General features: G+C 38.1%; 3 protein-coding genes across 12 annotated transcripts in view; all 3 read left to right on the top strand.

The window, feature by feature from the left end:
* Positions 1 to 10,193: 10,193 nt before the first annotated feature.
* Positions 10,194 to 31,164, top strand: trpa1b (transient receptor potential cation channel, subfamily A, member 1b). The gene is made up of 28 exons (XM_017406388.3): positions 10,194 to 10,299; positions 12,137 to 12,247; positions 13,685 to 13,847; positions 13,988 to 14,163; positions 14,921 to 15,028; positions 15,166 to 15,274; positions 15,920 to 16,065; positions 16,845 to 16,981; positions 18,367 to 18,415; positions 20,587 to 20,686; positions 20,772 to 20,872; positions 22,037 to 22,212; positions 24,331 to 24,495; positions 24,634 to 24,748; positions 24,913 to 25,079; positions 25,423 to 25,513; positions 25,670 to 25,729; positions 25,824 to 25,916; positions 26,464 to 26,534; positions 26,627 to 26,783; positions 26,908 to 26,997; positions 27,355 to 27,524; positions 27,611 to 27,740; positions 27,850 to 28,032; positions 29,317 to 29,385; positions 29,766 to 29,867; positions 29,958 to 30,076; positions 30,368 to 31,164. Exons 2-28 carry the CDS (start codon positions 12,152 to 12,154, stop codon positions 30,579 to 30,581), a joined length of 3,357 nt encoding a protein of 1,118 aa, XP_017261877.1. The 5' UTR covers positions 10,194 to 10,299; positions 12,137 to 12,151; the 3' UTR covers positions 30,582 to 31,164.
* Positions 31,165 to 34,555: 3,391 nt separating this feature from the next.
* Positions 34,556 to 36,652, top strand: LOC108230368 (musculin). Its single transcript, XM_017406462.3, has 2 exons — positions 34,556 to 35,204; positions 35,431 to 36,652. Exons 1-2 carry the CDS (start codon positions 34,785 to 34,787, stop codon positions 35,506 to 35,508), a joined length of 498 nt encoding a protein of 165 aa, XP_017261951.1. The 5' UTR covers positions 34,556 to 34,784; the 3' UTR covers positions 35,509 to 36,652.
* Positions 36,653 to 64,182: 27,530 nt separating this feature from the next.
* eya1 (EYA transcriptional coactivator and phosphatase 1) overlaps positions 64,183 to 70,907 on the top strand; it is a 64,383-nt gene continuing 57,658 nt past the window's right edge. For 4 of the 10 annotated variants that reach the window (XM_017406630.3, XM_025003846.2, XM_025003845.2 and 1 more), the window contains exons 1-2: positions 64,184 to 64,366; positions 69,766 to 69,825. The gene's annotated coding sequence lies outside the window, so the exon portion shown is untranslated. Of the gene's footprint in view, positions 64,367 to 69,765; positions 69,826 to 70,907 lie in introns of all 10 variants that reach the window. The other 6 variants (XM_037973233.1, XM_037973234.1, XM_017406641.3 and 3 more) reach the window with 4 other exon arrangements.

Raw genomic sequence — 70,907 nt, 5'->3', positions numbered from 1 at the left:
AAATTAAACGAAATAAACATTTGAAATATATGAGTTTGTATGTAATGTATGAATATAATATACAAGTTTCACTTTTTAAATGGAATTACTGAAATCAATCTACTTTTTCATGATATTCTAATTTTATGACCAGCACCTGTATATATATTTAGACAATTTGGTGAGGTTTAAGTATGAACCTTTAAATTAGGAAGACGTATGAAACTGTTTCCAGGTTAAAAGCACGCTGATAAGGTCATAAATTCCAATCTCAATCTTGGTGTCCTAAACTGAAGATGGAGTGTTTGGAGAAATCAATAATCTGAAGAGGCAGGGGAAGGGACAATTTAAATCCGCTGAGATAAAAGCCGAACACCTAAGATCGAATGAAATTTGCACAATAGCGAGGAAAAAATATGGCTTTTTTTCCACAAATCAACTCTGCTGCTTCGCTTCTCCTGGGGAAACCTCTATCAACTCACATGCGCTCTCTCTCTCTCTCTCTCACACACACACACACAATCCCACACAGTGGTCAGTTGCAGGCACCCCACCTACACAAACATAACTGCAAATATCTTCCTATGCAAAAATGCATTTTAAGAGAGTGCATACATTCACTTGCAGTTACTTGAAGAAAAAAAAATGCATTTTGCAAAAATAAAAAATAAAAAAACACCAAAAAACAAAAATCCTACACACTGACTTTTTCTTTTATAATCCTGATGAGATAAGTTGAGTTAAAAGCACTTGTTCACCTCTTTACGTAGAAGAAAGAGGAGGAGTTTCAAGTAAAATCTCAACAAGCAGGCTAAAAGCGCTGCACAGACAAGAAGCCAAAAAGATTTTTAGATACTGGAACAGATAGCTACCTCAGTGCTGGCTCTTGGCACAACATTTTTACTTGCATGTATAACTTAAACCCACTCACACAGATTTGACTGTGACATGCCATGTAAATACAGGTCTATATAAATATCTCCAGATTAAATCGGATGGATAGAAAATAATTAAACTTTTAGGATTATTTATCGTCTGCTGAGCCGACACGTTGGGCGTAATTTATCTTTGGACCATCAAAAACATTTATGAGTCTGTTTCAGCAGTATGCTCTAAACAAGAAGTCATAAATCCACCACTGTATCCTCATTCCTCTCCTTTCCTCTCCCCGTGCGCTACGCTGAGCTGCCGCGCTCCTCTTCCTCCTCCCTCGTCTCATTTTTCAACAGCCTGCATCAGCTGAGTGTCCGGCTCTGAAGATGTGACCGTCAATTCCAAATTCATCACCCCTGATTGGATTTCAGGGGAGTGTGGAAAGGGAGGTTTAATGTTGTGTTGCTTCCTAAACAGTGAAGTGGAACGCATTTCAAAACTAATATCCTTCATACAGCAGTTCTGGGAAAAGAAATTAGATACATAATACCCCCAGTGTTGGGAGATAAAAAGGGATTGATGAATGATGCAAAATTTTTCAGGACCCTCCACTTTACAGGCATTTTAAGAGCAATTTCCAAATCATTTGTCCAATTAAAGATTGCACAGCCTTTTTAATTGTTCTGAACAGCGTTTGTGGATGCAACAGCTTTTTTTTATTCAGAGATCTGTTTTGTCTCCACAAGGTGGTGTCATGCTCATTAGCTGAATGATGCCACTCATTTTGACCGCTGCTCTGACTTTTGCATAATTTGTTGTTTGCATCACTAGATGGACTTCATAAATGTGCATACAGTTTCTGTTCACTCATTTATAACTGTACGTAAAGTGTAGATATCCAAACTCATCTCCTCGCTGGGAGTACTTCACTAAAGGGGAGACAGTGAAACCATTCTCGCAATTTAGAGAGTATCTAGCTGTCTTGACCCATCCATTGACCTTTAAAATCACTGTGTTGGTGGTGTGGAAGTCAGTTCATTACTCACAGTTTCTGTCAGTCCAAGAGCTTTTGTATCTTCAATCACAAAATAACAGAAAGCAAACAGTGCATTTTGGATTGCTGAGCTGACTCTCATCTCGATGCTGCCTGTCCTTTTTCTCTCTCCATTGAGCCTTGAAACCGAATCTCTCCCTCACTCTCTTCCTGCAGTTCATTATCACCCATTACAATCTGAAAAACCCTTGTGCACTCACTAAACACTTCAAATTCGAAAAGGAAAAATAAAAATATCGGCTGCTTACTGATTTATTTAAATTGTTGCTGCAGAAACGACAGCAAACTGCTTTAATGTCGGGTGACACATTGCCCCGGTGGTCAGCTTTGTTCTGCAGCTGACTTTACCAAAGTGCAAACTAAGTGTCAGAGATGACAAGCGTTGTCTGGGTTGAAAAAGTCCAGCTAGCCCTGACTCATGATCAACTTACAAAACAACAGCCTGCACATGAAGTTTTCAAGAACAGTGAGCGTGTGGAACAGTTTTAACCTGCAGAGAAAGCCATCTATTGTATAAGCCAACAGGAAACTACAAGTTTTTTATTTGCTAAATATTGTATTTTTTACATAATAATTGGATGCCAAACTTTATTGCATCTGATTTTAGAATGATGCATCTTAATGGGCTTGCCTTTTGTAAGAATACCAGTAGTATAAATGTGTCCTATGTGGAGGACATTCGAAAACCTGCATAGTTCTCACATGATGCATACTACTGAATTAACTCCTTTTGCTACAGAGGACATTTAGAGCTTTTCAATGATGCCAACTATAAAGAGGTGGGGATTTGGTACCTTAAAAAGATTGGGAAATTTTTTAAAAATTGTGTTTGGACAATATTTTTTTCCCCTTTGTTGACAGGAGGTTAAACATTTTGAACCAAATTACATGACACATGGTGGACAGAGCTGGACAATTTTTTTTTTAAATGCAAAACTTCGCTTTGCATTCTGCAAGAGTTCTTTGGGGTTTGAATAAAAGTGAAAAAAGGCCAGGAGTTGTTTGCATTACTAAGCAATAATGGAAAACCAAAGCACTAAAGGGCATTTGCGGAGGTGAGATTTTGATTAATTTAAGAATAGCTGATGCAGTGCAGCCTGACAGTTTCAAGCAGATGCTTTGAAGTTGTTTTTTTTTTCTTTTTATAATGCTGCTTGTCTCAAAGGTGAAGCTAAAGTTGTTGGGGTTTTTTTCTGTCTCTGATATTGTGTGACTCAGTGGATAAGAGTCCTGCAGGTGACTCCGTAAAGTGTGAATATAACATTAACCATCTGCACAAGGCACAGTACTGACAGATGGAAGAATACAGTTAAAGAGGATTAGAGGATGACTCAAGAGAAGAAAAGCAGCTGTAGGACACATCTTTATTCTTCAGTCCTGGCCTGGTGTTTCCATGGATCTGTTTGATTTAGAAAGTGATACATCATCATTTACATTTTATATGAACATATTCCTCAAATAGCTGATGCAAATATGACCAATTTTCCTTGTTTTAATGTAATTATATTTTTTAAAACAACACAATAGATGCAATTTTGGTAGATAAAACAATGAAAAGCTAAAAAAAAAAAAAAGAAAATTGATGTTTACAATACTACAGTGCAAAATGTACTCCCAGGTGTGTGAGGGCATGGCCTTACCAAGTGAACAGATGGTCTTGCTGAGATGAAATAAAAATGATACTTTCTCTGACAAGCCACAGTAGCAATATTTGTAGCGTATGATTGTTTTTCCAATGTGAGCGGTGCAAATACACACAGATAATCACAAGATCTGGGATGAAGGATTTAGACCCCCAAGGGGGGGTTCCAGTGCTTATAATGCTCTCTGTAGTCTCAGGACAATACAGTTGAGATCACCTCAGCTTAACTCAGACCAGTTGTTGTTAGGAGATGGATATGAAAAGGATCTTTGTGATACTTTTTCCTCTGCTTTTTAATAGTGAAGAGCAGCATATCTTCTCTGAACTCCTAAATGTCAGAGCTTCTCATATATGAGTACAGAAAACTTCCAAAAAAGAATCAGTTGCATCCATAAAACTTTCCCTTGTTTTGTCACCCAAATTGCACAACCAAGTAAGTAAAAGTTACAGATATTGCCAGTTCACCTTTACCATTTGCTTGTGTTTACCAAATCTGTTTATCAGCCCTAACCACCACCAGATCCAGCTTCATCTTGTCCCTGAGAAGAACGACAAAATCCACAGATGGCACCAACTCCAGAACCCCACCCAGAGAAACTTAAAAGGCCATTAAAACATCAGCTCAAGTTCAAGAAGGACAATGTCAAATAAGTGTATAACAGTTAAAAATTAAGATAAAACATATCTTATTTTTTAATAATCCTGTATCCTGTAAGTCTTGTATATCACAAGGCCTGTGCAAAATGTCAATGCAAACTGGCTGACTTGCACCATAAATTGTGGCATATAAATAAAAAAGACAATTATTTGTATGAGAATTGATCATCTATCAAAATTTCACAAGTAAGACAGCAATACAAGTTGCACATGGGTTGAGAATTGAGTAAATAAGCACTGTACATTTGTTTCTTTTAAAATCTACATAAAATGTCACAGAATATTTTCATAACTGAAAATCATGCTTTGCACATTTATTGTATGCTTAGGAAAAACCTTATCCCCAGTATGACTAAAGAGATTTTCATGCAAACATAATTATGCTTTGCAATTTGCATCCCCATTTCAAAGCTATTTGCATTGTATGACTGGCTCATCGCTGCCAGGCTAGAAAATGCTTAGAAAGAACTGACAAAAAAAAATTTGCCTACAATGATCTGAAGGAAGGGTAAATGACTTCTTGTTTTAAATATAATTCAGCAGTGAATTAAATAATAAAAAAAAAAGTTAAACCTGCTGAGTAGGTTTTCAACAAGGAGTGAATAAAGTGTCAAAAAGCAGTCTGGCAGCTGGCCCGCTGCTCGCTTCACATCACTCTTAGGAGGCAACCTCATTTATAAGTGATGGAGCACCATTGCAGTAGCACATGGTACTGGGACCACACACACACTTACACACACTAAGAACATTTAGTCTGTTGTGAACCTGTGACTGACAGCTCTGCATTGATGCACTCTGCATATTGCCGTTCTCAGCCACTTTTGTGTACAGCAACACATTACCCTGTACTTTTTACTCTTTAAATCCGTAAGCGGTTTCCCTTTTGAAAGCAAGGCACTTAATGTAGTTCTTTTTTGTGAGTCACAAGTGTCTACACCAGGGCTTCGCAAACCTTATAACCAAAGGTCCAAGTTCAGATAAGGTCAAAGGCCCGGGAAAACTGACAGTAAGCAAATTCATTCTTAAAAATTTGTTTACAACCAAAAGAAATGGTGCCGTTTGCCTAAAATTGATTGCTTGTGAACCTAAGCTATTCTAACGTTTGACAATAAAGCTTAATGTGCACTGTAGTTTTTAGGAAATTTAATTTTTTTATTTAATTAATTACTTTTTATACCTCAACAAAAAATGCCTTACATGCTCAAAAAAAGAATAAACATGTTAAATAAACTGAACTTAAGACACCATGACATTAAACTGAGTACTGTCTTGTGAAAAATGGCACTGTCTGACTTCTAGAAGCTGCCTTGGCAGACGAAATGTTGTTGTCAGACGGAGTAACTGACTTAAATGTTCATTTCTGCGAGGCGGCCACAATGTGAGCTTTTTACTGCATTTATTGCTGAGAATGCAGACTCACGTCAATAAAACATGGTGAGAACAAAATAAATGAATGCTGTGTAAAGATGTGAGAAGAATCCAAGAAATCATTGCAGGGATGTTTCAATGCGTGCCTAACAGTGGCAATGATGCCTTTCACAAATAGGCCTTTTCTACCTGACTCCCCACACTCACACGTGTACATCGATAAAACAAATTGCAGTTGTTAGTTGTTGAGACAGTCTAATTAAACATAAGGCAACACAGCAGGTGAATATGTCATAAACTGACAGCACAATGATACAGGTAGTTCATAACAAAATTACACCCAAACAGACCAGTTAAAACCTCTAAAACATGTCAAGCTTTTATCAGACAGCAAACAGGCCAAGTCGAGACACAAATTGTGGCATGCTTAGCAAATTTAAGACAATGCTTCAATGATCATGCAACAAGTGTGCATGTGTGAGGAAACAAAATGGTAACAACCAGGTTAAATAAAATTTGCTAAATCACAGGAGAAAAGCAACTGCAACAAAAAACTAAATATTAACCACTTTTATTTATTATTGATGTTCATTTGGAAGTAAAATTCATCTTTCTGTATTTTTGCATAGATTTTTAATAATTCCTCAAATTCTTGTTTTTCTAAAAGTGTTATTTATGGTGATCAGTGTTGTTGGATGGCTTCCTGTGTTTTAATCAGTTTCTGTGGCATTTAGCTTAAAAGCGAAGCTTTCTAATTCCACTCGAGTGTCTTCTTCGAAAACAGTGAGCACTTCTCAGTAGTCGAGCTACCTGAACCCATAACCTCCTGAGTACATAATTCCCCGTTTTTAACCTGAACATCTAGCAAACTGAGGTTTGAAGGAGCTCTAAATGTTGTGGTGTAGAGCAGCCATTTTTTTATAAAAATCTTTTTTTTTCTTCTGTTGAACAGTCATTTTACAACATTCACTAAAAATGATTCTACAACAATATCCTATCCACCTGTTCTCATTTTCAGTGTAGCTGAAGGCAACAGATCATCTATGCCTTCATGTAAATCAACTACTGGTTTTTTTTCCAGAATCGCTTGATTCTAAAAGAAAGAAAACACCCACTGGCTACAACTCCAAAACTGGTCGATTGGTTAAACCATTTGTTTAAACTCATGCTTTCATTTGTTTAAATGGTCTGGGCATTCTGAAAGCAATTCCGAATACAACGAATTGAAGAAATTCTGCCCAGAGATGTTTTACATATGAAATTTCTGATTTGTTCATTTTATTTACCTCAACCAACACAAAACTACTCCAACGCACACAAAATGGTTAGACAGAAAAAAACCTGTGTCACATAATTATAGACAAACAAGCCATTGGTTATTTTCATTTATTTTGCAATAAATTACATAAATAAAATCCTTTAACTTCCACTCATTGGCTTCTTTGAATATGTTTACACAGTTTGTTATGATAAATACCATTCACATCAGTTTAGTTCTTTAAAGCCTTTCTAAAACCAGTAATGATTTTAAATAGTGTAATTATTTGATATCTGCAGTCCAAAATTAGGACAACATCACCTGCATTCCATCTGAATAAAATAGAATTTAAAATAAATTGTTATGGCCAAATCATAACACAAACAGAAATTAAAATAGATCTAAATGTACAATTTCTTGTCACCTAGCCTTCCTCAGGCTCCCCTCCATGTCCTTTGGGCTCTGCTTTATCACTCAATGGAAATTTCTAGAACAAACACAACCATTTTGTTCTGGCAAATGTTTATTTAAGTAATACAACTGGCTTCTTGCATCAATTCATGAAGCTGACCAGAAAAAAATTATATTTGAAATGCTTCATTATGCTTGCTCCAATTATACTGCACCTAGCCTTTCTACAAACAAAGCTTAAACAACACATCTGAATAATTAAATGTAAGGACAATAAATGGACAAATATTAGTTTTGCACTATAAAAAAATCATGAGGTGGGTCAGGATTCAGGATGTCGATAGAATGTACCTGGTCACATTTATTATGTTGGTTTGTCCATTCTTATCTGGCAGTAGAACAGGCTTTAAAGATACCTAATAAAATCTGAAACAATGTTTACTCATCATTTATTGACTCATTACCTATAATATCTCTGCTCTAAATCAAAGTTCAAACTGTAGTTTCAGGTATTTTTTTGTTTTCCAAATATGTTGTCATTTTAATACATAAGAAGAAAATATTTTTTTATAGAAGTTTGTCAAGTTTTAGGGACACACAAATACCAAAGTTCTGACCATGTACAGAGTTTAATGGGACTTAGAGTCTCCAGGTATCACAGATTCATAAAGGAAAGATCGATAGTGGACTTTTTGTTTGCAGTTGAACATCCTATGTCAACAATTTATTAATATAATAGCACATGGGAAAAAAGCTTGCTTTTGTAGTACTGGGGATTTTCTAAAATGACACAGAAGTAAACATGAGTGGCAGTATTGCATCCTGATGTTTTATTACACAATTAATAAACAGAATGAATACAGATGTCATTAGATTCAAATGTAGTTTTGCATAAAGAAAAGTTCTGGGCTACTGAATATTTTGTTTTGAAGGCAGTTGATCAAAAAGAGGGTACAATTCCACCGTAAGCGTACATGAACGACTAGACCAAATTTTGCGACGGTCCATCCTTTAATTGGTGGAAACATTTACTAAAAAGTGCCACAAGGTGGCATCAGAGGAAAAGCCAGGGAAGCGCCAACCTCAGTATCACATAAAATCTTGAAATTAGTTAATTTATGGCTGCACTAAAACGTTGCTACCTAGACAACAAAATTGTTCCACGTGAGTTTTTTCATTCAGCCCAACAACACAGATCTTAACCACAAGAAATTTGTAGTTTTCTATAATCAACTAAACTGAACCAGAAATGAACCAAAGCTTAGCTAGTTTTTTTTTAAATCTCAACCCAGGTTTTGTAAGCACATTACACTTTTATTACACTTGATGTAGAATTATGGTCTTTTAATGAACCACTTTAGTCAGTGATATTGGTGCCAGTAACGAATGGAATAACAGTGCTACTTGTTGGCTAAAACAAATCTAAAAAAAAACAGAAATGGTACAAATCTTGGTCAAAGTTCACAGTAGAACACGAGCTGTCCTGTAGACAGCATCACAGTTTGTGCACGCTCTAGCTGTCACATTGAAAGACAATGTCTGGTGTTGATTTAGCCATCGGTCAATGACAATGGTCAACCTTTGTGCAGGGTTTAGTGTTTAAATAAAAGTTATTAAATCAGAAATAAAACCTCATACTTCAGAATCCCTGCAATTGTGACTAACCAAAGAAAACAAAAAATTATCCGCCAGAAAAGGCGCCAGTGGCTGATTAATCTTGGTTGGTTAGACTTATTAAATACAACCTTCAGTCATTTGGTCAATCATTTCCTGATATGCACATCTTTCCAGGGGACAAAGTAGTTGTCAAACTTCAATTTCTGCCCATATTGTTGCTCGTCAGCTGGCTCAAGCATCTCAGCATATTTTAATATTTGTGTTGTATTGCATTTTTGCAGGTTTTGTGGCCAACACTATCCATAAATGAATATATTTTGCAGATAAGTTTTAGTCAATCCCAGTCATCGCTCTCATAATGTGCTTTGCTTGTCCTCGAACATTGCAATTGCTCATCTTGTGCACACTCACTGATAATGATAATGGTAATCAAAGAGGTCTATACATCCCTTTCTAAAATTCAGCCCAAACATTAAATGAAACATTGGGGTTCAATAGGGCCAATAAAACTCATGTTTTTGGTAATTATTAGTTTTTTGTTGTCAGTTGAGTCTATATCTTTCAGATTGGACAAAAATGCTGGAGAAAAGCAACAACAAGCCAATGTTGCCAGTTTTGCAGCTTTATTTTTTTTTCAAACTTGAGGGTACAATGACTCAGCAATCTGTGATGATATTTATATTTTAAAATATGATACTCGCATGGCAGTTATAGTCATAATTTGTACAGTCAAAGACAAAACTACAATCATAGATTTTCCCTTGGTGATAATACTGGTAGAAATGTTGAGATAATCCTTAGTTAATGATATAGCTTATCTGATAATCCTGTCTGATAAAGATTCCCTGAGCAATATTCCCTAATCCTCCCCATCAACAAGGAGGACTTAAAGGTCGACTTTATTGTGTCATGTTAGGGGTCGCTCGATTCTCTAAAAAAGAAAAATGCAGCAAAATAGACCAAAGCACAATCATCAGTCATCAAAACAATACTGTTGTGTACTGAAAATGTCAATCCATTTTAAATAAAAGTAATGACAGCCACTCAAAATTTTAAATGGAGGTGAAGAGATGTTTTAAGCAAAATTTACAAACTTGAGTTTTTCAGCTGACGTGTAAAATTTTAGAAACTTCCAAACCCATCATCCACTTTTCGAGCTCATTAATTAATAAAAGCGATTATAAAGAAGACAGAAGTATAATGTGTAACTTATTACTGTGTTGGTGCCACTCAAGTGTCCTCTCACGTTACAACGAGGGCTTGTCTGCTTGGCTGTGAAAACATCATGTGAGTACTTTGGTCACAGGGAGCAGAATCTTGCTTGCATTAGGCGACAGACAGGGAAATGGCTCACTCCCGGCACTATTTAAACCCTTTTTGTGGTGGGGGTGAGGAGAACATCCAGCTTGATCAGCTCAGTGGCAGCATCCCCCACATACAGTAAGTACATCCAGCTTTAATCACGCTCTTCACATTTGACTGCCTGTAATTTGATGTGAAATAATAAGATGCCGCTAAACACGTTTTGGTAATTATATCATTTATACACCTAACAAAAAAAAAGTGCTTTATTTATGGCTTGATTAGCAACAACTACTCTGTATTTCTTTGATATGTATTAATTTTTTTAACATTTATTCAGTTTTTCAGAGTTTACATTTTAAAATGGTTCTACTTTTTCTAAGCCATAATTCTCTTCATCTTACTGTAGTCACTACACAAAACCAAGAAGTTCATCTATTTTGAATCTTCTGCTTGTTGCTGTAAGGTTTTATCTTTCTCCTAGTTTATGCACACATGTAAACAGTTTTCGTGTGTGTGTAGGAATAATAGATCACTGGTGTAATATCTTGAATATGAACAAATTTAGACACAATCTTTGTTTATGGAAAGCAGCTGCATATCTCCCTCTAGTTTCTGTTTTGTTTGAAGACATTGATCACCATCGGCGCACTTCCTGGACACTTGGCTCCTGCAAACAAATGTGTGACAGGCTCCGTTACTGAAACCAGCGACACATGTTTACCGCAGCTGCTCGGAAATGATAGAATGGTGTACGGTCGTGTGTGTGGGGAGGGTGATCGCATTCTCTGGGTCTTTTATCAGATTCACCATAATAGGGGAAATCAAGTTATACAGCATGAGCTGTTGTGTTACAGAAACTTCTCTCTGGGCTGCAGAGGATGTGGAATAAATGGTTTACTGGTTCAATAGAGGCATTGATTTTGAGTCATTGTCTTATATTGTGGTCAGTTCTTAAGTGCAACCTTATATCACATGTACAGAGCTGCAGTAAAATGAATCACTGATAGAAATTGGTGAAGAAGCCACAATTGGAAGCAGAAGCACTGAGCTCCAGTTTATTCTTTGTATTACAATAAAATCAACTCATCGGGGTGTTGTTGTACTTTGAATCTTTTCTCATTTGGGGGGTTGCTACAATCCATTACTAGTCTGTGGAAATTCACAGGGAGAAGTGAATTAAACTGATCGCTTTGGTGACCACTGCTCACCGAGCCTACACTTAATTATCAAACTTTAATCTAGAGTGAGTCATTCTGCTAACCTTAATGGGACCAGAAGTGGAAAATTCTCCGTCAGAGCCAATGTTCAGGAGTGCTGATCCATGTCAGATTGCTTAAATGTTTGCGGTAGGCTGTCTCTGACTGCATTGTAAACCAGGCGAGGAGCGGAAGGAAAACATTTAGACAAAAACACTAACTTCCTGCTCAGACTTAAACCAAAACAATGCAGCTATGCCAAGGGGGTTGGAGGGATATTTGTATAATAATTTGCTCGCAGATAAATATATTTTATTGTTTGGACCCCTGGACGAAACTGAGGGTCTTTCGCTATCTTGCTCACCCAGGATCACCCAAGGACAGGCTTAAAACAAGCATCCCCAAAACTGTGAAGGACTTTGTTGCGTCCCTAAACTAAAGGCCTTCAACCCCCACAATACCCAGCGGATCTGAACAGTCTTCTGGGTACAGACAAAGTCATCTACGCCCAAGTCCCCTCATGGCAACAGAAGCTCATGGCTTAAATCATTATCTGCCCTCTGCATCATACAGCAAACTATATTCCTCAGCTTGCTAGGCAGGCTTTCTGCTGTGCACTCAATCACATGGCTTCATTAAAACGATGATAGATTTGTTTTCCTCTTTATTGTTTTGCTGTTTCCTGCATGTGTGTTGCAGAGCGAGGGATGTGCGCATGAACTTCTTTCCGCCCACATGTAATTACTGTCATCACTGATGAGACCCTGTCTCCACAGACTGTCAGCTAAGTGATGAACTTCGGCAGAGATGTGGCTCGACAGACCAGTTGTTACACGTACGTCATAGAGGACGAAGATCCAGCCCTGGCAAGTCTAAGTGCAATTGAGGTAAGGGGGGTATAAACATTTGAAACTGGATCTGTAAATTGACAAATTCATGAACAAATGTTATTAAAAAGCAAAAAGAAGTTAGGCGTGTTTGTGCAATCCTGACAATATACTAATTGACAAAGTAATCAAGACTTTGGTCATAGAGGAGAAAAATGTTTTCATACCTGGTTTGATATACTGAGTGAAGAAGATACAGTTCTTATACACTTTGTACATATTTTATTCCAATTATTTAGTTAGTTAATCATAAATACAGATGTATTTAGAGTCAGCAAACCACCATTTTAACCTTACATTACAGGCAAGCTCAACAACCTCCACTTACTAAAAATAAACCCTTTAAAAACATTTTTTTTTTTAACTTTGTATTTCAAAATTATTTTGTGTTCAGTTTTTTTGCTGTGCAATTCTGTTTTATGAACCAGGTAAAAATTGTTACAACAAGCAGTAAATAACCTCTTTTTTTTGCAACATGCTGCTCCTTTTGAACACTGTTTTTCTTATTTCTCATTGCCGTACCAACCGCTTAATATATTAATATGAGAAGTTGCCCTCAAGTGCGAAGCAACAATTTTCCTTAACCGCCGGGACAGAGCAAATGAATGCATGAGGTTTCTGCCTGGGAGCAGACAGGGCAGCCCCAGAAAGCTTTCTGTACATGCCTCCGTCTGTTGGTTTTGAGCTATGATTTTGAATGCTCAGATTATTACATATTGGACTAAATAAATAACTTTTTGTTTGCATTTAGTCTTGTTTAGTTTCAGCAGAAGGGCTATGCTCAACAAGCTTCAGGCAGTGGGGCGTTGGTGGTGCATTTAGGGGCTTTTTTTTCCTGATCAGAACCACAAAAACAGACCAGGAAATCCTGAATCTCACAGTTAGCACTGATTACAAACATGAGTATAATTGTATCAGATATTAAAAATTTACATCTACGATTTGACTTAAAACAGAGACTCATGGAGTCACACATCTTGATTTTTGTGCAGACTAAATAAAAACTCCCACACAACATGTTCCAAAAAACCTTTTTTCTGAAAAAGCAAGCATTACTTTAAAGATCATCTAGGGTGTCATAAAAAACTCCTACATTGATTTACTTTATGCTTTGTTTTGAGTTAGATTTTGAAGTCTAATGGTCTAAAATGATGACAAATAGCTTTTCTGGAAGATTTTTGTGAGCACAAAGGAAACAGAAAATAGCAGTTTGTTGGAATTTGCAGTCATTTTCTCACTATAATGTACTTTTTGATGAGCAGCAGTGAATAATAGATAAAAATAAGCAGATTTCTCCTTCCCATTTTTCAGTTTTTAAAATAGTTTCTAAAATACAATCAATAAATATACAATACACAAACAGAGAAAAAACGCACACAAACAAGTAAAGATTAGATTTATGATTTTTTTTCTATTAAAATCAATATTACTATGCAGTTGGTGGAGAAGGGTGACCTGGCTCTCCTGGAGAACCTGGTGAGGAAGAGCCCAGAGGTTCTCAGTGAGAAAGATGAATGCGGAGCGAGTCCACTCCATCATGCCGCCGCAGGGGGCCATGTCACCCTCATTCAATTTATCAGCTCTGTGATCGACCCGCTGGGTAAGCAAGCCTCAGTCACTGACCATAAAATGATCTGCAGCATCATAATTTTGCTTCGAAAGAAATACTTAAAGTGTCTTTTTAAGATATTCTAAGGATTTAAAAGCATTTGCATGTGTCTTTGTGTAATTTGTGTTCAGAGACAAACTGCTGTGATGATCACGGTAATGCGCCCTTGCATTGGGCCGTGGAGAGGAACAAGGCTGAAAGCTGCAGGACCCTGTTGGACCTGGGGGCTGACCCAAACATCCTCAACACGGCCCTCCTGTCCCCCTTGCACCTGGCTGTCAGCCTCGGACACAACAGCCTGGTGGGAGTAAGTGTCCAAATGATGTAACAATTGTAGATGTTTACATTTATATTTTTCACATTTAGACCCTTTTCCTGTGTCACCACTGTGGCTTTTAAAGCAATTGTTCAGATCTTTTGAATTGGGGTTCTGTGAAGAGGTTTAGAACAGTTAATCTTATTTGTTGCAGATAGCTCTATAAACAACATTATCTTGGAGAAACAGAGATTGTTGATTGGCTTGATGATCAAAATTATTGCTGTTGTTTTAATAAACTCTAATCTGAACAATTTCAGCATTTAATATAAATTGTTTTGCATTTCACTTTTTCTTACATACTAAAATCTTATGGTTATTTGCTAACACAAACAATGGAAGCAGCTGGTGTCTGTAGCACATTCAGTGCAGACTGGGGTACTTCCTGCAAGAACTGTTTCTCCAAACTAAGGTTGTTCAAAGAGCTATCTACAGCAGGTAAGATATTATTTATTCATGAGTTTTCCACTGAGTTCTAAATCTGAAGTGTTCATTAAAAGCATAAAATAAACAGGAAGAGTTATAGTCATGTTTATTTTTATACATTTTTAAAAACTTTGAAAAGCCTGATGACTGAACACTATGTGCTCAGCCCCAGGTCATGATAATGGCTCAACATTTACCACTTCTTCACAATCTGTCACTGCATGTTGGAGAATAAAGGGCATACTGTAGATATATCAGTAGGAGACTTAGTAACATGATGGATTGGATGATATTCCTACGATTGTATTTCTGTGCCCTGCAGCTTCTTCTGTCCTACAACACTACAGATTGCAACCTAGAGGGAGACCTTGGAAACACCCCACTGATACTGGCCTGCTCCATCAACAACTGCGAGGCTTTGAGCATATTGGTCCGTACCGATTTCAGTTATGCCCGTTGTGTTTCTCAACAATAACTTCCTGTCTGAACAGATCATTAACAGACCAATTAGTTTTGACTTGCTCATCTGTTTGTCTCTCTCCTCACTCCTCCTCCTGCTGGTCAAAGATTAAACATGGGGCCAGGCTGTGCCAGCAAAACAAGCTCGGCCATTTTGCCATGCACGCTGCTGCCTTTGCAGGCGCAAAGAAAGCTATGGAAGTCATTCTGAAGGCAGGTATGACAATGGGAATGATCTATCATGAAAAAGGTGCCAACAGTATTGAGAATGTCTTATAAGGCCAAACAGCAAACTGAGCTGTGAGCTCACATTCACCCCTGGAAATATTTTGAAGCAAAATACTCATTATTGGAAGTCTGTTTGGTAAATCTGGGGTTGTTGAAGGAAGTTTATTTAGATCACAAAATATTTATAATGTCTCTGTGATTGCTAAACATGCAAATACAACAACTTTGACTTCTTTAGATTGTCAGCTCAGTTTAAATAGTCACAAATAGTCATTGCTTCATTCCTCTAAAACAAACAGACTTAACGGCTTAGGATTGCTTGAAGGAATACTTATCATCGGCTCCCTTCTGTGCCAAAGTTTTAGACTAAGATCATCATATGTTGAGAAATGACAGAGTTGTACATCCAATGATTACTTTGAGTTTCATTAAAAATTGCCTGAAGGTTAATTATTTTATTTTGCTAATGGATGCACACAAAAACACATCAACAGACACAGGCAAAAACATTATGTTGAAGTCAAGGAAGGAGAAATTTATAAGAATCTGTCTTAAAAATGTTATTATTATCCAGTACAGTACAGAACATTATCAATACTAAGAAACAATTAATTTAGTTCTGTGCTGCTGGCAGGAGAAGAACATGGCCACGCTGCGATAAACCACATCAACTATTTGGACAAGTCCAACAGCAGCCCTCTCCATCTGGCTGTACGTGGCGGGAATATCGAGTCCATCCGCCTCTGCATCGCCACTGGAGCCAAAATAGATCAGCAACAGGTACTCTCATCACAAAAGAGAGCATGCAAATATCTACACTCTCCTACAGCAGATTACGCTTTCCATAAACATTTAAACCATCAATCACGGAGCCAGGCGATCATTTGGTTATCCCCACATTTTTTCCTATCACACAGCATGAAATAGCCATAAACATACAGATTACAAATGTTGCGATCTTCCTCCATCTGTCCATTGCACGCTTTGACAGATTTGCATTGTTATTTTTAAATATTTTGTTGTTGTTTTTGAACCTAGAGCTCATTTGCCTACACCTGTAGGGCATCTTCCCGGCAGCACGTCCGAGCCTTTCTGCTGTTCAAACACGTCATTCTTATCACACCCATCTGGGGGTGTTTGTCATGTCTGGTCCTGGGCTGGTGGCCAGAGCTACAGCAGGAATACAGAGTATAGTAATAGCTTCAGTTGGCTAAATTGATACAAATTACCTCCACTTACACTGGAGAGTGGAGTGGGGCAATCAGTGGCCCCCCTTCCTGCCAGTCCTGGTTATCTCATTAAAGGCTTGTGTTACGGCCCCCATGTTCAGGCTGCAAGTCTGGGAGAGTCTCTGCTCTAATGTTACACTGTAGAGTGCACAATACCTTTTTTGGGGAGTGAGCACACGATAGACTTATTTGCATGGTAATTCCTGCATTTGTGTTTTGGTTCTGCTCCTTTAATCTTTGTCTGTTACTGCAGCATTTTTCAGACGGACACTGTATTTCTTCATGTTCTAACCCCGCTAATGCTCAGCATGTCGATACTTTGCGGTGTAGAACGATCGGTGCACACCTCTTCATTTGGCCTGCACTCAAGGCGCTATTGAGGTGGTCAAATTGATGCTCTCCACTGTTGATCAAGTAGAAGATATCATCAATCTAACTGATGGAGCTTGTCAGACCCCTCTACACAGGTGGGTTTCTCTTATTGATGAACACCATCAATATACCATCACTGGGGTCTTTTGTCAGGAATCTACCAATTTTAACTTAATATATTTCATTTATAGTTGACTTAATAAGACTTTAAAGGATAGTTTAGGTCTTGTAAAGTGGAGTTCTGCAGAAAGGTTTGGAACAAATAATATTTTAGCTGTTGTAGATAGCTCTTTGAAGACCTCAGTTTGAAGAAATAAAATTAAATTCTTACTCAATTGAAAAAAAGCCTGAATCCTGTCAAAAATAAATAATTTTTCCCTAAACTGAGGTTGTATGCAACAGGTAAGATATTAATTGCTTTTATCTTTTTGTCCCCAGAACTTCAATTTAAAATATCTGATCTGTTTAAACAAATGTCAACATATTGCAGACCTTTGCTTTTCTTTCTTTTGCATCATCAAAACTATTTAATATGTATGGTTCTACATACTGGAAAAGTAAAAATTTGAGCAAAAATTGCAAACACATCAGACATACCTCTTTTTTAAAACCACATTAAACTTGTTAGCTGTGTTTTTTATTGTGTACATACTCTAAAGCAATTTTAAGGTAACATACACAATTTTTTATTTCAGAGTATGACCTTTAGTGTAAAAAAATCCTAAATGATATTAGAAGAAAGAAAAAAACCTGACAGAGACAAATTATACAAATATGGTGCCTTAGTTAATCTACTGGCCAGTAAATGAATATCTACACAAAAACCTGTTTCACAAAATATCCATTTTCATTGTGGTCACAGATATTCTATCAAATTAAAATTTCTCATGTGGAAGATCTAATGAAGACCCAGCCTTGACAGATTGATCTCTAAAATAAATTAAAATAAGGGAAGATTTGTCTGGTAATTAATTTCAAATCTTTTACATGCTTCCTGTTTGCATTTGAGTGAAAAGTTAATTATGTTGCACAGATAGAAGAAGAGTTAAAGAGACAAGTCTACACCATAGATTTTGATATTTATTTTACTAACATAAAATTATTAAGCGACAAAAGTCTGAATAGACAAATATCTGGTATGACGCCTAATCCTTGACCTCTAGTGCAACAGCTTTGCTCAATTCTGACCCCACACAGAGGTTAGACAGCTGGATTACCAAGTGGTTTTCAGTCAGTCACTCAGTTGTAGTGATATAAAACGTCACCAGACTAAGAATTTACGATTAATGTGCGTCATCTAATGGAACCACTGCAATCCAGAGGATAAAGCATCAAACAACAAAAGGAAAATCTGGGTATTATAACTTATTCTGACGAAGCAGAATTAGAATGAAATCATTTTTTTTTCTGACACCCATGAAGAAGACTTCAGCTGTCAGAGTCTCATGTTGGTTTAAAACAACTGTGTTTACTTTTCCAGGGCTACAGTATTTGACCACACCGAGCTGGCAGAGTACCTCATTTCATTGGTAAATATAAAACCCTGCAAATCCACATGAACATGCTGCACATGCTTCATTGTCAGGAATTGTTCCTAATCTCCAATTTTACTCTATAAGGACAGGAAACTGACATGTTGTTTTCTTTTATTTTGGAATAAACAAAAAAAATTGAACATTTTTAAGATTATCTAAACAAATGTGGCCACGCCGCTGAGTGATGTCCTCATTATTCACTGGATTTAATTAAGTAGAGTACAATCAGCTGATTCGTACTTTTATCATGGCACAATATTTGTCATTTTAAATGCACCGACCGGCTCGGTAAATGTTTAAGGTGATGACCCTTGCTTGCAGAGCATAGGTCACCATCTGTTGCACATAGAGGTTGTTTAAATAGAAGTTTATGGTTAAGAGGGCGTTGAGTGTGTTTAACATAAACTCATTTTGTTAGCAAACAGTCCAACAGGATATAAACATGAGCTTGTTTAATTCTGAAACCAATAAAATGAGGTCATTGAGTAGCAGCCTCGAGAGGAGGAATGAATCATTAATATGTCTTTAAATGAGATTATTAAATAAATTTAATCAAACCAGCTATCTAGGACTTTATTGTGTATTTTCAGTCACGGAGTCGAACCCAGTTAGATTGTACAAACGTTCTGCCTGTTTATGATTTGTTCATATGAACAAACTATTGACACCAGCTGATTAAAAATGTGATTTAATATAGTGACAGTAAAAAAGCAGCCAAAGCCCAAAGAAAAGCTTTAACAGCACAGCAGAAAGCCTAAAAAACGACCGATAAAGAGTGCTTTAAAATATTACAAGGAAATCTGGCTGCCTGGAAGCAGAAGTTTAAAACATGAAGGATGAGTCATACTTTTTTTTCCAGTACATTTATGGTTTATTATTTCTATGTGACCAGCTGACCCTTTTAAAAGTGTGAACCGTGTAAAAGTTTGCACTTAATGTCCACTTACATATTTATGAGGAAGATTCCTGGGAATGAATGCTGAGGTAAAAAGTGCAAAAAAGACCTCCATCCTCACAGGTGATGATTTGTGTAGAAAAAATATTTGAAGCCTGGTTTCCCTAAAATATGCAAAGTAATCTTGTTCTTTGTTTTTGTTTTGTTGAGACAATACATTTTAGGGCGGGGACTGTTAACCAAATGGAGCTATCCCTGGAAATTATTTGCATGACTTTTAGGAGTATACACACTTTCCGAGATCTATTAATTTTTGCATAGCAGAGCAAGCTAAAGTCTAATAGAGGAGTTTTTGTGCACTCTGTAGCCATAAAATCTAAAATAGATAGTTTTGTGTTTGTTCAAAAATGTGAAACTTTTCTTATTTTCATTTTAAAGTAACCTCACACTATTAGGCAACATCTTCTTAGCTGAAATCCCTCAAACCTGAATATTGGATAGATCTGATCGATTTTGTGGAAAGATCATTAACAGTTAATATCTTATCTGCTGAATATAGCTCTTTGAACCGTTTTAGTTTGGAGAAACAGAGTTTAATTCTGACTGGACTGACAAGCATTTTAAAAGCACCTTCAACCTCAAAAGATTTCATAGTGGTTCATTCAAACACTATCCTGCTATTTTATGCATTTCACAATTATTTAGATAGAATGTATTGGTTATCTGCAAGCGCAAATATCTTCAGCAGCAGCTAGCTGTAGCTTGTTGGGTGCAACCTGAGGTACTTCCTGCAGGAATGTCACAGTATTTCTGCTGAAATGACCATGTAAAGCAAAACTGATTGCAGTTTAAAGGTTTATGAAATAGTCTCTGCATGAACCGCTGTGAAATCTTGTGCTTTTAAGGTGGCAGCAATCCGTTTTGGTTTTGGCCCTGCTCAGACTTGTCATTAGTTTGTCAAAATTAAACTTTATTTTCCTAAATGGTGGATGCTCAGGGAGCCATAATAGTTCATGACCTTTCCAAAGAACTCCAGTTAGAAATAATCAAAATGACTATTGTGTTAGGGAAAGTGTCCAGCCGTACTCTGACTAATGTCACCTTGCAAACCTCAAATGTAAAAGAGAAAAAAATCCAAATATCAACTAATTTAAATTTCTATTCGTTTCATTTATGGTCAAATCTATTTTCCACAAAGCTTGAAATAACTACTGCAAGCGTGTCAAAATGGATGAAGTCATTTTTAGTTTTCTGTGCCTTTTCTCTGCAGGGTGCAGACCTTAACAGCACTGATTGTAAAGGAAACACTCCCTTACTGCTGGCCACCAGCTGTGGAGCATGGAAAACTGTAGCTCTGCTGCTGTCAAAAGGTGAGGCACAAAGCTGTGCATCCTGACCAGGAGAGCTGAGGTCATTTGTGAACAGGTTGTAAGCATATGCCTGTGTGTCTTCAAGGAGCCAATGTTAATCTGAAAGACAAATGTGGTTGTAACTTCCTTCACCTGGCCATTCTGCAGCCCAAAGGACTGAAAAATCTCCCAGAAGAAGTGCTGCAGGTACTCTCAATGAGTGTTTGTTGATTAGCAAATGTACAGTGATACTTAGAGGAAAGTCTCATTAACATATTGAAATTAAATTACTCTTTATCACACACTGTTATACTCTGTCACACTCTATCACTATATTGTCCTCTATAACACTCTATTATTTTAACAGGATCTATGACACTAGATCATATTCTTTCATGCTCTATCACACTCCATCACAGTCTATCACACACTATTGCACTGTTTTTTGCTCTATCAGACTCAGTGATACTCTATCACACTCTAACCTCCTTTATCACCCTCTATTATGCTCTGTCATGCTCTGTGACACACTGTTATGCTCTATCACTCTTTATCACACTCTATCCGGCTCTATCACATTCCGTGATGCTCTATGACACTTCATCACTCTCTAACATGCTCTCTCACACTCTATGACACTCTAATATACTTCATCACACTTGATCATGCTCGGTTATGCTCTATCACACTCTCAGTGACATTCTGTCACACTCTTTCACGTGCGATCACACTATATTGTGCTTTCTAATAGTATATCATGTTCTCTCAACCTCAACCTTTTTCATGCTGTGTAACATTATAACAGAGCCTTTATTAACAGTAATACACATTTAAATACATCACTAAAACTCTGTAATGGGCAGACACTTTAGACAGATTTTTTTTTACATTGTACCAGGGTCAAAATCTTGTTTCTTTAATAAAAAAATAAATTAAATTTGTTTACAAAAAAATTTTAAAAAGCAACTATTACAACTTTTTGCTTATAGAGCAGCAGGATGTGATAGCATACATCAAAGAGTTGGTAGTTGCTGCAGCATTTTAGCTATTTAGACAATATCCTTTTAAAGGAATTCCTTGCTTTTTTTTAGCAAAGCAATGCTACATTAGATTATTCAAAGTAAGGGGGGGTGAACCTGTCTCTGTGGAGTTCACCCTATTAGTCCCTAAAGACTTAAGGCCTTGAAAATGTATTTATATCGTGCCAATTTAACTGAAATCACCTCAGGGCAGTTCAAACTGAACACACCCATTTGTTATCTGCTCAATTGATCCAGCCAACATTTTTAAAGGTTGTGCTAATGAACTTTAATTTTTATTTACATGTAGATCGTGTAAATATGTTTACCTGTTTATTCTGTTTGATTTTAGCATAGCAGTGTGAAGGCACTGCTGAACTGTGAGGACAGCGAGGGTTGCACCCCGCTGCATTACGCCTGCAGACTGGGTATCCATGACTCGGTGAAGAACATGCTGGGCCTCTCGGGGCAGCTTGGCCTTGCTTGCAAGTCCAAGGACAAGAAGTCTGCTCTGCATTTTGCTGCTCAGTAAGTTTGATTGGTCCCTGAGGAGCAGAGTTTTCCACACACTGATCCAAACAACAGTGATTAAACGAAAATTTAACTCAAAGTTGCTCAACCCCTTGAAATCTCTTTTAAAGGTGTGAGTTTATGTTGCCTCAACAGTTTCTACGTTATGACTCATGTTATTATTTCATTATTTTCTTTTGTTAAAGTAATTTTGCTTTGACTTTCTGTTAATGGTCTCCCATTTTTGAAAAGATGAAACCTCCCAGAATACAAAGAAAAAGCTCTGACTTTATCCGTCTAGCGTTGATCAATGATGGTCCAAGAAAATAAAAAGGTTAATCAAAAATATTGCTTTTTCAGAAGACACTGACTTTTGATCTAAAACCATAAAACCAAGAAATCCAGTGTGCCTCTGTAATTAAGCACCAGTTGGCGGATGATAAATGACAGCTGTGGCTGCATCAAAAAATTTCAGCGCACCGTCCAGTTGTTTTATTCGGGTGAGGAATTTCTGCGCTCAGAAGTTAATTTTTAAGATTAATTGCAGTTACACACCTATAACTCAATGACCTGATGAAGCTGTCATAAGAATAGAATTCAATTAGCGAGGAACATGTGAAATATTGCTGTAAAAAAGTGTAAAAAAGTTAATATCAGACATTATTGTTATTGATTTTTCTATCATGCACACCCATTTCATTAGTACCAAAGGGCAAAAGAAGACCGTATGATGATATCATGCTTTAATTCATCAGTTGTAAGCATATACCTCCACCATTTTCAGACACAAAATACTACTCCCCTTTTTAAAAGCTTCATGTGCAAAACAGATCATTGTCCATGCAGTATTTCCCTTTAGTCTTAAGATGAAACCCTTAACAACAATAATGCAAAGTTCATTATATCTTTTTTATGCAAATAATTCAGAACAATGTCTCATATTTTGAACATTGCTTACAGTATTTACCACGGTTTGCAGCCTTTCTTTATTTATTTCTCTTGTATGTCCTGACCTAAAAACAACAGTTCAGCTCTTTTAAAGTGGGGGTCTCTAGAAAGGCTATAAGCAGTTAACATCTTACCTGTTCTGGATAGCTCTTCATGGCCTTGGAAGTGGGTTTCAGTTCAGGGGTGTTGTGAGCATCTGTAAATTTGGTTGAAAAATATCATAGAATCAAATCTAGTTATGGACATTTAAAAATAAGCTGTTATTTTAGATAAACAATATCTATTAAAATGCAATTATGACCCAATGCTGCTCTGGACATTTTTTTGTATGTTTTAGACAGTTTTAAATTTTTGCACACAGATCTACAATAACAGTGCTGGTTTATAAACTAAATTACAAAACTCAGTAATATCACAACTTTGGAATTTAAATGTATAGCATGCACCAGTAATAAAATGTGTTTTTTAACATTTTTTTCATTAATTGATTAATTACATGTTCGGACACTCATGTTCTCCTGCATTCCTCAAGGGGTGCTGCAGCACTCTGCACACCCTTAATTCCCACGGCCTTGCAGCTCTTTGATTAACCAAAGCTTGTACTGATAGGCCAGCAGCTCGTCTAAATGAGGCAAAGACCATAGATGTTTGCTGCCATCTGAATCCAAAACAACTCCAACCTGAAACATTTAACGGTGGCTCATGTGAACGCTGTTTAATAAAATTTGACATACTGGATTAAACTGTTATTTCCTTAAAATCCTACGATTATTTGCACATCTAATGACAGCAGTAACTAGATGGGCAGCTTGGGGCATTTCCAGCAGAAATATATTGTAACTATATAAGTGTAAGTGACATTAAGGCAAAGCTTTGTAAAACAGTATTTTTAGGAATTTATATTATCATTATTTGAGTTGTTGACTGCAGCAATCTACATAGGTCTTGGTCTTGTTTGGAGTAGCCATTAGCTCAATTTGGTAAAAACAACTCTTATTTCTAATAACTGAGGTCATTCAAAGAGCTATCTACAACAGGTTATTTGTTCATTATTGTGCCACAAAACCCCATTTCAAAAGATCCAAACTATCCCTTTAGGATCAAGGTGGCATAAGGAACATTACCGTGTGTTTATTTAAAAGGTTCCTCCATCACTGTATCTCTCTCCTCATTGCTTCCTTCTCGAAGGTATGGGCGCATCAATACATGCCACAGGTTACTGGAGACTATCACAGACTCCCGTCTGCTCAATGAAGGTGATGAACGGGGCCTGACGCCGCTCCATTTGGCATCAAAAGGTGGACACGCCAAAGTGGTTCAGCTGTTGCTGCGTAAAGGAGCTCTCTTTCACAGGTAAACCTCAAAACTGCTGCTACTGAAAATCTGCAAAGCTTATGCACAAGCGTGTATCAAACTGTCATGTTCATATGGCCACTTTTAGTCATACTTACACACCTGCAGTGTAATATATACCTGTGAAACTTTTGACAGTGATTACAAGGGGTGGACTTGTCTTCACCATGCTGCATCTGAAGGATACACGCAAACTATGGACATCTTACTGTCAGCCAATATGAAGTTACTGGATAAAACTGATGAGGATGGGGTAAAAATGGCTACTGCTTTAAAAATTTAGTGTTATCACATATTATTATTATTAATTAACTCATGCATTTCTTGTATTTTTAACTTGGGTTTACTATCCACTTGTGGAGTTTAAACACATTTGCTTAAGAGAAATGGATGAATTATTTTGGTATAATATGGCAGAACACTGCACTCCATATCGCTGCAAGAGCGGGCCATGTGGCTGCAGTCAGACTGATGCTGCTCAGAGGGGCGGAGTTCATTCTGAACAAGAATCAGACCTCGTTCCTCCACGAAGCTCTGCAGAATGGAAGAAAAGATGTGGTCAACGCTGTGATCGACAGTGAGAGGTGTGTCAACGAAACCAGACATTATCGTACCAAAAACTAAAAAAAACCAACCTAAAACTCCTCTTTTTCTTTTTTATATCTTATTTATTTATCTGACACTTAAACTATGTAGAGAATTTGTCAACTTTTAACTTATGAATTTGTATTTGCTTTTAGGTTATTTACTTTTCTTAAGAGTTCAGATGAAATTCTTAAGGTTTTATCTTTTATTAGGCAAACATGGAGTCACTGCATGCCTCCATATTTCTGCAGGAATATACTAACTGAAATGCAGAAGATTAAGTTATTTTTTTCTAATTAATATGGTGACATTAGGATTCAATTTGAGCTTCTCGTCTTGCAGATGTGATGAGGCTTTGAGGCTGTTTGTTCCTGGCTCCAGTCAGCGATGCCCCATACTGGACATGATTGAGTTTCTGCCTGAGACCTGCAAGGTTTTTGTCAAGAAAAAATAAAATAAAATAAAACAATATCATAAATCTTTTTACAGTCATCATAGGTCATTTCTTTCTGCAGTTTTCTGTTATGTAATGTGTTTTGACTAAGATAAGTCACTGTCGCTGTGATTTCCCATTTCCTTCCTTCTGCAGCATCTGCTGGACCGATGTGTGAGGGAGTCTGATGATGACCACAACAGCCCAAACTACCATGTAACGTATCTTTAACTTGCACGATCAGTGCATCAAACTGTTCATTGTAACGTATCTACCAGGAGAAGTTAAAAAAAGTCTTTGTTTGGTGTAGATTGAATACAATTTCAGGTGGCTCCAGGCTCCCATATCATCAAAGAAGCTAACAGATACCATCTATAAGATTCAGCCACTTGCTGCAGTCAACGTAAGCTCTGGTTTCCTCTCTCAAATAAAACTTTGACGCAGTAAAAAGCAGATGTTTTTTTGTCTATGATCAGACTTTGGTCACATGTTATCCACTGATTCAGTTCGGTTGACTTGGCCACTCAGGACAGGACACTTTTTCTTATCTGCTTTAATGGATTCATCATGTTTCTGGTTTTGATAAAGAAGATTTTACTTTTCATGTGCAAGTTGGTGTAATAAAACTGCATAACATAACCCTCCAAAAGCTGTTTTTAAACAACTTATGGCAAAAGGGTCAATCCTTTTTTATAGCAATGTTAAGACTTCAAAATACTTTAGGATTTGTCCTCCTTTAGCTACTCTTACAAAAGTACAACTTGCTTCTCTACCAGAGATCAGGTTTCTCATCTCTTGAGTAACATGTTGGACAATCTAATAAAGACAGTTTAACAGCAAAATTTTCACCAAATTATACCGTTTATAGGCAGGCATATTATCATGGTTTCACCCATGATGGTAAACCTCTTACGATAGAGTTAACAATGTTTTAATCACATTTTCTGCAGGCAATGGTGCAGTACAACCGAATCGAGCTCCTCAACCACCCAGTCTGCAAAAAGTATCTGGCTATGAAGTGGTGTGTATTTGTGATGATAACTCTAGAGGACAGGATCTTTAATTGACAGACTTGAGTTTGATGTTTAATATTATCTCTTTCTTTCTCCTCAGGGTTGCTTATGGGAGCAAGGCTCACATGCTGAACATGTTTTTGTACCTGTTAGGGTTGTTGCCTCTAACTCACCTGATAGTAACTCTACGGCCTTCTACAAACAGCACAGCGACAGGCGAACCTAATATCATCATGGTGCCCACATCTTTCACAACGGTATCAGTGGATTGCACAAAAAACTTGACACAGACAGTATATAACTCCAAACTATTTAATGCTTGTTTATAGTTCTAAAGTTCCCTAAATGTATGAAATTCTGACATCGTTCTCCATTTCACAGCAAAGTTTCTTCTTGTCCTTCTGCATGGTGATGGTCTTGGTCATGAACGTCTATTCAATAGCAAAAGAAGTGGTGCAGATATCACAGCAGGTACTGTGCAGTTAAGCGCTTGTTGTTAATACAATGAAACGTGTCCATAAATCTGCTCAGCAGCAGGTTTTTTTTTTTTTGTTTTTGTTTTGTGGGAACACTTGCAGTCCTGTGTGATGGATGTATGCTTTCAGATTCAGATTTGCAGGAATTGTTGAAAGGTTACAGTCAGAATGTTGCTGTGACACTTTATCTTAGTCATTTGGTTATAAGCAACACTTACATGCAGGAAGATGCAGATAAACAATTGATTGTTTTCAAAAATATTTGGAATTCATTAATGGCTAATCAGACAGGGTGTATTACACTTTTTTTGTCTTATTGCTTTTATTTTTCTTGTTTTTTCTCATATAAAAGCGCTGGAATTACTTCAAGGATTATTCCAACCAGTGTGACTGGACTTCAGCCATCTTCTCTCTTCTGTTCATCATTCCCCTCATGCTTAACGCAGAGGGCTCTTTCCACTGGCAAGCAGGAGCAATGGCAGTTTTATACTCCTGGGTAGGATTTCTCCTTTATCTCCAAAGGTATACTCACTTTGACTTCAACACTTTCCTTCACCATAATATCTTTTTAGTGTTTCCGAGCCAGAGTAATGCCCTTGTTTCTGCAGGTTTGAAGGTGTGGGCATCTATGTTGTTATGTTTGGGGAGATCATGAAAACACTGTTCCGGATTGTGATGCTGTTTTTGTACCTGATGCTGGCCTTCAGTTTGGCGTTCTATGCGCTCATGCTCAACCGTGTAAGAGAAAATATCAATAACACAAAGTAACCTGATATAATTATTACTGTTCTTAGTTCTTTTTACTGACTTGGTTCTTTGTTTGCATGTTCTTTGTTTTTGTCATTAGAAAGAGTTTAAAAGCTTGCCACTCTCGGTGATACAAACCTTTGTGATGATGGTCGGGGAGCTGAACTATCAGAACAACTTCCTGGAAGCTTTTCTGGGCAATCAGCTTCCCTTCGGTATCCTGACGTATGCCATTTTTGTGCAGTTTGTTCTTCTCATGCCAATCTTGTTGGTGAATCTGATGGTAAGCATCTCCTAAGAATGTTCAGCTCCTTAAATAAAATAGTTCACAAGTTCACAGGATTTCTTAAGTTTCAATACAATGTCTGTGACATGATTTGGTCAAACAACAGTAAAATTACAGCACCCCTAGCCCATTTTTTTAAAGGTGGCTTTAGGGGGAATAATGAGAAATTTAGCTTCACTTTCACTTCAATAATGTATAAAGGAGTTCATAGTAACCTGTCAGTATCATTGTTGATTATTGCGATGACAGTGGTGATAAACCCACAGGTTCTGTCATCATGATGCTGACAACACTCAATATGAAGCTGTGAGCATTTCTAGGAATAGGAGTCCATCTGATTGCCAAATAAATATTTTCAGTATATAGTTTGTTTCTGCCATTTACTGGAACCTTTGCCATATTGATATTACGCACACTGATACATTGTTGGTATAATGTGTAGCCCTAATTAGGAAAGTACTTATTTTATTCTCAGATATTAACATTTCCACCATCTGTTGTTTGGCCATATATAGTTGGCTAAGATCAATATTTTAGGCACAATTTCAACAAAACATATGCATTAAACTTGGCTAGGTTATTAAAGCACCGCACCGCAAAGCCAAACAATAAAATTATGTTTTGCCCAGCCAGGACCAGCTAATGCACCTTTTGCGACCACGTCATAACTCTTCCATGACACACAGGATCCTTAAACCCTGAGCTTCACTAATGGCTCATCCCTCTTTGTTTCGCTTGAGTTTTATGGGTCACGGAATGATATCATTTGTAAGTTAAAGACCCACAAACAAAGTGCTGGGGTTTGTTTTTTAGAAGGTTTGAGTAGACAGTGATTTCATACACCCAAATACTGCACGTAATCTAAAGCACAGGAATAAAATGGAATAAAATGGAATAGAATAGAATAGAATAGAATAGAATAGAATAGAATAGAATAGAATGGACTTTCTTGCACCCATAAGGAAATTTGGACTCCTCCACAATGCCCAATTCATAGCATTTAAATCACAAATGCACCTATTCAAAACCATGTAAACAAAATATATATACAGGTATCCTAAAAAGTAAAGAGGAAAAATTAAATTAGCTACAATACATAAATAAATAATCTTGAATATCAAGTTGTATTAACCCTAATATCTCTTCTTTCTATGAATTGTGTATTTTCCTCCAGTTATAACTGTGTTTTTTCCTTCTTTTTTGCAACTGTTTTGCTTGTTTTGCACTCATTTAGTCAAATTAGAAGTGTTCCCTAATTACAGATATGGTTCTGTGTTGTAGATTGGTTTGGCAGTTGGAGACATTGCTGAAGTCCAAAGAAATGCCTCCCTGAAACGAATAGCCATGCAGGTAAGTCCAGAACTGTAAGAATAATTAGCTAGCAACCTTTCAGGTCCTCTGTGTCAGCACTGGCTGCCGTGGTGGCACGTTAAACACGCAACAAGACGAGGATCAGTGATCAAAATCACAGTCATAAATATATTTTTATGTTGACCTTTGAACTTTTTCGCTCATTTTGAGATTCGAAGATGATGATTTATGTGAATGTCATTAAAGCAAAATGCAAAGCAAGTTAAAATCCTATAAAATATATACTATGTCCAATAACAGTCCCGGCAATAAGGCAGAGCTATAAACTAATTAGTGTTGCAGATGTGTCTGAGAATGATTAACTTCAGTATATTTGTCTGGTTTGATTATAAACAACTTGTCTTTTTTTCTGATCTTAGATTGATCTGCATACAGCTCTGGAAGATAAGCTCCCCTACTGGCTTATGAAACGAGTCGACAAACCTTCAATCACCATCTACCCCAACCGCAAGTGCTCCAGGGTACATTCAGTGGGAAAAAAACAAAACAAAAACAAAACTTTTTTAACTTTTGTGAGTTCTCCTCTGTTAATGATTTCACTGTTTTTGCAGCACTTCCTGCAACAGTTCCTCTCAGGTGAAGAGGAAAAAAATGAAGTGTGGAGCCGTTTGCAGTCCAAGTCACAGGCCTGCACGTTGATAGAGACTGAGCTTAAAAAGCAAAAGTCCAGGTACAGTATTTGTGATCACAGGACAGTTAGTTTTCAAATTTATAGAAACATAAAAGCAAGCAAGTTTAGTTGTAAGAAAATATAAAATAATTTTCAAATACTGATTCCAAAGACAACAAGCAGAACTGTGATTGTTTTTGATATATGAGCGCCCCCTAGTGACGACCCACTGTAGTTCTTTCTAAATTAGGAGCATTCACTCACTTTGCACAACTTTCTAAGCACCTTTCAGGACTGAAATTTTAATAAACTCTGTCCCCAAAGAGCATGAGTTGATGCTTTTCTCTGCAGAATGAAAGAGATGTCGACCACTCTGGAGAAGCAGCACAACCTCCTGAAGCTCATCATCCAGAAGATGGAGATCTCCTCCGAGGCCGATGAGTACGACGGTCCAGTGAACGTCAGGGGCAGCCTGTGGCCCAGCCTGGGCCAGGCTAAAGCCAGGGGCCGGACCACGTCTCGCTGGGTCCCTCTCATTAAGGCCATCGAGTCCAAACGCAAATGAGGGGGACAAACACATGTTGCGGAGTGATATTGTCACTACATTAGACAAACCATATAAACAAGGTAAAAAAAAACAGGTGTGAATGTGATTATTTATATCAGGACTATAGTAACACTATTTAAACTCTGCATGTTGCAACAGGTAATTATATGTAGTTAGCTAATTTATCTAGCAGTTTTTGAGTCATTAAATTCCAATATACTGTAAGGAAATGATCTGATATTTGACTTTTAATATACTTTGCTTTGTACAGTTGAGCAGAAAGAAATGAGAAAAAACTGTAACTTTTGTGTGTGTTTTGGAAATGTAGAAGTGAAATGTTTGACACTGATGCACTGACTTATATAGTAAAAGGAATATTAGTATGAAGAAAATATGTCTTTGTAGGCAAAACAATAATGTTGTCCAAACTGATGCATGTTTGTGTTGTGTCTGCAGCGCTGTCACTTCTGTTACACACACACACACGCACTGCTGTCTTTGTAAAGCTGCAATGGGTCTTTTTGTGCCTTGTGTGCTCCTAAATATAATAAACACTTCCTCTTTTCTGTCTGACAGTCATAAATAAAGTATGACTTTAAACCTGGACTCCAAAAAGATGTGGATTTTTTGGTCACTATATGAGATTTAACAAGATTTTGTGTTTGCAACAAAAGCATATACAACTAATGCAAATAAATGGATGGATAGAGAAATGTACAGGCCTCATCCCACTTATCTGTGTCCATATACACATTTCATTGAGACCTTGCACAAATATTCATATTTTTTTGAGTCAGTTGCATCACAGCGTCCAGCTCACGGGTCTACAGTTTTACACTCCAGCTGAATCGGCGGTGATGCACTGATTTGTCAACTGTCCGTTCAAAAGAAATGAAAAGAAATTGATTTCTCACCAGGAATTCAAGACAATGTTTCCGTCCTTGGGATCCCCGAGTGATAAATGAACAAGCTGTGTGCAACAGAAGATCTCCTCACGCCCTGATTCTTCAAAACAAGCATCTTTGTTGTCTTGGTTTCTATTCTTTCACTGATGTGCGCCACTGTTTTCATCATCACTGTCAGTACAAACAGTCCATCTGGTGGTCGAAATAAAAACCGAAGTCACAACACCAAACCACTGCTAGTGAAAATGTTTGTGGTTTTACAAGAGTTTGATGTTTTGGTTGTTTGTCCAACTTTTCAGTTTTTACTGAACCCTAACATTGATATACTGCTTGTCCTCAAGCAGAACGCTATTTGTTAGTAACACGATGTGCAGTTTCTTGAACTGAGAAAACAGATTTTTACCATTTTGGTTTTTATTTTGACCCATGGTACCGTGAAGGCTCCGTAGTTTGCAGAGAGACATTGCAAACCCTCTCTGACAGGAGCAGATGAAGAAGTTTATGTCCCACTGATCTTACAGTTGAGCTGAGTGGGGGGTATGGATTCAGCCTTACACATCTGCTCAAATTCATACAATTATTTTAATAACCTACATATCTTGTTGTTGAATTTCTTGAAGTCTGATCATGTAAGACGTTTTTAAGCGTTGCTGAATGCATATAACTGACGGAAAAGTTTCAAAACATTGGTGCATTTGGTAGAATTTGCTTCCTTTTTGTCGTCCTCCTGCTTACATTGCTGTGAACTGCTTTAGAAGAAACGATGTGAAAGATTAAAGCGAGTCCTGCCTCTGACATCATGAGCCTGCACCTGTCTCTCTGCTTCTACAGCGCAGGCCTCCTTAAAGGTCAAAACCCCAGAAAGTCTCTGCTGATAGACAAATACTTGCTCTGCCTTTAAGTCAAATTTAAAGAGTCATTTATCACTATTGGCTCTGAATTCAATTATCCCCAGAGCAAATACAACAACCGTAAAGCTTTCAGTCACATTGATGTTTTGAACAATATTTTCTACATTTATTTGAGAAACAGAATGACTAACGGACAGAGCGCTTTTTCGCTCCCTTTATTCTAGACGACCATGAAGCAGCAGGTTGAATTATGTCGCACGTCATGTTGCCTTTTTGTGCTCTGCAGAGGAAAAAAAATGACGGCTTGTCAGCTGAGGAGTAAATCCAACAGCAGAATCCCTTAGCTTGCACCTTCAAGGGTGTCAGTCAGGCCTTTCACCTCGCTGACGGATGTGGTGACAGAGGATGGGCTGGCAGCGAGCCTGAAACTCTGAATGTCTTTTAGGCATAACTTCATATTTCAACTTCATGACACTCATCCAAGGGTATGTTAAGAGCAGGGATCCTTTGGATGTTCAGATGATCTCTATTCTTGTAAAAAAAAATAAAAAAATCTGCACAGAAAGGATCTGTCTTTGGGTAACGATCTTTCTTTGCTCATGAAAAAGGAAAATGAGAGCAGAAAACTTTATAAATAACTGGCTTGTACTTTGGCTTTGTAAGAGGGATTTGGAACACCATTACATGTTGTTAACAAGCAAGTAAAACAAGCTCAGCATATTTTACTAGTTAAGGTGAGATTAGAGCTAAGATGTGATAAAAAATGATCTGAAGTGCTGGAGGAACATGCAGCCCCGATCCCAGTGGAGCACAATAATATCCCTCTGTTCTCTCTGGTGATCATGGCACGGCTGTTTTCTAAAGCCAAACATGCATCTCAGCTGGAGTTAGGTAATTCCTGGCAGACTCTTGGTAATGTCATTGTTAACAAAGATTTTACACATGTTTTACACTCTAATAGCTCACATCAACTTTTCTGAGGAAGTTTGAACAGAAAACTTTTTATTTATTCAGAAAGGTTGAGCCTGTTTCTGTTTATCACAAGGATAGTTCAGGTCTGAAGTCTCTGAACAACTTAATTTAAGAGAAAAAAGTTGTCATAATCACTTGCCACCAGAGGCAGAAGGACAGTTACGTTTTTGTGTTAGTCTATGTGTGTTTGTCTGTACCACTAGCAAAATGTATCATGAACCACTGAACAGATTTTAATGATATTTTCAGAAAACAATCACTGGATATACATCTACAACTGATTAACCTTTGTTGGCAACCCAGTTTAAAATGGCCTCCATATCCAATTGATGTTTTGACACACAAAAAATTGCTATAATTTAGCCAATGTTACAGATATTGAGCTAAGATTTAGAGTGGTAGTAATTGAGAGTCATTCTCAACATATTTTCTGAGCACTAATACATCTTACAAGATCTTGAATCAAGAATGTTTAGTTTTGACTGGACTGACCTGCTAACAGCAACTCCAGTCTCAAATCTTTGCAACTAAACCTTCACATCAAAAAACCTTCACATCTCTGAAAGAGCATGTGTTAAAGCAGGTGTTTTCTAAGGTGTTGATCTCTGTCCATGCTGTGGCCGTCTAACATGAGTACTGTAAGCTCTTTGAGAGGTCTGAAGTGCACAACAAACACAATCCAACCCATGTTGTACTGTAAAGAAAAAAGAGTTTTACGAGATGGAAGATAGGGCCTCTCGCTGCATCTGCCACACCCTTGTCATGCCAGCGCTCCAGATGTCATGGGAACCCATAACAGCTGGTGCACACAGGCTGTGTGTGAAAAGCTGCTCCATCTGCAGAAACCCAATCCCTCTGTGAAACCAGCAAAGGATTAGACACTTTTGATAAGGTCCTCAAGACATTTCTATTACCAAAGCACATCTGCAGGAGCAACAAACTGTTAAGGTGTTTACTGGAAATTTGCATAGTTACATTTTGCTGTCTGCCCACGAATAATTGGAAAGTTTTAACCTCCTGTGATGCAACATAGTTTGGAGCTTTACGCTGCTTTGGCAAAAATCAATTCTGCAGACAAGTCACGAGAATTACCAATAAGCAGCCGTAAATTCACAGCACTTAACTTGATTATCCAGTTGGAGATGAGCAACTTGGGTCTTTAATAGTTTACACAAAGACACAGAGATGTGGTCCCACTGAGGTCATGGAGTCTTGGAGAAAAAGGGGAGGAGAAATGCTCAGGCAGAACTGTGCAGATGCCAAGTCCAGGACACTTAAATTAGAGAAGTCCGAACAAGGAGGCAAGTCTCACTTGGAAGCAGACTCAGAGTCTTGGACTGAAGTTAGAATTACCAAAGGGAAAATTTAAGGAGGCTTAAAGAGGCTGCTGACTTAAATTTATTAGAATATTGAGTCAAAAACTGTCACTCAAAGAGATTTGCTGTCACCAAGTTGGGTGTCGTGACGCTGCGTAAGGCACAGGTGGAGCAGCCATGTCCACCGGCTCTGGAGCAAGTGATGCTGAGGATGAGGAGAAGCATCACAGAAGGTCCCGTTTGAAGAAGAAGATTATCCGCTGCAGAGCCAACCGGGTTTCAGACGAGGAGCCAGAGGATGACGGCGAGGAAAGAAGGATGAAGCAGGATAACAGCAGCAGCAGCAGACTCTCTGAGCCTCTCCAGAAGGAGGCGCGGCAGACGCAGAGAAACGCAGCTAACGCGCGGGAGAGGGCGCGCATGAGAGTGCTGAGCAAAGCCTTCTCCAGACTGAAAACCAGCCTGCCCTGGGTTCCTGCGGACACCAAACTGTCCAAGCTGGACACGCTCCGTCTCGCCTCGAGCTACATCTCCCACCTCAGACAGCTGCTGCAGGACGAGCGCTTTGAGAGCAGCTTTGCGCACCCAGTCAGTCTGGTAGGAAACTTTGCCAGAAGACAAAATAACTTTAAAGTGACTGATGCTTTCTACAAATTCAATGAAGAAACATTAAACTTCCAACTGCTTAAGGTTTAAGTTTTATTAAACAACAACCACCATAAGATGCTTAATTTTTCCAAAAGTCAGAATGTCTTCAGCCTTTCTGGGAATTCAGTTTGTTTGAGTTTTTAAGTTAATAAATTTGTTGTGTATTGTTTTACAGACGTGGCCATTTCTGACCTCAGGACGATCGGAGGAGGAGATCTCATCTTCTATAAGACTTTGTGGTGCAACAGCATAGTCCATCAGCTCTACCAGAACCTAAAACAGGACTCAGAAACAAACCTTCTCTGAAAAACTCTCCACATCAGCAGTGACTCTGCTTTTGTAACGTAATGACTTTTGTTTTAATGTGATTTTAAAACCTTGAGTTTGTTTTATCATTGTTATTATCTTCAGTACTTATGTTCTTGTTAATCTCTGGACAGAAACAGAATTTAATTAAAAATCACAGGTTTAAAACGGTATACATATCTGAAAGTAAACAATAGAATAACAGTCTTGTCATTTTTATTTTGAACTTTTTTATTGCTTCACATCCCAAAGTAATGCTTGTTTTGTTACTTTGACTGAAGGTCTTTAATTTATTCTGACCTATTGTTGCTATCCGGAGATCCTTCATAGTTTGTCTTTAGACATTACCTGATTTTTAACTTATTTTCAGTCCTTTTCAATAGGCTTCATCTGCATTAGATAGTTGGAACTTCCTATTTTTTCCTATCTGTGTCCATTTTTTAAAAATTAAGTCATTTTTGTAGACCCACTTTATCCTGTTCATTGTCCCAGGGTGGCTGGAGACTACTCCAACTGAGCCAGAGGCAGCGTACGACCAGAAAATGTTAATGGATGATCCAGTTTTTTCAGGACACACTGCAGACCAGGCCGAGACATGCTGGTTTTGATTTATTGCATTTTGAGAGTGTTTGTGCAGGAATAAATTGTTTTATATGAACTGTTTTCTTTGGTAATTTTTTAAAGGATGGGAACTACCTATGTGTTTGTGAAAGGCTGCTGGTACAATTAATAATAGGAACTTGCTGAATTGTTTATGAGTGAACACAAAGCTGGTTCATCCCTTGTTTTATGGTTCAGTTTTCTTGTTTTGTTTTTTTTTTTTGGCACAAGAACTAGATAGAAATGGGTCAGTAGCAGCAAATGTCCAAATGCAATTTCGAAGAACTTCCAACTTCTATACATCTGCTGGTCAAGACCACTTTTAAAACGTTGAGAAATCAGGGCTCAAGACTTCACACAGTCTCAGCAGCATCTGTCCTCTTTTTATTCATGTCAATCAAACTATTTTTTTCAGTACTTATGAGCTCTTATTAGTATTAACTTCAGCTGGAGTCTAAATTGAGTGCAGCTCTGTGAGGGATGGTGTTCAAATCTTTGTAGTAAAGAAAAACATAATTTGGTTGTATTAATATTAAATGCAGATCACTGATCGTGGGACAGATGTGTTGATAACCAAACATTTTTTCTGATGTCTGTGTTTTTCATGAATTTTAAAAATATGTACCAATAACACACGGAAACAAACAAAAAAAAATGTGTCTAATGTTGCAGCACTTCGAAAATAAAATGCTTCAGTGTAGTTACTTTTTAGAGTTCTACATGCCATATGTTTTAAAGTTGTTTTTTTTTAAATAAGCTGCCTAAAATCATGACTTGCATCAACTTAGATTTAAAGTCTTAAAATTTTGCGCAATGTGGCAGAACTGAAACCAGATTTTCATATTTCAGTCAAAGCAACATTAAAAAGATACAAATCTCATAACACAGAGCTGAAGGTCAGTGGTGGAGCACTCCGTAGACACAACCTGCACAAAGAGCCAAATCTACAAATCCTTTTTACACAAACTCGCCCTCAGAAACAACCACTTTTATAGTCTGCAGAATGGATAAGAGTGATCTCTTAATCCAGAAGCTTTTTTCTCCAGTTAAACCTCACAACGATGTGACTACAGATGGATTGGGATCCAGGCCGAGGCGGTCTGCTGGGACCGACTGACAAAATGGTTTAAATGAAGAAAGAGATGAAGAGAAGAGAGGACGACTTTTCATCAGGTTAATGCGGAGTCACAGCTGTTGCTATTTTGGTGAGTTTCCCAGATCCTTAAACTGTTCTCCTGGGAGAAGCTGGCCACTCTGCTGGACTGGGACAACTAATGAGCTGCCTTCTCACACTCACTGGGCCTCTGTTCTCGGATCGTCCACATCAGTTGTGGCACAAAAGGGGAAAATGACTTGTAAATGTGTGACAACTTGACTGCACTGAAAAGTGAGGCCCCATTAATCAAAGCGAGTCAATAAAACTGGAGCTGACTGAGCCACAGTCAGTTGATCTCAGTTCTCAAAGAATGAAGCTTTTTTTTAAAGTACAAATTAAAAAGTTTGTGCCAGTCCTAGAAGGAGGATTGTGAGGCGTTAATGTGACACAGTAGAAAGTTGAACTGACGCTCATGCTGTGTGTCGTGGTGCATGGGTGTCATCTAGTGGTCAGGGTGTGAAAACAGGCCAAACCTACAAACTACACAGCAAGATATGCAGAATAAAAACCTTTGACAGTTATTATCTTACCTGTTGTGCATACCTCTTTGCATGACCATAAACATGCATGTTAGATTAATTGGTAACACTAAATCGTCTTGCAACCTGTCCAGGATGTCCCCTGCCTCTTGCACGCTGACTGCTGGAGATAGACACCAGCTCCCCGTGACCCAGAAAAGAGAAGCAAGTACGGCTATTCCAAAATCAGCCCTAACCACAGTGGACTGCCACCATCTTAACACAACTCCAGTTTCCAAGATTTTATAGCAGTTTATGTAAATGCTAGTTTATAAACATTTTACACTATAGTCAATTTTATGTTACATGTTTATTTCAGCACAAATATTTCTGCTGGAACTGCCCCAATCTGCACTGGAAGTGCTATAGCTAGCTGCTACTATTTGTGCTTGAAAATAAGCATAGAATTTCATTTAAATAACATTCAAAATTAATGTTGACGTAAAGGTTTATAAAACAGTTTTGTCTTGAATTGAATTTTTTGAGACTGAAGTTGTTTGAAGGTGACATCTATCCACCTTGCTCAGAGGAGCCATTAGCCTGTCCTTCTTGTTGGACTTAAATTATTTATCTAGTGGGAGAATATAATGAAGTTTAATGAAGTGTTTCATAACATTTCAATAGATCCCCATTTCAAAACAGCCGAATTATCCCTTTAATGTCACAAACATTCTATATTTAGTTTTCCAAATAGAATTTTGGTGTAAAAACTTACTGACTCAAGGCTGTGAATACAGTCTGAGTGGCAGTGAAAGTCTGTAACAGTGATGGGTCCGACAGCTCAGAGAACCGCCTCTTTCAGGGGCAGAGACCCAGCTCATCACAAGCAGCACTCAGTGAAATAATGATGAACTCCTAGCTCCTTTCTGGCTCAGCTCCCAATACAGAACCACTGATCCCATCACTAATCTTAATGTTTAAAAACATAGAATAAAAAAACATAAATTTGCTGCAAACTCTGGCTGGAAAATGTTGAAATTTGGTCATTTAGAAATGCATTTGTAAAAACAAAATCTAGTGAATTAAGATAAAATTCGTGTCATTCTATCTTGCTGTCATAATGTAATTGTGGTGAGGAACCAAACTGCAGGCTCCAGGACAAAAGAACTTTCAGAAAAAAAATGAAACTTTAACAATGAAAACAAAATAACCACCAAGGCAACCAAAAATTTAACAAAACCCAGGAAACATACGGGAACCAGGACGTGGAACCAGAAAGCTGGGAGGACTGATTGCTGAGTTGGAACACCTGAGTTGGAGCACAGGTGTGAGTGGGGAGCGTAAAGTGGTAATAGCTGAGGACAAATACGTGGTAAATGACACAGAGAGGAAACAGAAAACAGGAGGAATGAAAGAAACCTCTAAAGCAACAAGGAAAGAAATGCAATTATCTTAACTCAAACTACAAAACTCTAGGATCATGGCATTTACATCTTCAAGTTTTATATTAAAAAAGGTTTGTCTAGTCCATGCCAAAAAGCTGACACAAATCTAAGTCTAAAAATAAAAGATTAAACATAATTTACAAAAACAATGGTTGTTAAGTCTGGACACAACATGATGGTAAAGTGCAGGAGTGTTAAACTCCAGGCCATGAGAGCCTCTGTCCTGAAAGTTTTAGTTGGTTCCTGCTCCAACACACCTGATTCCAATGAGTTAATTACCTCCTCACCAAATCATCAAGTTCTCCAGAAGCATGTTCTCCATTAAACCAGGTGTTTTAAAGCAACAACACATCTGAAACATGGAGAGCGGCCCCCGATGAATAGAGTTTGACATTTACTGTTATGGCTCAATAAAAGTCATACAACAGATTTTCATTAGCATTATTTTTACTTTTCTTTCTGCGATTCATCAGAAAGTCTGCTAAGAAAATGTGATGAGAGCAGAGATTTCAATTCAACCAGTAAATTACAGTAACTTTACTCTTTTGAACAGGTCTTAACTATTCCATATAAAGTAATAACGTTTCTTTCTGTGGCGTTTTAAGTAGGTTAGAAAACAATTCAAAGATTATTTAACAATGACCTGACAGGCTAATCGCAATAGCCTTTTATGTCCAGCAGATGTCAGTATTTCTTCACAATAGTAAGAACTGGATGAAAATCTATCAGGTTTCCTTCAACAGTAATAAATCCCAAGAGATCAAAAGGTTTATAAAAGATCCATGTCTAAATAACTGGGAAACAAACATATATTTACATATATTTTCAAAATAAAGCTTGAGTTAGGTTAGGCTGAACACATTTTTTCTAATTGCCAGCCCAACTGAACTTTACACAGTCAAACGTTTTATGAGTGAAAAAAAAATATTTATTTCATTTGTAGGAGAATTTCCATGAACAGGAAGGAACTGTGGGTCCAAAGACGACATCAGAGGTTCAGCGAGGCTGCCTCTGTAGCTACTACAAAAACACCAACTTTAGACCTCACAATTCGCAGGAAACCAGCCAAGAACTTTGAGCTTTCCAAGATGATTTTCAGCGTGCATGTTACTCAATCTCAGTCAATAGCACTAATATGAAAAGAAATATTTAAATCCCAGGCTGATTCAGTCATATGTTCCTAATGTACATACAGTTCTCTGTTTGGACAATAGAGCCTTTTTTGTGTTCAAGCTTTGTTAGGAAAACACATCCTTTCCAGATAATAAAGTTTTGACCTCTGAACTTTAAAAAATGGAAATTTTAACCAGCAGTTAACCTGGTTTTATCTCTATGTGTAGCTTTTTTAATAACAGGTTTAATCCATTTTAATTCTATGAAGTGAGAGTTTACAAACTTTAATAATTTCCATGAATGTGCCCACAAACTCAGGAACTTCAAGTTCAAGGATCCTCAAAGAATGTGTTTTTCTTTCTGAAGCTCCTTTTGAGTGAAATGGACATTTGTGTTTGTAAAAGCAATGTCACTGTGTTCTAAAAGCTTTTTATTTTTTAACTTTTTAAGCACATACATGGAATCAAACTTGTATGTACTATATGTATTCAAAGCTGCTATCTTAAACAAATACTACTCAAAACTGAGGAGAAAAGAAAAATATTTAAATAAGCAGATTTAGGGCATTAACTTGATGCATTGTTGAAGACTTTATGCTGCAGAATGATGATTTGGTGTGCTCAGTGCTCACTAAATATGTCTCCCAGTGTAATGATACTAAACATGTTTTTTTTTATTAATAAAAGATATATGACATAAGGAGCCATGATGCTTTTGTATACTTAAAGATTATTACTGTTTATAGTCTTTTAAAATTTTTATTCCTGACTGAAGGAAATGTATAAAAGACAGACAGACTTTTTTCTCTCCAGAATTTTTGAACTGGGATTCTGTGGAAAAATGACGAACAATTAAAATCGTACCTGCTGCAGATAGCTCTTTAAGCAACCTCAGTTGGTAGAAACAGAGTTTAAACCTGAGCGTGAGCTTAGGATGAGCTAACAGCTGGTCGGTCTGAGTGAGGCCAAGACCCAAGTGGATTGCTGCAATCTTACTCCAATCTCAAAAATGTCAAAGTTGTTCAGAGGAACGCTATTTCATAAACTTTTTCATCACAAACCTTTTCTCTTTACATGATTACTTGTTTAAAACAGCAGCGGCAAGCTGTAGCATTTGCGGTGCTACAGCTGGATACCTCCTGCTAGAATGTCATACTTATGCCAAAATAACCATGTAGTGGTAAATTATTAATGATGTAAAGGTCAGAAATCAAAAAGACAGTGATATAAGAAAAACTCCAACAAGCTTGTAAAATCTAACAAAAACAGATAAACTACAGGACCCTCACACCATGTATATATATATATATATATATATATATCATGTTTTCTTAGTGTAAAGGAAGGTCTGAAGAGGAGATGTGTAAAGGAGGAGGAGCGTGTCTCAAGAAAACAACAACCACATACGCCTCGCAGGTCTTTCTTTGCCTCATTTGCTTTTGTTTGACTAAAACTGGGAGACGGCATGGGAGTGATAATCAGTCCTGAGCTGCTTGGGTGGTGTCCTGGTTCCATCTTTGCTGCCAATAAGAGAGGAGAAACAGATATTTGTGTTTGCTCTCAGGGTGTCATGTAGACGTCTAGTCAATCCAGGCCTTGTTTACAAGAACAGGGAGGCAACTTCTGGCTGACTGTCTCATAATAACCTTTCTGTCTTTCTCACAAACACATTTACACCATCAGCTTCTTTTATCGGGCTTGTTTTCCAGGCTCACTGATTTTCTCTCATCGTCCATGAATATTTAAAGGGATAATCTGGTCATTTTTGAGATGATGCTCCATCAGAGAGTTATCAATAGTTAGTATCTTATGAGTTGTGACATCAGTTCTATGTTCACAGACCCAAAACTGAAGCATACAAAGAAAAAGTGAAACATGGAGGACGCTCGGACATGATCTGGGGCTGCTTTGCTGCATCTGGCACAGTGTGTCTTGAATTTGTACAGTATGAAATCTCAAGACTATCAAGGCTCAGTCAGGTTATGGGACACTCAAATACTATAAGAACAAAAAATTGAACTGTTCTGGAGAGGCCTTACCAAAATTTGAAAGCAATGACTGATTTTCATTTGGAGTTTTTTTTTAGCTATTTTTATATTATTACTTTTGTCAGTTTCAAGGTTTTTCGGTGACTTTTGTGGGGCTTTCTTTCTTTAACAAAAGGATACAGAACATCACTTCAAAAACGATCAGACTATCCCTTCTTACTACTCTATTACTTAATAATATTTTACACAATATTATATGTTTTTGAATGACATCGGCAGAGCTGATCCATGTCTGAGCTTTCGCGTGTAACCCTAATGAGGTCAGAGGAATTGTTTTAAAACAAGGTTTCAGACTAAAAAACCTCTTAAGCAGGTTGAATGGTTTTCACATGGACTGAGCTGGGTCCAGGGTTTGCCCTCCGGTGGCATATTCTCCCCACAAGTTCATCTTCTGATATTACAAAGGCAGCCACAAGCTGACAATGGCTGGTGATGTTTTTCCTTCACAATGGCTCCCAGTATCTGCTTTGGGCGAAGGCTCGGTGAGCAGGCCGGGTTTTCCCATCCCTGTCAGACGGCTGCCCAGCCCAGTGGAGAAATGAGTCCCCCGGTTGCTTGAAGGCCCGACCTGTCAGCAGTCCGGAGGGATTAGCCATTCACAGCCTCCATATTGTTCTCCACAGCCACAATAGGCTACATGGGGCCCGATCCTTTGTCATCAGGTCTGTTGTGAACTTCTGCTGGGGCAACAAAAGTGTAACACACCTGCAAGGATGGATTAGACGTTTTTTTCTACATTCTTCCTCTTGTTCTCTTGTGTCTTCTTCTGTTGCTGTTTGGCAGGCAACTTGCCCACGGCAATGTTGTCCACATCAAAAGGCATCCTAATAAAAAAAAAACAACTAAATATTAAACAAGCACATAACACTGTTTTAGTTAATGTTTTACATAGTTAAAAAATAGCAGAGAAGAAGCAGAACTGTTTTCATTGCAGACAAAAGGCAAATGTTTTTGCCAAATTCTATGTGTGTGTTTGTTTGTTAATAAAACTTTAAAACTCTACAGCTAATTATCATTTTAAGTCAACCCAATTCAAGATGGTCGCCACAGCCAACTGACCGTGGAAAACACAAGAATGGCTGTAATCATGTCTGCTTTATAGATATTGTGCTGAAATCTGGTGTGGCAACCCAGTTTGTCTGTTAGCAAAATAGCTCATATATAGCCATAAAATGGATTTTATTGAATTTTTTAGAAAGTGGTTACTGAATGTACAAGTCATTAACTTTAAGAGTCAGCCTAATTCAAGATGGTTACCACAGCTAATTAACATTAGCAAACACTAAATAGGCTGTAACTTAGTCACTTTTACAGATACCAAAATGGCAACAACTCCATTATTTCTCAGCATAAGATGATCTTAGTCTAAAACTGGTGATGGTTGATAGGCATTTATTCAAGGAATGTTGGGGTTTTATTTAATTTTTGTGGGCCATAAAAAAGTTGAAATACTTCAAATATAATCTTACAAAAATCATTGACTTTATTAAAACCATCTACCTGTACTGAATGTTTTTACAAGCCCAAATAAATGTCAGGAAGGATATCTTTTCACATCATCTGTCTTATTTTGACATACCCTGCGTGACCTTTGACCTCTCAGAGAAAACGTTCTGTCAAGGGTCTTCGGCTGCCGCAACAAAGCAACCGAACCCCAAATCCGAGCTTTTTTCTAAGAGGCTTGAACTTTTCATGACCACATCCAAAATCAAAGGGATTTCACGGTGATCGTGTAGAACGTGACGTCCTAAAAAAATATCTGTGGAAGAAAAAAAAAATTGTTAGGATCTTTTCTTGTTTATCACCTCTGAAGGTGTATAAAAATAACTCAATAAAGTTGTTGCAGTAATGTAGTGAAACTTGTATGACTTTAGAGAGATTTTCTTTGCGTGATTTCAAGTGCCTTAACTTATTTTTTATGAATTTAGGTAAAATTCAAAGTCCAAAGTCAGTTTGCAGATTTGATGCACAAATCGGCCTTCATCTGTGTTTTCTTTATTAAAAACTATATTTAAAAATCTATTTTCCAATTTAAAGCAAACAGGAGGTTGTTTTTTGTAAACAAGATTTCTTGCTTCCAGTTTAAAATAAAAGCAGGTCAGCAGAACAAAAATCAAAGGCTCTCTACATAAAAATTGTGTAAAAGAAAAATATTTAAATGCTTTTATTTTGCTAAAATGTTAAATAGTTTCACAGTGTTTATAATTCAGGAGTGTTTTAGATTGGTTTACTTATTTATTTGTCGTAAGAAAAAGGAGAGCGTATGAACATTTTGTAAAGTGCGTAAAACAGAAAGACAATCAAAAAACTCTACAACTTATTGTACACTTTAGCTCAATCTGTTCTTTTTAAATACTAAAATTATTATCTAAACAGTTAAATAGCTCACATAGCCAGAGCAGGAGGTGTTTTCATTATTTTAAAAGATGTTTTAAAAAAATAGGTCAGGTATTTTGAATTGGGTTTCTGTGAAAGAGTAAGAGAGTGTGAACAGTTAATATCTTACCTGCTGTAGATAGCTGTTTGAATGAGTTGACAAGCTAACGGCTAGTTCAAGTGCAATGATCAAATTGGATCGCAGCCATTTTAAATTAATCCGATCTGAAAATATCTGGCAGTGGTTTGTGCAAAAACTGTTCTATCAACCTTCACAATGCAGTCAGTCTCACATTATACGATTATTCTGTCAGAAATATGATCATTTTCCAAAATTGACCTTAAATTATTTAGAAGAAGTTGTTTTATGACTACAACAACAATCCACTTTGGTCTTGGCTCCACTCGGACTAACCCCATTTCAAAAGATCTGATCTATCAAATATTCAGTATTGAAGCTTTTAGGCTAAGAAGATGTTGCCCAGTATTGTGAGACTATAATATTTTTTAAATGTCTACTAACATTAGCACAAATAATAATCATGAAAACAAAATTCTGTGAAAAAATAATTCCAAAGAATAAGCATTATGGGTTCTGTACATTTTAAAAAAAATAAGTGACTTCAAACAGATGTGACATCATATTATAAGGATTAGTTTAATGATGCATTCACATTCAGATTAGAGGAGTGGGGATTATCATTACAGCATATGATGGTCTCTTTGGGCCAACCTTCGGGTCACTATCATACATAACACACAGCTGACAGCGACACTTGGCCAGTTAACACTGTGTGATGGATTACCTGTGCATGTAAGCCTTGACGAGTGTGTGCAGGCGTGTGTGTGTGAGATGCATCTGTGTGACTGTGTGTGTGTCGCCCCCGCCCCACCACAACCACCACCCGAGAGAGCCTCCATGGCCGGATGGTGTATCAGATGGCACGTTAATTACTCAGCCTTCAAAAGGGGGGCTGTCCTGGGCAGAAGTGAGCGGAGGACTGATGTCTGTGCGGTGGTCAGAGAGGGCTGCCCGTGGGGAAAAGGCATGAAGAGGGTGGGGTGGGAGTGGGAGGTGGGGGTACATGTGAAGATCTACACACTCATCGCAACAGATACGCAACCGCTCTCACAGGTGTGCCGTCAAGTTGTCATAAAAGCAGGAGAACAAGAAGGTAAAAATAGACTCTCTTCTTGTTAACAATGTTTCTGCTTAAAGGAGGCAAAAGAAAAGAGCAAAGTTTGACCCAAAAAGCCAAATATTTCTCAGTCCAAGGTAGAACAGGCATTGTGGAGACATTTTAGAGCAGAGACATTATGTTAACAGAAAGCTGTATATTGGAAAAAAAACATGTACATCTATTCTTCATCATTTTCATATTTTTGCATAAATCAGCTCTAACAGTCATCCCTTACATCTGTCTGTGGTTTAATAGAATATTAATCGAGGAAGTATCAAAAGAACTTCTCACTACACAGGGCTCATTTATTTAAAAAAATATACTAAAAAACGTTTGGTCTTGGAAGTACAAGTACAATCCTAATTAAATGTAGCCTTATTTTTATTTTGGTAAACTTTTATTTCCAAAGATTTCTTATCTTAATGATAGGAATAAACTTAGAGGAAGTTTCTTTGCAGTATAAATTGCTCATTTTTTGTAGAGATATTTTCAATTTATTGTACAGAATTTAACATCTGTATTTTTAATGATTCAGCTTTATTTCCTTCATTTTTAAAGATAGATATAAGAAACTGAACAGCAAACTGTATAAATACATAATTTCTATTTTAAACGTCTACATTGCTTGTTTGTGTTATGAGATGTCTAAAGTATTACAAAATGAGCTATTGTCTAATCAAGTTTTTACTATTTGTTTTCTAAAGTTTGAAAAATGTTCAGATTTAAAGTTTACTTACAATTTCTTGCAATGGATCTGCATCAGTATCATATTCAAAAAGTTTATTATTAACCTGACATCTGAACTTTTTCAATCTTTAGAAAAACAAATAGATTGTTTTTGGAATATAAGCAGGTGTTTAAAGTTTTATTTTTGGCCACAACTTTCTGGACTGAAAGGCTTTAAGAAGTTTTCCCGCCAACAGTAATCAAAGGAAGTGAATGGAAAACCAAAGATAAGGGTTAAAACAAAACGGAAATATTTCATTTTTAAATCTCAGAACAGTTGAAAATCTGTTTAGTTGCATGTGTTTGTACAATTTGTGTCAGAGCCCAAAAAACAGAAGGACAGTCGAGATGGACGCTGGCCTTTGACCCCACCTGAATCTAACCCCCCCTCCACCCAATGCCTTTCAGTCTGCAGGCCCATCACACACAAAGCGTCGAGTTCCCAAAGCCCTCTCAGACCCCCGTCTTGTGTGCGTCAGATCAAAGCTCGCCGGGGGGGTTGAGAGGGACCTGACCTGTGGGAGAAGTGGAGGATCCTGCTGTTTGGCTAGTCGACGGTGTGGAAAGAGGCAAACAGGCAGCTTCAAGGACAGCCAAAAATCCCCTCCATCACCACCACTGCAACCTCCACCCACTCAGAGCTCAGAGCTCCACGGAGGCTTCTCAAGGCCAGGCACAACAGAGGAGTTTGTTTGTTTTGTCGCCATTGAGAGACACTTAAAAAGACTCAACCCTTCCTTCGCTCCATCAGGATGTCACTTTCTGTCCTCCTCTGTCACTAGATCACAGATTTGTGTCCTCTCTTCTTCATCACATACTACCATGCAGACTGACTATTGCCTGCCACAGAAAGGTGAATATTCTATCTGACTTGTTAATGAAAGTTTTGCAGAAGGTAATCTACAACTGATTAACTTTTGGAGTCAATCCAATTCAAGATGGCAGCCACAGACAACCGACTTCTGAGCACTAGTTTATATGAAATCTAAGAGCATGACTTCATTATTAGTGTTCCTTAGAAGTTCCTTTTATGATCAAATTTTGCTCCAGAGAAACATTTACTTGTTATGACCTCATTTTCTGTGCGGTGAATATTGCTTTTGCCTTGCTGCTTCGGCATGATTAATCTGCATGATAATAAAGACTCGCTTCAGACTCTGGTGGGTGTGTAATCACCTTAATCATCTAATAATTATGTTGAATTCATAAGGACCGGATGCTTAATGATCTATTTACTCACTTTATCTCACTTGATTAAATCTAATAACACTGCAGTAATGCAAAATTGTTTTTCTAATTATTACTTAAATGTCTGAGCATCCATGTTCTCTTCCTTAAATTAAAGAAAGTCTGATGGTTCAATTGAATCTATATTGCAACAAAAAAAATATCTAATGCCAACAATCATGGGTTTGAATTTCACAATCTCTGAGCTGAGGACCCATAAAAATACAGATTTGCAGCATGAAATCTCTTTCGAAATCCCAGAGACACCTGACGCTTGTTTGAGCTACTTCATGCGTCTCACGCCGGCCTCCTCTGCGTTTTTATGAAAGCACCCTGCAACTTTGAGCCCCAGAGCTCCTCTCTCCGCCTCTGGTGTGCAACAAAAACCACGCATCTCTCTCTTCTCGGCCGTTTACAAGGTGCAAAAGCTCGCCGTCGTGTCTCAGTGCAGCTGGCATCTGCCGTAAACGGGGGGGGGGATCCTATGTGATCTATCTGCGTGGCGCTCATGTTATCTCCAGCGAGGGCATTTAAAGCTCTATGTCTTTTCCACATGTCCCAGACGAGTTTAATTACCCTGCGCTGTCTCAGCTGGAACTGTCGAACGCCCACCACTCTGTCTGACTGTGTGGGAATCTGGGCGGAGGAGGACAGGGTCCAGGAAAGCTGCTTAATACTAATACACTGGAATTATTATAGATTGTGAATTAATGTTAAAGGCGTCACAAGATCAAGAGCAACAACTTTTTGTGCTCATTTATTACTTGAACTAAACATTTGGCATCTTTTATACCCATCTACAATGGGTATTTTGTTGAATTAACAAATCAGCTGATCTTTCTTATTTAAAAGACATTATTTGGTTTCGAAATGTGAATTCAATCCTAACCTGTTTCAAACTAAAATATCCATGAAGGCAGACTTTCGGGTCCTGAACCAAAACGAGCCATTTTAGTCTGGATTTCATCAAAACCTCTGGCAGTCACCGCAAGAGAACAGGTGGCTTTTGCTAAGTCTAAGAAAATCTTAATATCGGTCTAAAAAGAATGATCTGCAAGAATTTGATTGAATTTCCTCTTACAATGGTGATCAAATCTCTAAGTGGCATAAGCTTTTTAACATTTGTTAACATCACTTTTTGCACAGTTTTAAAGTCTGAAACTAGAGAAAGAGAGAGAGAGAGAGAAAGGTGCACGGAGCAAAGATCCGACCGGTTCTCTTGCTTGATTTTGCAGACTTCTTGGACCTACAGCAGATTAGCTTGTCATGGCTGTGATCTGTCCACAAATTTCTTTAGGAAGTACCAAATTTCAAAACTTTCAAAAGATACGGGACTCTTTAAAACCCATCAGGTTTGTTCTGAAAACTAAACTGACACCCACAAAAACAAAGTGCTTCTTTTAAAAGCACTTCCATTATGTGTGCTTGTGTTACAGTCAGCAACACCGGAAATACTTCACTGGGTGAAAAAAGGATGATTTCATTGAAGACCAAACTGCACAGCATGAGCAAAGCCTGTTGAAAATCAAAGATGGTGCTGCTACAATAAAATAATCATCGAAACACAACCTCAAGTTTCACCTCTGCAGAAGAAGGGCGAAGGTTTTTTTTGGGCTTTAACTCAAACATCACTTTTCAAAAAACAAAAAGTATTTTTTCTTAAAGTATTAAAAGTGCCATCTTTAACTTCATGGCTTTCTATAATTATCTCATCTTTCATTCAGCTAGCGTTTCTCAGTAACAGAAATTAAACATGGATGCCCCAAAATCGTACACAACATGTAGAAATCTAATTTAATTTCACAATGTTCTTTTATTTGACACTACAGAGACACGGCAGTGCTTTCCATTGCTCTACTGCAGTTCAATTTAACTTCATGTAAATATTTATGAATGTGATTTTATCACTGTCTACACTACTCGGGAGATTTAGAAAAACTGAGATTTTCTGCTGTGTTTACGCCTCCCGTCCATATTTGGTGAGAAAAACAGGCTCTTTCCAAAGTGGAGACTTTTAAAACCTCAGTTTTCTGTACATCTGTGTGGACTCTAGACCTGGAGCTTTATAGAAACCATGACAAAGAATCAGATGTTGTGCATTTCTGCTATCACTTTTGTCTTCGAGAAACCAAAACAGCAACGTTGCAGTGTTTATCTGTTTTTCTCATAGTGCCATCAGATTTATTCTTTCTCTGTATTTTGATATTTCTTTATTGCAGACACTCTCACTACCTGGTGGTACAGCATTTTGTGAGATCAATGTTAACAGAACTATTTTCATAAATGGAGAAAAATATATCTTTAAAAAACTTACTAGAGTAAGTAAGGTAGATGGGATCTTTGATCCAGTTTGTGCCAATTTCTTCATGAGTTAAATCTCTGCCTTTCCATCATTACAGCTGTCTGAATCTTATCTGACACTTCAGAGTACAGATAATTTTATATATATATATATATATATATATATATATATATATACATCATAGGCAGTAATAAGCAGAGTTTAATTGACAAATTAAAACTGGACTGTAAAATATGATTATGCATCACTGGTTCTTTAGCTATTCATCCCTCCAGCAGTCTGCATTCACCCAAAGATTGGTTTTTACTTCTCCTTACTTTAAGCCATTTTCCACATTTCAAAGAAACTTCAATGATGTGTGGTGATTTGAGGTAAGTCACATAAGAAGCCCGATTGAGACACAGTAAATAAATACTAACAAATCACATCATTGGCTGCCAAGTTGTGGATTTTTCCTTTGTATCTAACTGAAAAGATACATTTTTAGAAAAAAGTACGTTGTTTGTCCTAGCAAGAACGATTCAGATGTACAGAGAATACAGCTTTGTTCTGTGTTGGGTCTTCTCTGGCTCTGAGCCGTGTGAAAAGGAGAAACACTGATAGGATCAGCTCCAGTGACCTTTTCACTCCTCCCTGCTCCTCCCCCACCACCCTCTGCTTCCTCCGTTCCCTCCTGGCACCGTCGGCACAGGGTGGCACCCAAGAGCTGCTTCGGCCAGAGAGGGATGGAGTCGGGGGGGGCATAGGGTTACGGCAACACAAGGCCTCTGCTCACATGTTTTAACAATTTCCTCCGTCCTCTGTGAAATTATGCAAATATTTTAGTCCAGTTTCCTCGAGTCTGGAACACCAATTAAGAATGTCTGTTTGGTTTTCATGACAGCTGCTGAGGAGACTTGCAGGCAGACGGGCAGGCAGGAGGTGAACGGCTCTGCTCAGGAGGAGAGGCCGGGATGTTAAAATGGGTGAAAAAAAATCACTTCCTTTTGCCTCATTCCATCTCTGTAAATATAAACAGGAAGTCAAGTCCTGCACAGAAGAGCTGACTTGAAGCAGAAATCCCAAGGACATCCACTTTAAAGGCCAGGTGGCTTCAGAATTTGATGTGTGGGATTGTGCCGTCTGGATAAAAGTATGGCGCTCTCATCGGGGGAGTGGATCGAGGTCATGGCATTAAAGCATCTCCCTCAGTTCAAAGGTGTGCACGAACGTGAGTCCTGAGGAGAGATCCATCTTTGTTGGGAGAAAACCTTTTGAAAGCAAAGCATGTAATTGCAAGATGTGGTGTGACAGACCATATCGTTATTAAATGGTGTTATTAAAGGAAATTGGAGAAAGGGGTCAGTTTTAATGTGAACTTTCACTGATGCTGGTGATGGATATAAGGATAGCTTCGACAAGCTTATCCGTCTTTGTAAATAATTGTCTGGAGGCACATGTAATTTGTCAGAAAAGGTTTTTTTATTTATACAGAGTTTTTAAAAATAGTTCAGATAGTGTTGCTTGTTTGAAAAAAAAATCTTTATACATATTATCCCTTACTCATAAAAAAAAGAATACACAATTTATCTGGCCTCTCAGGATGTCTTACCGTATGTAGCATTCAAACAATGTTTTGGGGGTTAAACTAAATTTAAAAACGAACAGTAAAACGGAAAAGATATTTATCATTTTTAAGAAGATTTTTACAAAAGAATAGCTTCAAATAAATCCCTTAATGATTTACAAATGTATTCCTTTGTTGTCTCATTTAAAAGTTTGTCTGTTTCCCTTTTTCTTCCAGATTCACCCCCATTTTTTTATATTTGCCGCCTCCTCCCCCACCATTTACCAAGCCCCTCTGTCATTGGTTTTAAGGTAGCTGGGGCTTTTCTGCTCCAGGTGGTCTGCAGCCAGCCACCTGTGCTGCCTTTGTGGTCCTGTCATCTGTCTCCGGGCAGGCTTTGTGGGGTTGCCAGCGTGAGGAAAGGCCTGGTGAGCCCGATAATGGAGATAGTGCTTTCTGCTGCTGCTGCTGCTGCTTTTCTCAGACTCTCACAGAGCTCCAGAGTTCAATGTGAGCATCCCTCAACCACTCTCACAGAAATCCAGGGAATTTCCCTCTTCTTATTGATGCTTGAATATTTGTTTAGCAAAAAAATCTCAGAGCATAGTCTTGTGTTTGAAGGCTGTGATTACTGCTGGATAAACAAATAATTTATGAATCTATTTATTCAGTTTTGCAGCTTCACAAATCATAATTTTACAGCCAATAAATAAAAGTCTATTGTATTAATATATCATGAAACTTCATATTTATCTATCTATGAGAGCAACTGTGAAGAAGCTGGAGTCTTACAAGCATGATGATTATTTTACTTTGCCAAAACTATAATCATACTTTCACGCTTTCATATAAGTATGATTGCATTTTAAAATTAGAATTTTGCAACATACCTTACTGGTGTATCATATCATGCAATGTATAAGGTTACTTTAAAGGTTACTTTATTACTGAAGTAAAAAAATCCCATAAACAAATTCTTAGCAAAAAGGGACTTTCATTTTTACGCTTTTGCTTTCAAGAAGAAATCCTGTAATGGGTTTGCTGATTAAGTATGAATTATTTAAGTAAGGAGTTTGAAAGGGTTTTTAGACATAAAATAAAGTTTATAAGCCTGATCTAAAATACTTCTTAGTCTGTAACAGAATTGGAATACATTAAAACTCTTCTACCACTTGCACTGTAAGTTTAATTATGTACATTTTGTTTATAGTCTAACAGTAACCTACAAGTATGAGATGAAGGGAGATATCTTTAGCAAACAAATAAAATAAAACCGATGATTGGTTTGAGTGCAGAGTTTAGGCATTTCTTTATTTACCATGATGCCACTGGGAATGCTCAACATCCCTGAATCNCCCCCCCACACACACACACACACACTTTTTTCTTTTTCTCCCTCTGCTACATATTCAGACTTTTATTTACTCCTCATCCGGAGGGGCGAGTGTTGATAAATGATGGCGCTGCGCCCTGGAACTCTCCTGTTTAAGGAGCGGTGGGGCGATTTATGGACGCGCTCTGTGCAGGCCTCGCTGTGATTAATCGACGCCGTCCTCTGTGGACGCAGGCGGGGGCTGGGGGCAGCAGGCCCTTCACTGTTTGGATAGGGAGATAACATCAAAGCAGCCTGCTGCTTGTGTTAAGAAAATACTGCATTCTGGGTCAGCGCAAATGAATCCAGGAGGAGCCTGAAACTGTTTTTAATGGCATTCTCATCCATATATTATCGCTGTGCAGAATTTGTGTCTAGAGGTTGTCGAATGACATTTTACAAATGTCTTTGCTCCCTCAGCCTCTTTCTTTAGACTTTGATCACTTAGCTGTTTATGTTGGGCCACGTTTATGAGCAGAAAGTGCACGTGTTTGGGAGATGGAACAATAATAGTTTTGCAGCACACAAAATAATAGTGATAAACTCAAATTACTAAGTTGTAAAAATGAAAATCTCTTCTGTTGAGAAGTAGTGTTTTCCTCTGGGGTCCTAACTTCACTCTTTTACAATCCTACGTGCTAAAGCTCACATAAATGAGCATCTAATGAGCTGTCAAAGGTGTAAGCCTCTGAGATATTTACCTGTTCTCCTCCACACCTGCACTATTGACCACAGGTCATTCTGAAAAGTTGGATGCTCCAGGGCTCACATTGCTGCTCTTTTGATCTTCCATCACAGTGACCTGCTTCACCACAAGACCCACAATCCCTCTTCTCTCATGGCAGACAAAAAAAAGTGATTAATCTTCAAGAACTGTCACTTAGTATTGAAAAGCAAATTGTTTTTGCAGTTTGATAAACTGCCAGGTCTGTTCTACTAATTTATGCACCAAACGTAAAGTAATCCTAAACAAATCTCCCTCTCTTTTTTATCTCATTTACACATCAAATAGTCTCTCTCCGTTCCCATTGTGAGAACACTGTACACCTTCAGTCAACTGGGAATCATTGGGCGAATTTCCGCTCTTTATTTTCTACTCCCAACTGCTTCCCGAAGTCTCTAAAAGGATGCCAATTAAGCTGAATTCAGGCTGAGCTGAATGGAGCACTGTTACCTGTCCGCTGGGGTAGAACCTCTGCGGTGGCTGCCCTTTCCCATGCTTCCACCGCAGGACCTCGACCGCAGGCAGACAGAGGAGACACCTGTTCCCTCAGAGAGGCTGGCCAGCATCTGAAATCTTAGTGTGGGCCCTGACTATTGAGAGTGAGGCAGCATGATAAGGTCCCCGCGCCGTGATGCGGCGGAGGAAATCTGAGGAGAGCGCAGGAAAGGGGATGCCCGTAGCCAGATGATTCTGGTGCAATTTGCCAAAACACAGTGCCTCCTTCCACAAGTCGATTCCCCACAGTTGCAATAGAAAAGCCATTGTTTGGTATGAGTCTCCACTTATCTGTTCTTTATCGTAATGCAGAGATATAATAGCCTGCCTGTGCTGCAGTAAAGGACAAAGTTTTGTTCAAAAGGGAGGAGGTGAAATGAAATGTTTCTGTAGCTGTTGGGTTGAGATCTGGTAGGCTTGTAGGGAACAAAAATCAACATCTTCTGGAAATTCCTTTGATTTAAAATCATAAAATCCTGGCTCAAAAAGCCCATCAAACTTTACAGTTGTTGAACCATTTGTATGTTTTTGGCTCTGCCCTCACTCAACTCCTTCAGAAATAAAAGAGCACAGATGATTTTAGATCCAATAGGACCCATAAATGCACCATTTAACTTTTTAAACATGTGGTCAAAACAGTGAAAGACTAAAATACGAGCACCATTGTTTTCTGATGTCTTTCTTATCCCTCATGGTTACACTATAAACCAAACACTCCCTTGTACTGACAGTAGCGTCTCTGAATTTTCTGCAAAGAAAACATTTTTCCTGTGCTGACCGAAAGCTGTCAGGTATGGGTCACAGGGGCAAGCATGTTGCAATGACTTTGTGCAAGAAATTTCCTCATAGTGCCTCTGTCCTCACACCATATATCAGTCTTCCCACTGAGGGTGAGTCACCTTCCCCATAACATCTTTGAAGTCCTACAGATCCCAGGGTACATTTTGCTTTCACCATTGAACCAAACTTCAGCAGACGGTGCTCTGTATGACAGCAAACTATGGCTTTTTTCTTAATCTAACATTCTCAGTCAGTTAAGCTAAATATGGACATGAAACAAAGAAAGTGCCATTACCAAGGCTTGAATCAGTATTTATCTGCTGTGAACAAAATTATTTAAGATAGCAATACTGATGTGCATGAGAAAAATCTTCAAGGAATCTCAAATTTTGACTTTCAGTTTTTAAACATCTATACAATAATGTGCAAAATCCCTTTTTTCGTTATATTTAGCTTCTATGGAGCCAGGCTTTCTTGTAATCTTTTAAATTGGTCTTAATCAATAATTCTCCAGGCTTTCTGAAAGTCTGTTTTGGACTTTGGTTGCCTTGTCAATATTTTCTCTCCAGGACCTGACCATTTTTGGAGAAATGATTTTTGTTTATTGAGGCATTTAAGTCTGACCTTAGGCATATTATACTGGTAGGCCAAGAGTTCCCCCTTTATCTGGTTGTTGGGAGTTGAAGGCAGCAGGAGCCATTTCACTGAAGCTGCCATGTTGTATTTTTGGAACCAGTGTCTGTGGACTAGCGATGTGGGGCTTTAAGTCCTGCCTACATCCCAGCACACAAGCCGGTCCTGTTCTGGCTTCAGTTGCAGAGTTCTGGTCCGAAATCTACCTACTGTATGTTTAAAGTCTTTGAGTCTGACCTATGAATCATTCAGGCATTAAAAAGCTCCTGAACTCAAGGGCGCTGTCAGCTCATAATAGACAGCTTGGTAGGAACCAATTTACAGAACAGAAACTAGTATTTTAGCACAAGCAAAGTAATTCCCAAAGGACTTTCAGATATTGTTCATTTGTTTTAGATTCATTTTTAGGCCTGACATTTCTTTTGTCCTCTGCTGCTCCACATTCCAAGTTTTCAAGCTCAAATGTTCAAAGTGATTGATTGAGATTAAGACCAAAGTGACCTTAATCAAAACCATTGATTAAGACCACTTTAAAAGCTTACAAGAAATCATGGCTGCTTGGAAGCAGATATAAAGAAAAAAGGGGTGGTCTAAAAGTTTAAAACAGTATTGTAGATTCAAGCTAGACTTGTTGCTTTTGTAAGCTTAGTTTGAACAGAGTTTGCTCAAAGTCCTGGGTGACAGTTAAATGTGCTCAGGTTATTTATTTCAGTGTCATCGTTTGACAAAAGAAAAAATAAATCCCTTTTGTTGAACCAGTAAAACAAGGCATGGTTGGGGAAAAGCACTTCTCCCACTGACCTGAACTTGCTTGTGATGTTTTCTAGCTGAGATATCCTTCCTTCCTCTGCTTGTCCTTCCTGCAGGACAAGCAGAGAGTTGATTTATAGATCAATGTGTAGGGAGGAAAAATACAAAGGCACCTGCTGAGAATAACTGATCCTGAGAATCAAAGGTGAGGAAGAAGAGGTAGAAAGATACAGGCAGCTGGTCAGACAGGAGATTGCTACGAAAAAGGAGGAGAGTGCAGAAGCCATTAGCTTTTTCCCTTTTTACAGGCGAGCCCGAACAATGACGGGTGCTCTCTCCATCAGAAAGGGGTAGGAAAAAAAGCACAGGAGGGGCTCTAATAGGATAACTCCCCCATTAACCCAGGGGAGCTGCCTTTCAGAGATGCTATCACTGCGAGCACACGTCTCCATCATGCCTGCCATTGTCGCCGTGCAAAACAAAAAGACAAGCATCTGTCTAAACCAAAAAAGTTAAATTTTATGATGATGGAGAGAAATTAGCTTCAAACCTTTGCTTTTTCATAAGTAAAGAGTCTTGGAGGTGGTAATTGGCTGCAGACGTCCGCCTCATTTCTGGGCTGACGTCATCCTAATATTCACGTTATGTTTACAGTTCAAACATCTGCTCGGAGCTGCTGAGCACTTAAGGAATCTTGCCTCTGACAGGCAGAACGTGCACTTGTTTTCTTAAAGTAAACACCATCTCCATGGTGAGCGTGTTATTTTAAAAGGTAACTGACAGTGTTCATAAAACCTCATGCGATGCCACCGCGGACCCCTGATTCAAAATATGATGTAATCAGCATCTCATTTAGTGTGTTTACTCTTCGCCCGAACACAGCGCGGCTCCTCTTGTTGCCAAATGTAGCAACTACTAAGAACAGAGGCACGTCTGATTGCACAAAGTGGAGGAGAAAATGAGAGAGAGACTGAAATTGTTAAATCCAATTTACTATATTGGTGTAACATTTGAAATATACCCTCTAGAAGCTAAATAATACTATGATAGGTGCATGTATTTTAAAACCAGGCTAATCTAGACAGGTTATTTGCCTGCTCTGTGTCGTACCTGCTTTGATTGAATAATTCCAGCACTTATTGTATGAAGAATGAGCGTCCCAGGACACTGAGTGGATAAGCATATGCTGTCACAGTAGAACAGACGCGCCTCATATTGAGAGCTCTGTTGACCTGGGAATTGTGTGGGAGGTGGAGAGCAGGGGTGGAGGGGCACGGGGGACTTGTGAGAGTTTTGTGAGGTACAAATCAAGGATTTAACTACTTCAGCACTCTCTGCTGTACTCAAAAGAAACAGTCTGATGTTTGACCATGCTTTCTAGTGTGTGTGCTTGAGAAAAATACTGACATTTACGTTATACAAAAGAAGCTAGAAATCATAAATTGCTGGGTGGAGATGATGCAGAAAAAAAAGGGAGGGCAAAAAAGATCTAACAAAAGACTGTGACATGGAGAAAGGCAGATTTTGCAGAGCTGCCATAAGTCTTCATAAAATCAAAGGCAGATGTTCATTCCCTTTAACCAAACCACATCAGCTGTCGCTCCCCTTGTTTCATCCAGCCTCCCCCAATTATTTCTCAAACGGGACAAACCAAAACCAACTATCTGTAAACATGCAGAACCCTCAAATTCCATAAATGTCAAGCCGTACAGACAACGAGTCAGCCAGCCTTTGTTTGTATTATGGGGAAACCCCGTGCTGGTTCGGACGCAGGGCTGCAGCTATCATGCCAGTTTGGGGGACGTGTTATTATGGTTGAACATGCCAGAAGCTCTGCCTCATCGAGAAACAAACCCACCCGTCTGTCAAACAACTGTTGGCTTCTTAGGGAGGTGCATTATCATTTGCTCTGTTGAAGTCTTGCTTATGGGCAAATGTTGTTACCACAGAAAAGAGCATGTTTGTGAATAAGACAAAACTGAATTCCTCTTTGAAAGGGTCATGGGAGAGTTTGTTCAGCGTGTTCATTTAACGGTTCAACATTTTTAAACCAAAAGTTCAGATCTTTTTAAGTGGGGTTAATTTTCTATCCCTGATTCATCTTGTCCAGGGTCATAGAAGTCTGGAGCATGTCTCTAGCAGCCTTTAGGTGGGAGACAGGGTACACTCTGGACAGGTTGCCAGTCCCCAAGGCCACACAGAGACACACAAGACAAACAATCATGCAATCACACCTAGAGTCAATTCAGAATCTCCACTGACCTCACAAGCACGTTCTTTGGACTTTGGGAGGAAACCCGAGTACCTGGAGTACACCACGCACAAACTTTGTGCAGAAAGTCATTTCGAATGCAAGACCTTCTTCCTGTAAGGCAACATCTCATACCACTGCACCACAATGCAGCCCCCAGCTAAAACCCATGTAAATAAATTATGTCCCGTGTCTCTAGCATTAAAAATGCCATTTTGGAGAGCTCTTGCTTGCTCTAATAGTGTCCAATCAACTCTTTTCCAATGAGGTGGCCAGCCTCTGCCCTGATTACGCTGAACTGTGGGTATTTCCTGCCTCTAAGCCTCGCATATGGATTGAGTAAGGCAGTGGCAGAGGGACTACCATTTCTCTCCACTTCGTCTTCCTTCCTTTGTCTTGCTTTATCTTTTTCAAACAGAAACACAGTTTTTTGTTTTTATTGGCTCTGCTGTAAAAACACAAAGCTGGGGCGTTTGGCTCAACATCTGCTCACAAATAAAATATTCCACAAGACGAGCGCGGCTGAACGCAGTTTATTCCTCACGATTTCCATCCATCTGTCGGACTCAGCCACACCTAACGCTGAACTATTGCTCTGAGGCAAATTTTTGTCCAATGCATTCGCCGGCGAGGGACTGAGATATCCTCACTGCAGTCAAGTTCTGGGGAAGTGTCATGTGTTAAAAGAGGCGGGGCATTCTATCATGTCAAATTTCTTGCTTATTTCATTTAAGAAGACAACACGGATGCCAGGCAAGTCCTTTTCCACTTAAAAAAACATCATCGTGAAACATAACCTTTTGGAAAAAATGCGAGAAGAGTAGCTAATAGGGACATTTTACACATGCAGGCTTTTAAAGGCAGAGGTGTAATTTTTGATATGTATATATATTTTCTTTTATCAGAAAGAAAACTATTCCTGAGTGATTGCATTAAAACCGCACATATGTAAGTCAAAACTGTAAGATAATGGTGTTGGTTTTAAGAAAAGGAGTGAGATTTCACAAGTTGGATGGTGTATCAGTAGAATCATATTATGTCCAAGAGGAGCCAATAAGGTATGCCCCTTAAGGTGTTCCTTATGACATTTTTTAATCTTAAAACACATTATTTCCTCCAAAAGTGGTTTACACTAGAAGGTAAGAAGACTCTGGTAAGGTGATCATTTAAAAAAGAGGTAACATAAATCTCTGCAGGGGTAAAAACAAAAATGCTATATGATAAAAGGAAGTCCATGGCCAATTTTGGCAAGGTTACAGGGATAGAACGCCACTTCCGAAGAAATATTGTAAATCCTCAGTCAGAACTGTATCAGAGGTGCTATGTCTAGCTGCTACCGCTGCTATTTGCGCTGGCAATCACAGAATTCTATGTAACTTGTGTCAAACAAATGCAAAATTCATAGTAATGTAAAAGTTAAAATATAGCATTTTCCTCTTATTGTATACTAGCCATACAATTGCAATAAAGATGATCCTCTTCTATTCTATTATGGATGAATAGTTTTGACATTTTTAAAACAGCAGCGATCCACTTTGGGCTTGGCCCTGTTATCTCGTCAGTCTAGTCAAAATTAAACTCTGTTTCTCTAAATTGAGGTTGTTCAAAACGGTATCTACAGCAGGTAAGATATTAATTGTTCATAACCTTTCCACAGAACCCCTCTTCAAAAGATCGGCTTGAAGAAGATGGAAAATGTTGCCCAATACAGCAACGGCAACAAAAAAGAATGTAGGGTCCTATATTCAGTGGCATTTTTCTTCATTCTTCGTCTACAGAACACTTAAACTGAAAACTTTATGAGGAGTTCAGTTTTACTTCTCCTGGCTGCAGATTTTGGCATTTCAAACAACTGTGTGTATATTTGTATTAATCTTTTATTATTACTGTTTTTTAGAGCTTCGCTTGCTGTTACTGGCCATAAGTTTCCCCTAACCACGGCTGCTGATAGTGGACACACTGAAGTGCATTTTCCAGCATTCTGCACACCTAAAGCCATATTTTATTTGGCAGCTGGACAGCCTTTACCTTAAGGCCATATCGCAAACCAGAGTAATGAATCAACATAATTTGGTTATTACTTATATGTTTATATTCTGAGGTCTCACAATGCAAACACAGAAATGCCAAAAAGTGACAATTTAATTATTATGTTTGGAATAGCAGCTCAGGGCAGCTTTAGTAGTATGATTTGTGAGCATAGGGCTAAAAGAGACATCTTTTATTTTTCAACTAAAATCTAAACTACCTATTTAATCTCTAATTTAAACAGTGACTGCTTCACTCAAACTAATCATATTCATAAACAATGTATCAAATTCCTGTTTTTGATTCCAATGCATAACAAACTGTTGCTGCATAAAATCCTGCATGAATCCCTCTGTGATGTCCACACGATGTTTTATGAGCTGATTTTGCAGGGCGTCCATATCATATTTTGAGCGTGACAAAGCTTTTTGTTGCCTGACCTTTTCTCTCTCTCTCTCTCTCTCTCTTTCTCACTCGTCGTTGTCCTGTGGCTAACAAAAGAGATAGTGTGACACCTACTGAATTACTGCTGCACAGAATATGATTGACTGACTTGTTTTTGGCCTGCAAGGATTGCTGGAATGCACCTCGTGTGAAAGGTGCCTCACGCACACACTGTCAGATTGCTCCTCGGGTTACAGGGCTGGCACTTTTTCTGTTACAAACTTTTATATTCGTGCATTTAAAAAAAGAAGAAAAAACAAAATTTGTTTTGTCAAAGCGTTCCGCATCAGGAAAACCTTCACTGTTCTTGAGGTGTGGATTCTTTCACGTTGCTTGCAGTGTGATTGGAGACCTAATTTGAAACATCTGAACTCAAAATGTAATGTAATAAAGCACACTGTCTGATTGGTTATGGTAATTGTTGATTTAGCCACAATAACCTTCAGTTCAGCCTCTTCAAGTCCAATAAAATCCCTGAAAACAGATGTTGGTGTGAAGTTCCAGATAGATCTGTGAAAAAAAAAAAAAACTCCCACTGAAGAATATCCCCATGAAAACAAAGCCTCAGTGCATTGTTATATTTTACTGTGCGGCATAAATCAGATATTATAGAGGTGCTGAGAATAAAAAGCGCATGACATTTTTGGCGTGACAGTTCCGCCATCCCAGCGTTTAAATGGCGGCGGGAGCTTTGTGGCGCTCCTCCCGTTAGGTACACATCCTGTAGGCTTTGTCCCGTGGCGGTGACCTGATCCGGGACGGAGGAAGCAACCAATCAGGGAGATATTAGATCAGCTCTGGGGAAAATTAATAATATTCTCTCAAGTCTGGCCTCACTTACTGTACTGAACCGTGAGATTCAGAGGCGCGTACTTTATCTGCTTTCATCGGAGCAACTCCATTAAACTCCCCTTCGCTCCAGGTTCAAATGATCTATGGGCATAATGATACGCTCGTGGAAGGTGTTGTGTTCCTCACAGCTGATGTCCAGACAAGGGTGGTCTGTGCAACCGGATCCTTTGACATCACGGAGAACATGAAAACATGAAACATAGTTATTGATCACCGAGTTCAGACTAATCAAATAGCTCCCTGGTTTGTTTGAAGTTAAAAATGGTTACAGTGGGTGTTTACCGTTGCACTTCAGGACCCTTCAGCCGCGCCCCTCTCAAACATACACAGAGAAAAGTGTTATTTGTGTTGTTAAATTTACATTAAGTCCATTTTAATTGCATCAAACCACTAAACAGATCTTACAATAATGGGCCTGACAGAGAAAATTGCAATCATCTGTGAGGAGCCTGTGGCAGTGTAATGGACAAACCTGATTAATTTAATCTTGTTGCACTCCATTATGGCTGCACTTTATCATTTCAACAGATGGAGCACCAAGAAATTAAAAAATGCTCTCAAGGATGTGTGGCACTCTCCCGTCCACTTGCATCCCCTTTTCTGTGAAGGTGTGTTGGCTGTGCTGAAATGAAGCCTCGGACTGGAACCTTCAGATGAGTGCATTTCCGAACCTAAACGAGATTAAGAGAATTATCAACTGATGCAACAAATCATCACAACTGCCTCGTGATGGATTGCTCCAAGCTGTTAGAGCCTGTCCGTCCAATCATCTGGTCCACTTACTTAAAATATGAAGGCCATTCAAGCAATCGTGAATGTTGCATTCATTCATTCATTTGCAAAAAATGTAGAAGAAAATCTGTTTTCACCGGTGCATTAATATGTTCCAGACATTTCTTGTGGCACTCAGCTTTAGGCCAGAAGGCCACATTCAAGCAACACTTACAGAATAAAGAAACTGGATTTCTAACTCTTCAGGCTTTTTTTTTGATTCACTGTCCATCTTACTGATTTACCAGAAATTACTGCATTAATTTATAAGCTTTTTATCATGTGATCCATTAATTCTTCATGCCTCATTTTGTATTTATGGTGCAAAGTAATGAAAATGTTTACCTTTCTCAATTTAATTGGTATTTTTGTTGAATTCTGATTGGCCTAAAAAGCTAAACTTAAATTTCAACAAAAGTTTCTGAGCAAAAACCTAAGTATCCTAAGAATCTGCAAACTTTAATAAAAACGTCCTAATTAGAACCTTAATTTTGACATATTTCAGTTATTTTACAAGGAAACACTGACTCTCTGTGACTGTTTAATGATAATGTGATATTTTGTCTGCACTCACTCATAAATAAATAATAAAGTAGACCAAATAAGAACTTGGGTAGACCAGATACAGCTGAAACACTTTAAACAACTTGCAGCATGCCTTATCTATGATTTCTGCCACTTCTTTTCCTTCCATGAATGTTAAACCTAGCTTAGACTTTTGTAAACCTTAAACTTACCTTAAACCTTAAAAAACAATTTCAAATTTAGAGAAACGTGTGAGGTAGTCAGTGGGTTGCATCTCACGCTTTCTGGTTGCACAAAGTAAGACATGACAAGCAGAACGAGGGGAAAAAATGCTATATATTTGAGACATTTTCTGACATCCATTAAATTTGTTGTTAAAAGTTAAAGCTAATAATCTGACAGATTAGATTAGCAATACTGTTTTGAATTAAAGACAACAAAATAAAACATTTTTTTTGTTTGTTTTTTACTAGATTTGTCTCAACTCTACTCATGAAGGGTAGAGGTGAGACAAAAATAGTTATATTTATGAGCCTAACTGAGGGAAAAAGTGGATATTATTGACTGATTATAGTTCAGCAGACGAGCAAAATAAATATTTATAAGAAATAATAAGAAGAAAAACTCTTTCTTTAATGGATTTTGTCTTTGTGTGGAGGGAAAAGTGTCCCATCTGTTTTTATTCTTTTATTTTTTTATAGACAAATGTGAACCTCTTGCCTGCTAACATTTGATCCCAGAGGGGCAGCAGCAGCAGCGCGCGCGCACAGACGCGTGCGGGTATTTGGTCTACTTGGACCTAACCCTCCGATTCAGCTGGCTTAAAAAACCTTTAAAAAAATAAGCAATGAGCCGTTCCTTAAAGGTTCCTCTGCCTCTTTCTCTCTCGCACCAGCAGCAGCGGAGTCACACCGAGGCGACGCTCGTGTTTATTACGGACACGGGGACTTGTTGCGCGTGGTGACAGGAAGAAGAAGAGGGAGGGGGTGCAAAAGAAAAAAAGGTAGGGACTAGTTTGTCATTTTTGAACTTTTAATTAGCGCCACTTTCTTCGCAGTTAGCGGTCGTTGCAGGGGGCTGTTTGTTTGAGTTAATTAACAGCGTGCTCCAACAGGGGCGGAGACTTTTCTGCAGGGGGCAGCTGTTCGGCTCCGCGCGGAAGGATTTCTGAGGAAACTGAAGCCTCCCCTTAAATTTAAGACTTCTTCACTTTGCTTTTAATCTTTTATGTGCTTTGGCTACACAAGGTTGGTTTATCTTCTTAAACAAGAAACATTGAAAATACTGCTTTTATTAAAACAAATGTTATTTCGTTTAGTGTTAGACTTCCTGTGGAAAATTTGTTTATTATTTATTATTCAAATCACCCAAGAGGAAACTATTTAAATTAGTCTCAAATGTCAGAATTCAATACTTTCTAGCATCTGTTGGCTCACCTCAATGACATCCTTTTGTATAAATGACACATTTTCACTCCCAGATTTAAGGCACAGTTAGTACAAGCCTCACAAGGGACATTTGTCAAAATATCATTTGCCTTAAGTTAACAGCAGTTGTAGGTTTTGCCTCCATCCATCCTGCCCCAGACTGCAGTCATTTTTCTCTTTGATTATTTCCCTTTTTACTGGACACCGCATTTGACAGTGATGGATAACAGGTTAAAAACTGACATTTTCTCCTCGGCTGGTGTATGTTGGACTGACTCGAGCACGCATGGTGTTCTTCCCTCAGACCAAAAGGTCCTTGGAAAGATTGTGTTCCCTCTCTGCTTTTCCCATTCCATTATGATACACTTTGTCTTCATTTTCTCCTGGCTCGGGCTCATTTTCGTGATATATAGCTGGGCCACATCATCGAGACAGAAGTGTAGGTTATGTCAAAGTTATGCCATCATGATTACAGCTCTTCTCCGAGGCAGGCCTTCTCTGCTATTTCTGCAGCACTGAATAAGCATCCCTGCAGATCAGCTGTGTAAAGCCAGTGGTTCTCTGTTTCACTGTTTGTCTTCAAGAACTTTTTTCCCCCAAAATGTCAGAAGTCCTCTATATGTTCATTTAAGAAGATGCCAAATTTATAAATGTTATGATGAGGTCTGCTGATAAGAACTTTGCTCAGTTATGGCAAGATGCTAAGATGTGTGTGGCTTTATTCTACAGTTACTGCATCAGTTACAAGTCTGTATGTTGGTAGTAAGACTGAATGTCATCATGCATTTAAGCTGATGAATAGTGTGTTTGTTTTATTGTTATTATTATTGTATATCAACTGAAGTGTGCACACATGCAGCAGGGAAGCTTTTTAGAGTTATTTCCATCACTTGATGCCATTTGAGGAGGACAGTAATGTTTGAATGTTCATCTAAAACTGATTGATTTTCGGAGTCCGTCAAATTTGAGGTGGCCGCCACAGCAAACTCATCTTAAAAAACGTGTACATTTCTAAAACTCAGTCAAATCTAAAGATATTCACTTAAAATTCGGTGTGTTCGTAGCTGACGCTGATCCCCAAACACATATTCTGAGCGCCGACAAGTTGAACAAGATCTTTGTTTAAAAATTTGTTGTTAACTTTCTAAAATCAACTCTGCCTATGTGTGTCTCAAGTATCTCATGAACCACTGGGACAGTTTTATTGAAACGTTTAATAAATAATCGTAGAACATTAACTTTTTGAGCCAACCCAATTCAAGATGGCTACCACAGCTAATTGACCTTAGAAAACACAAAAATGACTATAATTTGGTCATTTTGCAGATATTGTGCTAAACCTTGGTGTGGTAGTAGCTGTGAGTGATTTACAACACATGCTCCAAGTGCTGCTCATTGTAGTCAGCCCTGTTTGTCTGTTAGCGAAATATCTCATGAACCACTAGATGTATTTTAATGAAAATACATCTATAACTGATCAACTTTTAGAGTCATCTTAATTCAAGATGCCTGCCACAGCTATGTGCCATTATCCAACCCAACAATGGCTACGACCCAGTCAGTTTTACAGATATTGACCTAAAATTTAATGTGGTAGTAGCTGAGAGTCACGCATCACAAATACTCTAAAGATGACTACATGTGATACCTCATGAGCATAACCCTGTTTGGCCAAAATGGCTACAACTCGGTCATTTCTCAACATAGGATGATCTTAGTTTCAAACTCTGGTGGGGAAAGAAATGCTGTATTTAATCATTAATTCAAAATCATTTTTGTTTTTGTTGATTATTCAGTTGTTTAACTAATTAGTTCAGTTTTGCTTCAGCCATACTAGACTGTGAATATATATATATATATATATATATATATATATATATATATATATATATATATATATATATATATATATATGTAATAAAGACATTTGCTAAATCAGTTTAAGGTTCCTCTCTTTGGACTGCCTTGCAGAACCTTCATCTATTTTGTGGGACATGGTCAAAGTCCAGCACCATGAATGACATATTTATTATTACTTGTGGTCAAAACATTTTATAGCTGTTTTCTTTTATTAGGATGATCTCACATCCTCCGAATGACATATTTTATTGACATATTTATTGACATTGTGGAATAGCTTGTTTTGTTTTAACCCAGTTTTTTTCTTTTTCCTGCATCATGCATGAAAAGCGGAAAAAGCAGCAACCCAAAGACCCGGAGTTCAAAATCCAGTCAGTTTTAAAAAGTGCGGTTGCAAAAGCAGAGACGCCGCTGAGTGTCATGTCTGAACAGAACAATTTTCATTCACACATGTGCTATATTCCCTACTGTACTCTACATGTGCTTCATGTTTTCTTTAAGACCTGACTTCACAGAAAGGTTCGCCAGTCCTACTTTTGAAGTTACATGCTCCTCCAATTACTGGGGCCGTGCAGTCTCCCCCATGGTGTCCTTGGACAGCTCTTTGAGTGCCTGAAAATGTTTCGGACCATTAATTCTGGATTGTCTTCATCTGTTTGCATAATTTCCTCTCTGTAACCATTTTCTTCCCCGATTTTGACAGTCTGTGTTCTCAGGTTTATGTTTTTCTTCTTCACAAATGTTTGTCTTCAAGAGATTTTGGTTTTATATCCATTTTTTTGAAATACCGCTGACTGTTGTTAAACTTTACATGGGCCAGTTTTATGGTATACAGCCTGTCAGCTGTGTACTGTGGGTTTTACTGCCTGAGTGGGCTGTTGTTGCCCATTGAAGCGCGTCACCTGCCAACAGCTTGGTTTACGCTTTTATTCCATGATATTTTGATATGATAATCTCAGAATTTACAGAATTATATAAAAACATAAACAAAGCAGGGCAGAAGTTAAACAAAAATCAGTTTTGTCTAAAGAAGAAGCTGATGTTTTCTTTAACCTGATGTATTTTCTATTTTTTCCTCCTTTTTTTTCAGTTAGACTAATTTGCTGTCAGGCAGGAGGTTGTTTTTGCAACTCAGGCAGACTCCAGAAATTAATTTATCCAAATAACCAAGTCCTCCTGGGCCATGGAGGTTGGGACACTGAAATGGCCCTGGTAGGCAAAGCCGTCTTTTGAAGTCTGGAATGTTTTGGCTGACTTAGAGCAGGCGACTGGAGTGGAGGGATCATTTTCACTGACCCATGGGATTTTTAACCATTTTCATATACCGAGAACAAAACAAAGTGAGGAAAAATGCCTGAGCTGATTTGCATTGACTTTTCTATCAAAAACCAAAAGGAAAAAGTTAAGTGAGACTGATTTAGGGGAGTAGTGGTTTCCCTTTTTTTGGCTGATTTGTGCAATATGTGGGAAACAGAATAAAATGCTTGACTGCCTAATAATTTTGACACCGTGAGCACTCTAAAATGACACATACTGTGCAATTTTTAATTAAATTTCCTCTTAGTTCTTTACAAATTGTCGCTAGTAGAATTGATTTTGGGCTTGTCTTCAAAAGGAAATAAAAGTCATCAACAGTAATTCACTCTGATTAGTAATTAGGTGGTTATTTGGACTGAAAGCAAAAGAAATACAAGGCCCATCCGAATAATCTAAACACTTTAATTACATATTTTATAAATTCTCTCATTAGGGTGCATGCACTGTTGGTGGATAATTTGTTATATTCATTAAAAAAAACCTCATTGTAGTTGCATTAACAAAATTAGTCCTTATTTATATCTTAGATACTGTTAAGTGCTTTAACTGTGACAAGAAAATGCTTTTATTAAACAAGTCCCAAGAAAAGCAAAGTGCAGGAAACCAGGCGGTCTTGATTAACGGGCCACTTGAGTTTCCATCGTAATAAATAATTCACAAGTCCTGTGTGATGAGCTGCTGAGGACAGAAATCCCTAATGACAGCTTTTTATAACCTATGACTCAGCTGCCCATTATGCTCCTGACATCCCTACACAGACCACATCCCCTCTGCAGGCTCGGTGCTCACTACACTCTCAGCCTGTCCCGCTTCACCTTATACTTCACTCAGCCTGTGCTTCGTACGGTCAGCTAATGCTGGAAACGAACGTAGCTGAGATGCTGAAGTCTTCAGATTTAGCTGATCATTGTTGAGAAATCAAATTGAATCCTGAAAGGTTATTTTTTTGTCATACCGGTGCATTTCTCAACAGACAATTATACGAGTTTAATCTCTTTATCTAAAGAAAAGACCTTAAAGGAAAAGTTCAGATTTCTGAACTGGGATTTTATAGAAAGGGTATGAACACTTAATATCTTACCTGTTGTAGATAGCTTTTTGAATGACCTCAGTTTGGAGAAATAGAGTTTAATACTGACTGGACTGACAAGCTAACGGCTAGTCTGAACAGGACTGAGACCAAAGTAGATTGGTGTTGTCTTAAAAACATTTCCACTCTTAAAAATGTTTTAACGGTTCATGCAAACGCTACTTTATAAACCTTTATTCACATTACAGTTATGTAATGTTTTGCAAGTGAAAAAAATGACCACTGTAACTAGCTCTAGCACTTCCTTTTGGAATGTGATATTATCTCTGCCGGAACAACCCTGTAATACAGAACCAATGTCAGTGTATAGGCTTACAAAAAAAAAAACTGTTAGAATGAATCATTATAAAGGTTTGGGGACTAGAGTTGTTTGAAGAAAGCAGCAATGCACTTTGCTGTTATTTGGCCTCCCTTGGACTAGCCATTAGCTCATCATTGCAGTCAGAATTGCACTTAATTTCTCTGAAATGAGGTGGTTCAAGGAGCTATCCACTGCAGGTAATGTTTTAATTGTACATAACCTAAATTACCAGTCAGTTTCTTAAAGGTATTTCTGAAATTGTATGCATACTAAAATACAGCCAGTTTGCAGAAATAATCATTTTTGTTTAAAGTATGAGAAAGGTTCCTTCTCTAAATGTATGAACCCTGTTAAAATTAGATTTGTGATCATTAAACGTTTGTTTTCCGTGTTATTTTTTGGTTTAGGTGGACACAGGAGAGTCTGAGCTCATTTTGGTCCTGGCTGCTTTGCTGCTTACGAGTGAGGTAAGAAAACGGATTCTCTCTCTTTTGCTCAAGGGCTGCGACTTCAAGTGTTTGATTGGCATAATAGGACCATACCCCCCTAGGTGAGGTCATTCTGAGCAACATCTGGATCTTTGGTGCTTCATGCAGCCGCCCGTACAGAAGGAGAGCCTCATATGGTTTTGGTTGATATCGTTATTGTTATCATTTCCAAACCCCGGCTCACACTATGAATGCGTGGTCAATTTTATATTACAAAAAAAAGAAAGGATTTACTGTGGCCTTCTTGGTTTTATCCCTGGAGTTAGAACAGAGAAATAAATCTGGTGGGCTTGATTGAGTACCTGACAATAGAGTTAGCACAGCACTAGTAGTTTATAGTAACACAGCGGACATGGGCAATTAGGCCCGCCGAGTAATTTACAGTACCGCTCGCAGGTGGTGACCTGGAATGAGCTAGGGACCACCTTAACAACAAATTAGATCATTTAGGCAAGTAGAGTGGCAGCTCTGTAGGACTTCCAAAGAAAGCAGGGCAATCAAAGATTATAAAAAGCTTGACATATTTCAAAGTTATTTGGGTTTTATTTTTGCGAAACGGATAACATACGGCGGTGTTTTTTGTTTTCGTAATTTCCAGGAGAATGAACGATCGCCTTTATATGTTGTTGATCTTTTTACGTCAGCGCGGCCTGCTCTCCACTCACAGCTACCTATTAATTATGAAATACTGTAGGTCTTGCCCATTTCATTTTACTGCCTCTTCCTGCTGAACTTGGTGTGAAAGGCTGCTGTTTTTAAATAGGTGTATAAAAAAAAAAAAAGCAAGGATGGAGAAAGTTCCCCGTGCAGCAGCGCAAGTCTCTCCAGCATTATGTCACCAGAGTCAAAAAGGCAAATCTGAAGGAAAAAAAAGCCTGTTTCACACATAATAGACACCCTAACACATGGAACAAATGGTGCTGCATGTTTGGCTGGACTGACGGTGGCTGCTTTGATTAAAAAGAAAGCACATAATTACAGTTAGACATTGTGATCCTTTACTTTATGTCGATGAAATGATTTATTTGTTAATCAGCGACTTGAGGAAACACATTCTAAAA

Source organism: Kryptolebias marmoratus, linkage group LG21 (genome assembly GCF_001649575.2).
Source record: "Kryptolebias marmoratus isolate JLee-2015 linkage group LG21, ASM164957v2, whole genome shotgun sequence".
NCBI classification, from domain to species: Eukaryota; Metazoa; Chordata; class Actinopteri; order Cyprinodontiformes; family Rivulidae; genus Kryptolebias; species Kryptolebias marmoratus.
The sequence above is the reverse complement of the archived record's forward strand: the minus strand, read 5'-3'. Positions and strand labels throughout refer to the sequence as shown.

Coding starts and splice junctions, on each gene's coding strand:
- LOC108230368 (XM_017406462.3), top strand. CDS start 34,785: ATGTCCACCGGCTCTGGAGCAAGTGATGCTGAGGATGAGGAGAAGCAT. Junction 35,205..35,430: donor TTGCGCACCCAGTCAGTCTG/GTAGGAAACTTT, acceptor ATTGTTTTACAG/ACGTGGCCATTTCTGACCTC.
- trpa1b (XM_017406388.3), top strand. CDS start 12,152: ATGAACTTCGGCAGAGATGTGGCTCGACAGACCAGTTGTTACACGTAC. Junction 25,514..25,669: donor TTCTGCCTGAGACCTGCAAG/GTTTTTGTCAAG, acceptor TTCCTTCTGCAG/CATCTGCTGGACCGATGTGT. Junction 26,998..27,354: donor TGGTGCAGATATCACAGCAG/GTACTGTGCAGT, acceptor CTCATATAAAAG/CGCTGGAATTACTTCAAGGA.